Source organism: Acinonyx jubatus, chromosome B1 (assembly GCF_027475565.1).
Source record: "Acinonyx jubatus isolate Ajub_Pintada_27869175 chromosome B1, VMU_Ajub_asm_v1.0, whole genome shotgun sequence".
Classification (NCBI taxonomy): Eukaryota; Metazoa; Chordata; class Mammalia; order Carnivora; family Felidae; genus Acinonyx; species Acinonyx jubatus.
In genome coordinates this window covers 27112766-27184564 of record NC_069382.1, presented here as the reverse complement: position 1 = coordinate 27184564, position 71799 = coordinate 27112766, and the positions used below count along the sequence as shown (strand labels likewise).

The following is a 71799-nucleotide window of genomic DNA, read 5'->3' as shown; positions in this document are numbered from 1 at the left end:
AGTGTACAAGGCCGGCCATAACAAAATGCTACAAACTGGGCGACTTAAAACAACAGACATGTGTTCTCTCGCAGCTCTGGAGACGGGGAGTCCCAAATCAAGGCGTTGGCAGGATGGGTTCCTTCTTAGGGCCTCGGCAGGAGAGTCTGCTCCATGCCTGTCTCTGAGCTGCTGGTGGTTGCCAGCAATCCTGAATGTTCCTTGGCTTGTAGACGCGTTCATCCAATTCCTGTGTGCATCTTCTCATGGTGTTCTCCATCTGTGTCTCTGTGTCTTCTCATGGCCTTCTTAGAAGGACACCCATCGTTGGATTTGGGGTCCACCCTAATCTAGTGTGGCCTCATTTTCCTGAATTATATCTGCAAAGACCTTGTTTTGAAATAAAGTCTCATTCTAAGGTTCTGGGTGGATATGAATTGCGGGGGGACATCATTCAATCCCATGCATGAAACATCACACATTTTAGCCATCAGCAATGACAGTTATCCCCACTGAATTATAAATCCCTCCATCATGAGAAATAAAGGCAAAGGAAGAGATAAAGAAAAGAAAGGCTTTAAATTTTCTAAAATGTTTATTTTTGAGAGAGAGAGAGAGAGAGAACACACCAGCAGGGGAGGGGCAGAGAGAGGGAGACACAGAATCTAAAGCAGGCTCCAGGCTCTGGGCTGTCAGCACAGAGCCCGATGCGGGGCTCGAACTCACAAACCGTGAGATCATGACCTGAGCTGAAGTCGGACGCTTAACTGAGCCACCCAGGTGCCCCAAGAAAAGAAAGGCTTTAAATTCGATCTCCGTTGAAACATTAAGCAAGTTTTATGGAGGCCCCAGGAGAGTGTGGATGAAGCCATTGCTTGCTGTCTTCCTTGTTGCTTGGAGAAAGCAAAGGAGCGGTTTTCTGCAGGAGAAGACATTCTAAGACATGGGTAATGAAAGCAAATCTTCAGGAAACATAAGGGCTAGATCACAGCTAACTTAGGCAAGAAGACAGTGCCTTGAATATCACAAAACCTATAAAATTGTCTTTAAGAAGAGTCCTTCAGGACACGGGGAAAGGCTCATGCTGTAAAGCTGACGAAGAAAGCCAGCATTCAAAACCGCATTGGCAGCGTGAGCTCAACTATGCCATAAAGAGGAAGCATTTCCGGAAAATAAGGCTGGTGCCAGACGTGAGGTGGAGAGATGGACGCAGAGGGCGATTGCCTTTTATTCCACACAATTCTGCATTTGCCTGAATTCTTTTCCCCAGTGATCATGTACTTCTTTAAAAAATAAACTTTAAATCTGAAAATAGGTTTAGATCTACATAAAAACTGCGAGGATAATACAGAACATTCCCATATATCCAGTATCTTGTTTCCCCTATTGTTAACATCTTACGTTCGTCACCAATAATGAACCGATACTGACACATGATTATTAACTAATGTCCGTTATTTAACGGGATTTCAAAAGTTGTTTTGTAACGTCCCTTTCCTGTTCCAGGATTATATTTAGTGATCACGTCTTCTTAGTCTCCTCTAGACTGTAACATTTTGTCAGACTTATTTTTGATGACCTTGACAGTTTTGAGGAGTTCTGGTCAGATATTTTATAGTGTCCCTCAGTTTGGGTTTGTCTGATGTTTTTCTCATTAGACGGGGGTTTTAAATTTGGGGGAACAAGAAACACACAGAAGTGAAGTGCCATTCTTATCGCATCACATCAAGAGATATATTACTTTTTTAATAAAACACACAATAAAATATATTTTCAATAAGGATTATTCCAGGAAAAAAAAACAGTGCTTAACTCTGAGTGTGGATTATGAGGGTTTTCTTAATATTTTTCTTTATAGTCTTCCAGGAAATGTACAAAATACATTTTATAATTAGAAAAAGAATTAACAAAAAATCTGCCTGTAGATAACCAGGAAGATCCGCAGTGGCTGTGGGGACAGGGGACGGAGGGAGGGGTCCGGGGCCCGTCTGGCGCGGGAACAGAGAGTGTCAGCGTGATGGGGAACACACCAGGGCCTGGCTGCATGCTGGGAGCAGTCAAGATTACTAATGGCAGGACAGAAAGTAACAGCAACAAAAGCAAAGCGAGGGCCAGGGCTAGGAAGACAGCACTAATGAGAACATTGAGATGCATTCCAGGCGAAAGGGTAACCCAAAAATGTAAGCAAGCCTGGAGCTGAGATTAGTTATAGCCAAATAAGTCATGCGGGATTCAGAGGGTGCAGGCAGCTTGGTGGAAACCCGGGCACCTCTGTGTCTCTGAATCCGGCAACGTAATGCTTTGTATAAATACTGACTTTTTAGGGAAGACAGAGAGGAGCCTCTCTCTTTTTCCACTGCAGGGATTAAGAAAAGTTTATTGATTTTTAAACAGGCTGTTTCTAATCAGGTTTTTTTTTAGATCTAATAAGGCTGTTATCATGATTTTTTTTTTTTAATTGGGCGCAGAGAAGGGAATTCAATGTCAATCTGGGTAAAGTATTTTTAATTGCTTTGGAAGATGTTACATGAAACTAAGATTGTAGCTCACGCATGTAAGCCCCAGAGCACTGGTCCCATAGGGACATTCTACAATCCATACTTTGCCCCCGCTGTTGGTCCAGCATTAAAATGGCTGGGCTTAGGGCGCCTGGCTGGCTCCATTGGAGGAGCATGCGACTCTAGATCTCAGGGTTGTGAGTTCGAGCCCCAGGTTGGATGTAGAGATGGCTTAAAAATAAAATCTTTAAAAAATAATAAAGATAGATAAATAAAATGGCTGGGCAGACGGGTTGGCATCCATATAACGGGATATATGGCCGTAACTTCCAAAGAAAGCAATCTCTCAGTCATGACTGGCAAACTGCTATTCATGTTTCCAGACCCAAATCAAGTGTTCTGTGAAGTCTTCTCAAATTCTCTCAGGCATAACAGTGACTTTGTCCTCTGTTTCCTTCTATGGAATGTTGTAGCAATTTTCACCATTGTGTTTATCACATTGCACTAAATCATTAGTTTCTGCTTGTGGTCCCCCAGTAGACGGTGCTGCACAGAGAGCAGAGACGTGACGTATTCTCATTTTGTATTCTTTTCTCTTTCAAAGTAACTCACTTACTAGAGTATAGCAGGCACTCAAATCCATTTTTCTTTTTTTTTTTCCTGAGTAACAGACTGGCTCTATCTCTCTCTAGGTCTGGTTTGTCTCGATCCACCTTCATATGTAACTGATTCTTGAGTTACTAAATCTGCGGTGCTTGTTTGTTGAGCACTTCCTGTGGGCTTAAGTTCTGTCCCAGGATATACAAGGTTATAAAAGAACTATACGATGTACTCTTGCTGCTGTGTAGCCCTTACTCTTTAAAGAGATCCAATAGACAAAAACATTGCACAATCAGAGAACACCAGGAGGATATGTAATTATGGAAAAGTAATCCTAAGTGGCCTAATGCGCACGGCCTCAAGGTAGCTTCTGGTATGGGGGTGAGGAAGAAAAGGAAGATGGAAGAAATGAGGGTGCATGCTTCAGACTTACAACACAGCTGCCTGGGTGGGGTGGAACTCCAAGGAGAGGAGACAGTAAGGAGACCAGCCTGGAACTTCCCATTCGATTTTGGAGCCTTTGGGGTGAGTGCACTCCTGACCCACCAAGAAGCCAAGTGCTGAAACCAGAAGCTGGGCACGAACCAAGTCAAACTGGGGTAAAGAATGGAGCCTCAGTGGGCAGGCTGGGGGTGGCCTCAGAAGCAGGATCTGGATAAACAAAGGGCATGGGCCCAGGGCCATGTGCCTCGGGGGATCTGGCAGCACAGGTACCAGATCCCCTGAGAGCCATGGAATGTTATAGATTGATGTGTCCCTGCCTCACTGGCCTTTATTCCTGCTCCCTTCTCAGAGAAAGAGTTCTCCCCAAGATGCTTAAAGGCCCCGTGGCTATTCCTGATGAGTAGGGGGCAGTAGGAGAGGAAAGGAGAAATATTTCTGAATGGAGGGGATTAAGGCAGCAGCATGCACTTGGAGAAGACTTGGATGAAAGCTACGATGTTGCTACCTGCTAGCACTGTGCCCTTAGGCAAGTTGCCTGATGTCCCTGAGCCCTAATCTCATTTGTAAGACTCGATGACCATCTGTATCTTGCAACTGTCATTAGGACATACAGCACATGAGGCACTTTGGGCTGCAAGAAATCCAGAGCCTGGGATTCACCTCAAGGATGTGGAGGGTGGTGGCCAAGTTTATTGTAAACATTTGTGTGGCAACAGGCAGATGGGATCTTAGGGTGGCCCTTCCCGGCCTCATGGCAACCCAAGGGCAGACATGGCTAGGACTCACTCAGAGAACCCAGAAGTGAGCCTGGGACCAAGAGCAGCCCTGCAGGCAGGGGCACCTCTCTGCCCACTCAAGAGAGGTTCAGTGCTTGCCTCTCTGCCGTTTTATTCGCTCAGTCCCTCTTGAACACCGACTGTGTGCCAGTGTGGGTGCTGGGGAGGCAGCCTTCCCACACATCGCTTGGCTCTGTCTCTGTGTGTCTTTTGGTTTCTGCCCCTGAATGGAGATATTTACACATTAGTCAGTATTCTTTATGTGTAAGTGACCGAAACCCAACTCAAAGTAGCTGAAAGAAAGGGAGCCTTTAGTGGCTCACAGTTTACACAAACCACAGAAAGGCAGGGAAGGGAGGGGAGGAGAGGGGAAGGAGAAGTAGGGGGAGAAGGAGCTGGCCTCAGGGTTAACTGATCAAGTTCACCAGAGAGAAGGCTGGGACTTAAAAAGAGCTGCAGGGGTGCCTGGGTGGCTCAGTTCATTAAACATGAGAGAGAGAGAGAGTGTGTGGGCGAGCAGGGGAGGTGATGGTCAGAGAGAGAGGGAGAGAGAGAACCCCAACTAGGCTCTGCGCTGTCAGCATGGAGCCCGACACGGGGCTCTGACTCGCAAACCATGAGATCATGACCTGAGCCGAAACCAAGAGTCAGACACTTAACCGACTGAGCCACCCAGGTACCCAGGATTCCTTTCTTCTTTCTTTTTTTTTTTTATGTCTCTTTTCTTTTCCAGTTTCATTGAGGTATGATTGACAAATACAAATTGTATATATTTAGGTCGTACAATGTGATTTTTTTTAAAGGAGTATAACATGATGATTTAATATACTGTATGAATGCATTATGAGATGATTACCACAATCAAGTTAATGAACACATCCATCACTCCCATAGTTACCTTTTGTGTGTGAGGGGTGAGAACATTGAAGATTTACTTCCTTAGCAAATTTCAAGCATATGGTACAGTATTATTAACTATTATCACTATGCTGTCCAGTAGATTCCCATCTTATAACTGAAAGTTCGTAAACCGGACCATCATCTCCCTATTTCCCCACCCCCAGCCACTGGCAGCACCATTCTGTTCCTCTATTCTAGGAGTTTGACTTTTCCAGATTTCACATATAAGTGAGAGCATACGTATTCATCCTTCTGTGTCTGGCTTATCTCACTTAGCATAACGTCCTCCCGGTTCATTCCTGCTGTTGCCAATGACAGGATTTCCTTCTTTTTACAGCTGAATAATATTCCATTGCATATATGCCACATTCTTTATCCACTTATCCTTTGAAGAGGATTCCTTTTTCAACTCCCAGATCTGCCACTTATTAACTGCCTGCTAGCATTTATAATCTTGCTAGGGCTTCATCTGGAAAATGGGCATAACAATCACCTCCCTTTTTACCATATAAATGCCAGATGATATTATTATAAAAATATCTGCACGTTAACAGTATGTGCCTATCTGCATGCTAAGTGCCTCTGCACAAAGACTCGCATGGGAAGAAAAACATTGACCAACACCGACAATTGATAATTCAACCTACTGAATTCAGGATGTGTGGTTTCCATCCCATGTTCTTGACTTTCTCCACCAACTGCTCATAGCTGGGACCACTGACTTCACTGACCTCTATCCCTCAATGCAGGTTCCTGAGCAGGGCTCAAGCAATAGGTAATTAAAGAGTTTAGGGGTGGTCACCTGGGTGGCTCAGTCGGTTAAGTATCTGACTTCAGCTCAGGTCATGATCTCACAGTTTGTGAGTTTCAGCCCCGTATCAGCCTCCATGATGCCAGTGTGGAGTCAGCTTGGGATTCTCTCTCTCTGCCCCTCCCCTACTTGTGCTTTCTCTCTCTCTCTCTGAAAATAAATAAATAAACTTAAGAAAAAAAGAGCTTTACGGGTGTCTGGGTGCCTCAGTCTGTTGACTGATTCTTGATCTCAGCTCAGGTCATGATCCCAAGGTTGTAGGATCAAGCCTCATGGAAAAAAAAAAAAATTAGCAGTCCCCCCACTTCCTGTGGGAAGCTGTGCTTGGTAGCCTATGGGGTGGGGTGGGGAAGAGCCTCAGAAGCCCAGAGCTCCATCACCTCAGAACAAGGCTTCTGAGTGGTTCTCGATCTCTCTTCTCAGGAGCCAGAATTCTAGACAGGGCATCTAACATCCAGACTCTGGATCACTGGATGCCTAGATTTCTGGGCTGCTTCCTCCTCTCCAGGTGGGAACCTGCTGCCACCTAGAACCTAAATGATGGTTGAGAGCTGACCCCCTGTTCGTTTCCCTCTCCTGTTTCACATGGTGGGCTGAGCCTAGACCCTCTCCTCCCCACCTGCCAGTTTTCCAAAAAAAAAAAAAAAGTCCTGCCTAGGTGTTGTCAGTCTTAGGTTTTAACATGCTGCTTTACTAATTTGTTTTTGTCGGTACCTATTTCTCCATTGTACCTTGCCAAACTGCCAGATCCATTAATATTTCAATAGTGTTCTACCCTAATGTAGAATCTCTGCTCTCATCTCAAATTTACTGAAGACCCACATAACGATAAAAACAATAAAATAGACCACATCCGTGGGGCGCCTGGCTGGCTCAGTTGGTGGAGTATACAACTCTTGATTTCAGGGTTGTAAGTTCAAACCCCACGTTGGGTGTAGTGATTACTTAAAAATAAAATCTTAAAAAACAATAGGGGCGCCTGAGTGGCTCAGTTGGTTGAGCATCCGACTTCGGCTCAGGTCATAATCTCATGGTTCACAAGTTTGAACCTTGCACCGGGCTCTGTGCTGACAGCTCAGAGCCTGAAGCCTGCTTTGGATTCTGTGTCTCCCTCTTACTCTGCCCCTCCCCCACTTGCACTCAGTCTCTCTCAAGAATAAATAAACATTACATTTTTTTTTTTTTTAAATATAGACTGCATCCCATGTGCCCAGCACTGAGCCAAGTGCTTGACACCCTTCCTGTGAGGCCCCTGCTGTATTCCTCTTGACAGGTGAGGACACAGAAACTCAAAAGGTTAACCCAGGATGGACAGCCAAAGTTGCATGCTTAAGTGACTGAGCCACCCAGGCGCCCCAGGAATACATGATTTTTTGTGTGTTTTAAGGGGATAAGACTTGGAGGATGGGTGATGCTGTTACTATCACTTGCCATGAAACATTGCAATCTCATCCCTGCCCAGGGATTTAGAGGAGAATAAATTTTAGATTTGGTCACTGTAGAAGTCATTCTACTTTCTAGTCCTTCTGGCCTGCCTTGGAGCTATTGTTAGGTTCACTTTGGCAAACCTTTATTTTTGGCCCACCAGGGACTAGGTAGGATGTGAGGAAAGGGGGGGCGTGGGTGTGGGGTTAAAGTTGCAAAGGGCATGGCCTCTGACCTTGAAGGATTTGTCACTGAGATAGGAGGACAGATTTGTCAGTAAAAGCTGGTCAAGTGTCTTCGTCTGAACACCCCGCAGGTTCACTCACTCTTTGCATTTCTGTCAGCCCAGTTACCGCTGTAGTTTGACTGACCTACATGCTTAGACACGTATGAGGGGTTAGGCTATGCTGTTAAGCGGTGAGGGTCCTAACTCTGGGAGGTTTTACAACACCATTTATTTTTTTTAAAGATTTTATTTTGGGGTGCCTGGGGGCTCAATCGGTTAAGCGTTCAACTTCAGCTCAGGTCATGATCTTGCAGTTTGTGAGTTCAAGCCGCTTGTCGGGCTCTGTACGGACACTTTGGAGCCTGGAGCCTGCTTTGGATTCTGGGTCTCCTTCTCTCTGCCCCTCCTCCACTCACTCTCTCTCTCTCAAAAATAAACATTAAAAAAATTTTTTTAAGATTTTATTTTTAAGTAATCTCTACACCCAACGTGGGGCTCGAACTCACATCCCCAAGATCAAGAGTCACACGCTCCACTGACTAAGCCAGCCAGGTGCCCCACAACACCACTTCTTTTTCCTTTTAATGGAAACACATTTTCCTCCCCTCTCTCCCACCCACCCTTCTCCTGCTGGACTCCAGGTTGTCCAGGTGAAGACAGTGTGCCCACTCGATGGGGGATTCCTGTTACCTCAGGAACAGGCTTCCACTGGGAGAGTTTCCTTACAAGGGCTTATTCTTTGCTTCTAGAAGTCATTTCAATAAATATGTCAGAGTAGACTCTCATTTAAACATTATCTGTGGTGGGGAGAGGAGCAATTAAAATGTAATGAGACCGTTAGGAAGTGGATCTGGGACTTTTCAGCTTTCTTATTCTGGTGAAATCAAAACCAACAGGCAGTTTTGAGCACCTGACCTCCCAATGCATCGCACGAGGAAGTGGGGCCTGTATGTGGATGTGTAAGATAACAGCACAGGCCTGTCCTCCCGGAGGTGGGTCCACAGGCCCAGGGGAGCACAGGGGAGAACGGCTGAGTGTGTCCAAGGGAGTCGGGGGTGCTTATGTCTGAACTGGGTTTTGTTGTTGTTGTTGTTGTTGTTGTTGTTGATGTTTAGAGAGACAGAGAGACTGAGTGTGAGCAGGGTCAGGCCGGGCAGAGGGAGACAAAGAATCCGAAGCAGGCTCCAGGCTCTGAGCTGTCAGCACAGAACCTGACACAGGACTCGAACCCATGAACCTTGCAATCATGACCTGAACCGAAGTTGGATGCTTAACCGAGACACCCAAGTGCTCCCAGCTGGGTTTTTGATTAAGTGGATGTTTGACTGGCAAACGCAAGGACACTCAGAGCTGAAGAGACAGCTAAGGAGACAGTGTGGCCAGTAGTGGCATGGGGCATGGGAGGTGGTGGCTCTGGGACCAGAAGTTAGGGGTGTCTCAAGGACGGGGTCCTTGGGGAGCGATCAGGAGAGGCAGCTGATAAGGTGGCCTGAGGGCACCAGGCACCAGAACTGAGCTATGCTTACAAGCACCCAGAAGCCACCAAATGTCCGCAGGCCTGATGCCGTTCATGTCTTAGGAAGTCAACTCAATGAACGAGAGAGGAAACAGTGACAATCAATCTGGAGATGGTTAGAAGATAAAGATGATGAAGGCCGCTTTAGGCAGAGGGATGGAGAGAGAGGGAGATGTCAAGAGAGATTTCAGAGGTAGAGCCGAGCTGAGCTGAGCTTTCCGAGGTAGAGCTGATGGTACAGCAAGGAGTCAGGTCTGATAGAAGGCTTGCTGGTTTGGGAAAATAGGTGCTTACCACGCACTATGCTAGGATACATGAGGAGAGCTAACGCTTTTATATAAACTGCCTTCTGGTATCATCTCACGCGAATCTAAGAATGGAATCGCCTAACGACGCGGCAGAAGGCAAAATGAAGAGCTGAGGGAGGACGTACGAACAGAGGTTTGTTCTTTGTGCCCAGACAGAATCTGCCAGTTTGTGTAAGGTCTGCAATTGTGCCATTGGTGCCAACCACTATCTGCTGTGTAAAGTGGGACTCACTCTGGACTCCCACGTGAAACATTTCTGGGAGACCCCATCAGATGAAAGCACATGACAAATGCAATGCTAGAAGGGCATGGAAGGGGGGCTCTCTAGAAAGCATCTGGGGCCTGGATAGGGGGAGCTAGATGCGCTGGGAATCCAGGCTGCACGGAATTAGCATACCGGAGGCAGTTGAAGCTGGGGGCGCAGGTGAAATCACCCAAGGAGGGCCCAGGACAGACACTCAAGGAGCACTGGCATTCAGGGGGCAGCTGAGGTCGGTGGCAGTGGAAATTGAGGCATGAAGAGAACAAGGAGAGGGCAGAGACTGGGAATCTGCCATGTGACAGACCAGGCTGGTTAAGGGCAAGTGGAATGTGTGAGGGGGGGGAAGCAGGCAGAGTGGGAACAAGGGGAATCGGCAAAAATGGTGTGTGGGCCTCTATTGCAAGTCAGGCGCTTACATCTGGACCATTGTGCCTCTGTGTACTAACTTCTCTCAGTCCAGACCCAGCTTAGTTTGCTCTTGGCCCACAGCTTATGGCTCTCAGGGAGGCTGCCGCCTTGACCTTTTAGAGCTCAGGCCCCTGGGATCATAGGTCAAGAAAGAAGGGGCTCATAACTTCCCTTCACTCATCTCTGTGATAAGAGCTTTTGAACCACTGAGCCAACGCACTCTCTCGTTTTGCACTGAGAAAAACAATCAGCGTAGATACTATGCAAAGATATTTCTGAGTGTGGCTTTGATCTCGCGGTAGCAGCATTCCAGGAGAAAAATAAGAAAAAAGCTTCTTAAGAATCTGCTGCTTGTTGGCTGAGAGATTGGGTGTTGTGCTGATGGATGAAGGTCCCAACGCTCAGCAGTTCAGGGGAGAAAGCAGGCCTTCGCTATTGGAAGAACTGCACACGTGCTCTCGTCCTGGAGGGACAGCCCCTATCTTCGTGGTTAAGCACTTCCAATGGCTACCATGTGTCAGCTGGAAATTTTCCTTAACTAAAGGAATTAATCAACAATATGTCACAGCGTCACGAAGGGTTTTCTGCACCTGTGTGCCATCATGAGCGAATCACATCTGTTAGAATTCTATGTGCAAACAGATTTTTTAAAGTTTATTTATTTACTTGAGAGAGAGAGAGACAGAGAGAGAGAGAGAGAGAGAGAGAAACAGAGAACATGAGCAGGGGAGGGAAAGAGAGAATCCCAAGCAGGCTCCACACTGTCAGTGCAGAGCCCAAAGTGGGACGTGAACTCATGAACGCCGAGGTCATGACCTAAGCCAAAACCAAGAGTCAGATGCTTAACTGACTGAGCCACCCAGGTGCCCCACCTCTGAAGAGGAATGTGATGGAACAGAGCTGAAGAACATAATGATGATGTAAATGTTCTACAAGTCAAACTGTTCTCGTAATCACACTGCAACAATACATACATTAGTATTAATATATACATGTTATTATGCTGATTTCTTTGGTTAAATAAAAATTCCAACGGACAGGAGGTAGATTTTAGAAGGTTTTAACCATGAACGAAGCAAGATAGGGTAGTACCTGGCCAGAGATAAATCCAAGATTACATTCGTTTTGGTGGATTGGGACCAAATGCAGATTTTTCAAGGAAAAGTAAAGTGGCATTTAACCTATAATTTCTCTTTTCTGAAAATTAGTGTTTTTTATTTGATTACTGATAGAAATTGATCATGTCCACATTTCTTCCTTGCCTCTCGTCTTAATTCAGAAAATAGAATGTATTCTGTCTGCTGTCACTCTCCTCACCCCACATCTTCTCATTCTCATTAAGGCAGAGTTGCTAAATAGTTGATATAGTTTCTGATGAGAATTGGATGATCATAGAGATTGAGGAACATGCCACACGCGTGATCAAAGGAGGAGACTGTGTATAGGTGAAATCTGTGAAGTCTCATTTTGACAATTTTATTTTGACAAGTTATTCCCCTTAAAAAAAATTTTTTTTTTCTGGCCTGAACTTGAACCATTAGGGTCATTACTGATCTGGATGTTTTTTGTTCTCATCTATTTATTTACTAGCACCTAAGGTCTGCAGCTGTCCTCTGGTGCCGACCACTGCTGTATACGCAGGACTCTCACCCAGCCCTCCGCGCAGGCGCCATTTCTGGGAGGCTCTTGGGGACTGTACTGGGCGTTGGGCTCTACAAGTGGGCTCTTGAGGGCAGGGATCTCAGATCCAGAAAAGGGTAAGAGGAGAATCCTGTCTGGTTAGATTCTCCAGTCTCTCTGACCTGCGCCAGAAGTACATCTTGAGAATCTTCCAGTTGAAAGTGTCTATTCTATGTAATGAGAACAATGTAACTTATTCTTTTTTTTATTTGTCATGACTCCCAAGAATAATAGAGATGTTTTTCAGGCCAAAATGTTGGGGACCTTATTACCTCAAACCTTCCAGTCAGAGATGAAGGAGCTAAACATATGGCAAAAGCTCATCGCTAGTTTAATCCTCGTTTTCTATTTCCTAAAACACAAGACTCAAATGATTCTGAGTTGGAAGAGCAAGCTGACACACAGTCCAGTAGAGCTCGTGCTGGAATGTACTAGAAGATTCTGATCCAGTGGCGTCTTGTTACAATATGAAAGCCTTAAATATCGATGCAGCTGCAAATTCAGGTGGTGAAAAACATGGGTATTTGAGAAATGTGAAACTATGAATTATAACATTAACCACCATTCATTAGCCCTTCCATTGCTTTCAGGTTTTCTATTTCCTGATTTGTATACCTGCTCTCAAAGTCAAATCCAATGATCAATCATGGTAGTCAGTGGTTCCTCAGGGTCAGCACATCTGCTTCTCCTCATGTCCCGGCTTGCTATGTTCATTTCTATTTTGTTAACCTGTATACATACACCTTCTTTATCTTCAAGTTTCTTTTGGAAAGAGGCAGCATTCTGCATACAGTTTTGGAATTAGTTTCTAAAGAGCAATTAATTGCGAAGGCTTTAGTTTGTCTTAAATCCTAAATAATCAATGGATTACCTGGCAGGAAGACAACAGCCATTCTTGTTAAATTATTCTGCTAATGTTTACTTTGTAAGCAGTGGTATTTTATGCAAACAAAATTGGAAAGCCTTGCTTTGGGCCCTGTAGGGGCAAAGGCCTTTCTTCTATTACTAAGTATTGTCTGGTAGGCCTTCCTGAGGGAGGCTTTGTCATTTCCACACCTCCCTGGAAGGTGGATCGGAAAGGACATGTGGGGCTGGGCTGTCTTCTAGAATGAAGTCTGACTTACTCTCCTTTTCAGTATAGATAATTTGTATTCATAGATGCATAATTTTTACACTTGTACTTTAGGAACAGTTTATACGCCTGTATATATAGTACATATGTGATCATTTCTCTAAGCTGTTTCATTTCTACCTGAGTGGCCCTCCATAATTAATCCAATATACTTTTGCACAATGACCCGAATGAAATATAAACTGTTCATAAGAATTTAGATTTCCAGAGAGGACAGTTGCTCATTGACAAGGACTCCGACCCTTGGCAAGCTGACTCCGAGGGAGCTGTCAGAAACCTGAGAGGGAGAATGAACTCAAGGGCAACATAAGTCACCTCCAGGTGGCAGCTCACTGCTATCAGTTGGTGGTGTCAAATCAGGTGGCAGCCTCCTCTGGGGCTGGGGTCCCATTATTTAAAAAAAATTCTTTTTCAATGTTTATGCATTCTTGAGAGAGAGGGCAACAGAGCGTGGGCAGGGGAGGGGCAGAGAGAGAGGGAGGCAGCATCCCAAGCAGTCTCTGCGCAGTCAGAGCAGAGCCCGGTGTGGGGACCAAACTCACGAACCATGAGATCATGACCTGAGCCAAAGTTGGATGCTTAACTGACCAAGCCACTCAGGCAGCCCCATTTTTCTTTTTCTAATGTGTATTTATTTTTGAGGGGGAGGAGGGGTAGAGAGAGAGGGAGACAGAATCCGAAGCAGGCTCCTGGCTCCAAGCTGTCAGCACAGAGGCTGACGTGGGGCTTAAACTCACGAACCGTGGGATTATGACCTGAGCTGGAGTCCCATGCTTAACTGACTGAACCACTCAGACACCCCTAAATTCATTTTTCAAAAAATGGCAGATCTCATAGCACTCCTGGAGAAGGGAGAGGGTTTGTGAAATAAAATACATATGGGACACTACAGGTTGGGATTCACCTCTTCAGATGACTGATATTAACCAATATACCAACCATGACGACTTTTAAGCTAAATATTGAGGAAGGCATCTATCTTTTCAGCTAATGTGTGTATGGGTGGATGGATGATGATAGGGACCAGGATCTGAAACTGTAACATGAGAAAGTGACACAAATTCCACAAGTTTGCAATACAGATAAAAGACCTAAATCAACATAATGGAGATTTCAATCTAAAAGTAAGATCATGGTTTTATGTAAAGTCTTCTCTCTTAATGCTCTCCATAGGAAAAGAGAATATTTTAAGATTATAGAGACTATTATAAATGAAAACTTCCTGAAATTCAGGCATACAGACAAGCAAATCCACTTTCAATGGAGTGGACTAGGAGACACAGATGGGGTGCCTCTCAGCCTCTGCTCCCCTTTCTGGGAGTTGCCCATGGTCACACCCAGCAGCCGTACTCACACTTGCCTTTCTGCCTGTGGCTGACGAGACCAGCAGTGGGTCCAGCAGAGACTCCGTCCTGAGAGTTCTGAACAGGGCACTGTGAGATGCTGTGTCATCATTTCCGCAGGCCAGTGAACAGAGCACGAGCAAACCAGGGAGTGAGGGCAACCGCGGTGGGTCACACGCACGTATAAGCAGTGATCGCTGGTCTGCTGAGAAGCCAACAGAGGGGACAATGTGAGAGAGAACTTGAGTAAGGGAAGCTAAGCTGACTGCCAGCTTCCTGGTCCAGTCCTCTGTGGGTCCCAGCTCTGCTTGATGCCCTTGGATTCCATTAACTATCGAGAACCTTCCATGAAGTCCTTTTTGCTTAAATTAGTTTTAAGTAATGTCTTTACCTTGTGACCCAAAAATCCTTGACTAGAAAATATGGTAACCAAAGTAAACTGTGTAATGTAACCAGTAATTAACATTGAGAAAGAAATGTAAATGGAAGCAAAATTAGGAATGTATTAGTCATTTTTCCCTGCTGAAAATTTCAGAGCAGTCATTCTTAGCTTTTTGTGGGGGGTGGTAACAGAATTCTTTAAGAAGTTGATGGAAGTTACAGACACTTTTTTTTAGGGAAAAAAAACCCACTTTTTGCATATAAGCCATGTACCACAGGGTAAGTACTTAGGTAATTTGTGTTTTTATTAAAAAAAATTTTGTTTAATCTTTATTTTTGAGAGAGAGACAGAGTGCAAGCAGGGGAGGAGAAGAGAAAGAGGGAGAAACAGAATCTGAAGCAGGCTCCAGGCTCTGAGCTGTCAGCACGGAGCCAGACATGGGGCTCGAACTCATAAACAGCAAGATCACGACCCGAGCTGAAGTCATACACTTAACCAACTGAGTCACCCAGGCTCCCTGATTAGTGTTCTGATTTGAGCCTTAATAAATGTACATATATACCTATCATCCTCATTGTGTCACCCTTATAAGCTTCTTTCTGAAGGATAAAACCAGTTTTCTCTGTAAATTTCCTTCAGTTCCTTTAACTTGATGGTTCAATCAGAATTATTCAATTCTGTTGAATAACTGTTGAATTCAACAGTTATTATCTGTTAAATTATGGGATATATATTGTACCAAAAACCTTTTTTTAAAAAGTTTATTTACTTATTTTTGAGGGGGTCAGAGGGGGAGAGAGAGAAAGAGAGAGAGAGAGAGAGAGAGAGAGAGAGAGAGAGAGAGAATCCCAAGCAGGCTCCATGCTGTCAGCGCAGAGCCTGATACAGGGCTCGATCTCACAAACCATGAGATCATGACCTGAGCCGAAATCAAGTCAGACACTCAGCTGACTAAGCCACCCTATCCAAATACTTTTTCATAATAATTAAAATACTTTTGAATGCAAATCCTGATCGATGCCTGAAACATAAATTGTCTCATTAAGGTGGATTAGATATACTTCACATTGAAATTGAATGCCCTCTTCTGTAGGCTACGTTTTTCTTCCCTATGTTAAACTTGTAATTTATCAAAGGTTCCAAGTAGTTATTAAGTCAGATGGTCTGTATTTGAATCCAGCCTCTGCTGCTTACCACATAACCTTGGGCAAATTATTTAGCCCTTTGAGAGTAAATTTCCTCCTTGGCATATGATGTCAAGAGTGGTACCTAATCATAAGGTTTTTGTGAGGTTTTAGTAAAACCCATTTAAAGCACTTAGCAAAGCCTAACACAAGGCAAGTAACTAATAAATATTAATTTCTTATCTAGATGAATTGACATAAAAACTTAATCACGATATACTGTTAACTTGCTTCTCTTGAAAGCCTTTTCTCCTGATTTGTCCTGCATACTTACACGGATAGAGTAAGTGCCAGGATTGAGTCAGGGTCAGGTCCATTCAAGGCTTTTCTCCTCTGGGAACCTCCCTCCCTCTTCTGGACAGAACGAGTGTAGCTGAGTTCCACCCCCAGACTCTGGGACAGGGACTGTATTATTCTCCTCCTCTGTATGCCATGACACAATTTGTTGAATAGATGTATGAGTAAAGAAGCACAGAGCCTGTATTGAAGGAGATTCCTGCCCTTTCCCTCTCATTGATCAGACCCTGAGGGAGAGAATGGAAGAGGTTACAGACATGGAAGAGGTTGGTATGAGAAAAAGAAGGCTCCTACCAAGTTAGGGAAAGATGGATTGTTCTGTAGCCATGGTAACAAGAAGCCACCAGAACTGGTTGTTAAGTCTCTTCAATCTACCTGTGACAATTAGCTGAACTGAACATACTTTTGCAAAGCAACCAGTGTTCACTCTTGCTGTTGAAAATCAGTCAATAAATAAGAATGGACCCGCTGTGGTAAAAGCGCACCTGAGCACCTGCAAATCAGTATGTCTCACCTGAGCAACCACACTTCCACAGATGATGTCAACCCATTCACACTTCTGAAAGGCCATCAATCCATGAATTCCACACTTCTCAAAAACCCTACAGGAGATCAGCAGTCTGCTCTGCTCTTGGAGACCATGCCTGACAAACAGTTCTCCCTGACTAGAGACACCATAAATCCAGTTTTGCCCTTTAATATCAGATATGGGGAAATAGTCTCATCATCCTTTTCCATTTCTGAAACAGAAAATTCTTCTATTTAGATAAATTTCAGGTAACATAATTCACCACCTTAAACATTTTAGAGTATACAATTCAGTGCTTTTTAGTATATTTGCAATGCTATGCAACCACCATCCCTGTTTAATTCTAGAATATTTCTACTTTAACCTAAAAGGAAACCTGTAGTCCCCAATTGCCCTTCTCTTCATCACCCATCAACTACCACTCTACTTTTTGTCTCTGTAGGTTTGCCTATTCTTGACGGATCATATGAATGGAATCACACTGTGTGTGTGGCCTTTTGGGTCCGGCTTCTTTTACTCAGCATGTTTCAAGGTTCATCCATGTTGTAGGATGGATCCATACTTCATTCCTTTTTTATGACCAAATAATATTCCACTGTAGGGACACACTACACATTTTTTATCCATTCTTCTATAAATGAATACTTGGGTTGTTTCTACCTTTTGTGAATAATGCTATGAACGTTGGTGAACATTGTTGGTGTGCAAATACCTGTTTGTAAGTACCTCTTTTCAATTGGTTGACAATTTTTTTTTCAGGACTTTAAGTATATCACCCTAAGGGCACCTGGCTGGCCCAGTTGGAGAAGCGTGCAACTCTTGATCTCGGGGTTGTGAGTTCAAGCCCCACACTGGGTGTGGAGATTACTTTAAGATAAAATCATAAAATCACAAAATCAAAAAATACATACATACATACATACATACGTCACCTACTGCCTTCTAGTCTCTGTGATTTTAAAAATTTTTTATTACTCAAAAAAACTTCACTTTTTTAGTTAGCTTTCTGACGCTGTGCTTGTGCCTTCAACACTTTCAAAACAATTTTCTGCTCATCAACAAGGAAAGCACAATTGGTCCTATCACAAACACACTTAGCTCACACAGAACCACCATAGGCCCTGATGATATGTTCTTTCATTTTAGACAACCTCAGAAGAACTCTAGGTCTCATAGCATGAACTCCTCAAAGTCGGCCTGGGCATACCCCACAAGCAGAATTGGATGCTTTCCCAATCTTCTTGGTATAAAGGTAAATGATTCTATTACCAGGGGTTCAGGACAGCCTGGTTTTGTTAGAGGCTGTATCGTAGGACAGCCAACGATGGTATGTCAAACACTAGACCATTCTGAGTGCCTATTGGACGCCATCCTGAGAAGAAAAAGCTAGCCTCCATGATTTCTGATGAGAAACCCAGCCATTAACTTTATCATCACATTTTATGTGATGAGTTGCTTATCCAGAACAGGCAAATCCAGACACTGAAAGTAGATCAGCGGTTGCCAGGGTTTGGAGGAAGAAGGAATGAGAAAACTGCTCATGGATATGGGGTTTTGGAGTGAAAATGTTAAAAAAAGAAATTAGTAATGATGATTGCATAGCTCTATGAATGTATTAAAATCCTCAAAACTGTAGATTTTAAAAGGATAAATTATGTCTCGAGCTGCTATAGAAAAATCTACATTGGATATCTCAAAGGCATCTCAAAATCAATGTTTCCAACATCAAATTCTTGTTAATATCAACCTGTCTTCTTCCTGTGCTCTCTCGAGCTCAGTGAGTAGACCACCACCCATCTACTTACACAAAATAGAAACCCTAGGTCATGCTTGCCACCTTGTCTCTCCCTTCCCCCAATATTTGGTCAATCGCTGAATCTTATCAATTTTACCTCCTAAATGTCTAAGTGTTCCACTTGTCCCTATCTTTAACAGTCCATCCCAAAGCCACCACAAAACTTCTTATCTGGTCTGCTTGCATATGCACACTTGCCCCTCTTCAATTTGCCATCCCTGCAGCACCTGGCAGTGCTGGACTGCACAATAGATAGACCAGGCACGTACTGACTACATCAGCAAAGCAGGCCACTTAAAAATTGAGGCAGGGGTGGGGCACCTGGGTGGCTCAGTCGGTTGAGTGACCGACTTCAGCTCAAGTCATGATCTCACAGTCTGGGAGTTCGAGCCCCTCATCGGGCTCTGTGCTGACAGCTCAGAGCCTGGAGCCTGCTTCGAATTCTGTGTCTCCCTCTCTCTCTGCCCCTCCCCCGCTTATGCTCTGTCTCTGTCCCTCAAAAATAAGTAAACATTAAAAAAAAAATTGAGGTAGGGGTGCGTGGGTCCATCAGTCAGTTAAGCATCTGACTCTTGGCTTCGGCTCAGGTCACAATCTCACAATTCGTGAGTTTGAGGCCCGAGTCGGGTTCTGAGCTGACAATGCCAAGCTCGCTTGAGGCTCTCCCCTCCTCTCTGTCCCTATCCCGCTAGAACACCCCCACCCCCTCTCTCAAAAATCAATAAATAAACTTAAAAAAATTGAGGCAAAATTTCTTGAAAATTTTTGGTATTTTGTATTAGGATATAAAATTTCTGTAACAGAAAACCCAGTTCACACTTGCTGAGATAATGGGAAAATGTACTGTCTCACCTAACAAGTCCAGAGTGAAGCAGGCTCTAAGGTTAAGCTCAGCCACGTCTTAAAGCACCTCCATTTTTTCTATATTGTCATTCTGCTACCTCTCCTCGTGGTGGTAAGGTGGCTGCCAGCAGCAAATAGGCAGTATGTCCCCTTATTCACATCCAGTGGTAGAAGGAAAACCTCCCTCAATGACAAGTTAGTTTGTCCTTCAGCTTATATTAGGCAAATTTAAGTTACAGGCACATTGTGGACCAGGGAAAGGCCCAACACTCATTGGCATGGACTGATTAAGGTTCACCTGTGGACTGGACGGACAGCTGAGTAAAATTTGAGGCTCTGCTGAGGAGGAAGAAGAGGGGGATGGATGCTTGCCCTTGATCTAATAACATGGCTTTTCTTTTGGGCAAGGGTTGAAATATAGGGAGGGGCCCTAACACATTGTAGAAAGAGGAAGTCAACTTTAGCAGAGTACCATTTACAGTACAAGTTTTCCCCTTTCATATTTCTGTATTCAAAACTCAAATGCATTTGATTTTCTGTCATCTGGCACAAATTTAACAATTTATCTGCAACCGGTAAAAAGCTTTCCAATTTTTTTTACTGCATTATAATAAAGTTCAAATGTAAAGATTATCATACGGGACCAAGTGTGGGTCATTCTTTTTCTAATTATAAAATATACTGAGCACAATGGCAGAAGTTCACTAACTACAGGGGTAAACACAAAGTCAAAGACTTCTCTTTTGGGGGCTCTACGCAGTTAAGTGATATATATGACACATCTACAATTGTGCCAGCGAGCCTTAAGTAAAAAAAAAATGTATTTTAGGCAGTTACAGGATAAGTTGAAGGACCTGAAACCATTCTTTCAGCTAATAGGTCTAGATATATTATAGGTAATTAAGTTCTAAAAATCTGCTGTATTAAAAATCAAGTGCACTTAACCCAGAGATAAAGGGTTCTGTGTGTTAGGTTATTCATGGGGTGCCTGGGTGACTCAGTGGGTTATATGCCCAACTTAGGCTCAAGTCTTGATCTCACGGTTCGTGAGAATCAGGCTCTCTACTGTCAGTGCAGAGCCCACTTTGGATCCTCTGTCCCCTTGTACTCCTGCCCCTCCCCGACTCATGCTCTCTCAAAAATAAATAAACATTAAAAAAAAAAGAGGTTATTCATTCAACAGTATACGTAAGTCACTAACAAGCATTGAGGTCAATCGTTCCGCTACCTACGTGTGGTTGGCCAGCTCCTACAAGTCTACGGTAGAAGCTCTCTTCCCTAGGTCGTCAGGATCTGCTGATCAGAGTGGAGAATCACAAAATTATAATAAACATTAAAATGTTATTTTTTTTAACGTTTATTTATTTTTGAGACAAGAGAGACAGAGCATGAATGGGGGAGGGTCAGAGAGAGGGAGACACAGAATCCGAAGCAGGCTCCAGGCTCTGAGCCGTCAGCCCAGAGCCCGACGCGGGGCTCGAACTCACGGACCGCGAGATCATGACCTGAGCCTAAGTCGGACGCTCAACCGACTGAGCCACCCAGGCGCCCCTTAAAATGTTATTTTTAATTAAAAACATACAATTCCATTCATCCACCATTCCTCTGATATCGGGCTAAAAGGCCTTTTGTGATTGGAGTCTATGGACCAAGGCTGTACAAAAGACATACATTAATGTGAGCAAGTAGCACTATCAATTTTAGTTTAATTGGACTGAGGACTCAAGACACTTGTAGAGAAAACTGAGGGCAGAATTCTGCTGGATTTTGACCTTTCCTCCACCTGAACTTACACATTTGTTTGCCCATACCTAATCCCACAGCATTTTTTTCTTGAGAAAGACAATCCTTTAGAGCTACTTCTGGGTATCCAATAGGTCTTTACCAGGACTTTCTAAGTATTCAACTTATTTTCATGGACATCACAACTCTCTTCATGCTCCTATTTGTTTCATTTGGGTAATATTAAATTAAATTATATGATTACCAAGTACAACTTGCATAAACAAGTTTGGGAACAAATGACTGACTTTTGGAGAGCATACGCGTCAGGAAGAAGTGATTAGCCCGTCAGGGACTAGCCTACTTACTAGTTGTAAAAATTGTGTGGGTCTTCAGCATCAGGAGTATTTTTCACACAGAACAGGGACTGGTTCAAAGGTATGAACCACAGGAAAGCTGAGCTGGTTTTAGAAACAGAAAATCTCAATTCAGAAACTTAGCATTCAAATTTATATGAAGCTGTGAAACTCTTCTGAGGGGAATGCTAACGAATACGATTTGACCAAACCCTTCTTTGCTAAGCTGCCAGGAGGGCCAGTAATGCTTCTCTGCAGCAGGGCATAATGCCGGGGTCTCCCATTGGATGTGTTTGGTGTCACGGGGTCCAACATGGTGAATGTTCTGAAATATTAAAATACATCTCTTTGAAGAAGGCAGGAAAGGAACTGTTCCTAGTTTATGTTTAAGAAAATATTGAAGGGGCACCTGGGTGGCTCAGTCAGTTAAGCGGCCGACTTCGGCTCAGGTCATGATCTCGCGGTCTGTTCGAGCCCCACGTCGGGCTCTGTGCTGACAGCCTAGAGCCTGGAGCCTGCTTCAGATTCTGGGTCTCTCCATCTCTCTCTCTGCCCCTCCCCCGTTCATGCTCTGTCTTTCTCTGTCTCAAAAATAAATAAAACATTAAAAAAAAGACAAAAATTAAAAAAAAAAAAAGAAAATATTGCAGTCAAGCTTTCGGCTTTCGGCTCAGAAGAGGCCAAGGTGCGACTGTCTTCGGTCGTCCCGAATCCAGGTTCACCTGACACCAGCTGCCTCCGACATGGCGCCTAAATTTGACCCCGGCGAGATCAAAGTCGCACACCTGAGGTGCACTGGTGAGGAGGTTGGCACCACATCTGTCCTGGCCCCAAAGATTGGCCCCCTGCGTTTGTCTACAAAAAAAGTTGGTGATAACATCACCAAGGCAACTGGTGATTGGAAGAGTCTGAGGATTACAGCAAAGCGGACCATTCAGAACAGACAGGCCCAGATTGAAGTGGTACCTTCTGCCTCCACCCGGATTACCAGAGTCCTCAAGGAACCACCAACAGACAGAAAGAAGCACAAAAACAGTAAGCACAGTAGAAATATCACTTTAAAATTTTTTAAAATTTTGTTTTATTTTGAGAGACAGTGTGCACACACACAGGCACAGGCAGAGGCAGAGGGAGAGGGAGAAAGAGAAAAAATCATCAACAGGCTCCACGCTCAGCACAGAGCCTGACTCGGGGTTCAATCCCATGACCCTGGGATTGTGACCTCACCCAAAATCGAGAGTCAGAGGCTCAACCAACTGAGCCATTCGGCACCCCAGAAATCTCACTTTTGATGAGATTGTCAATATTGCCTGATAAATGTGGCACGGATCTTTAGCCTGAGAACTCTCTGGAACCATTAAAGAGATCCTGGAGACTGCCCAGTCTGTGGGATGCAATGTTGATGGCCACCACCCTCATGACATCACAGATGACATCAATAGTGGTACAATGGAATGCCCAGCTAGTTAAGAACTACTAATAAGGAAAATATTTCAATAAAGGATCATTTGACAACGAAAATAAAAGAAAAAGAAAGGAGGTAGGGAAGAAAGAAGGAAAGAAAGAAAGAAGAGGAAGGAAGGAAGGCAGGAAGGCGGGAAGGCAGGAAGGAAGGAAGGAAAAAGGAAGAAAATGTTGGTAGCTTTAATAGTGGGTCAGATTATGGGGCGCCTGGGTGGCTCAGTCGGTTGAGTGTCCAACTTTGGCTCAGGTCATAATCCCATGGTTTGGGGGTTCGAGTCCTGTGTCAGGCTCTGTGCTGACAGCTCAGAGCAGCTCAGAGCCTGGAGCCTGCTTCCGATTCTGTGTCTCCCTCTCTCTCTGCCCCTACCCTGCTTGTGCTCTGTCTCTCTCAAAAATAAATGTAAAAAAAATTTTTTTAAATAAAAAAAAATATGGGTCAGATTACTAAGGATAATAAAATTCTCAGGGCGCGTGGGTGGTTGAGTCAGTTAAGTGTCAGACTTCAGCTTGGGTCATCTTGCGGTTCATGAGTTCGAGAGCCCCGCATCAGGCCCTCTCCTCTGCTTTCGGCTTGGAGCCTGCTTTGGATCCTCTGCGCCGCCCCGCCTCCCCCATTCTCTGTCCCTCCCCTGCTTGATCTGCCTCTCTCAAAACTAAATAAACATTAAAAAATAAAATTCTTCAAGGGAACCTATTTGCTAATCACTAGGGGCAAAACTATCCTGTTTCCTGGTGCCCTCTTGTGATAAAACAGCAGGTCTACAGGGTGGATTATGAAGCTTTAAGATTCAAGTATCTGAAAGAGATCTTCATTTACCTTCATTAACAGTTGGACTGTATACTGAGAACTAGCTACCAAAATGATATAAGGAGTTCAAGCAGTGGTGTTTAAGGGTGGGCCACAGAATTATAAGTATTTCCTTCCCACCCCCTAAATCATCTAAAATGAAATTATATTACGTTTATTAGTAAAAACAACAAAAACACCACCATGATTTACTACCACGGTTAATTAATAATCAGCAGAACCAATTTAAAGTTTTTGGATAGAATGTCCTATAGCCTCAACATGATGACCCCTCTTTTAGTAATTCTTTTTTTTTTTTTTTCCAAGATTTTATTTTTAAGTGATCTTTACACCCAATGTGGGGCTTGAACTCACAACCCAGAGATCAAGAGTTGCATGCTCTACTGACTGAACCAGGCAGGCATCCCCCTTTCTAGTAATTTTTACTGAATTCAGGGGGAAGACCAAATAATTCTTTTTAAGTTTTCCTATTGTTTTATCTCACACCATCGAAGAACTTTAAAAAAAAAAAAAAGATTAATAAGCAAGGCAAGTCTACAACTGTTTTTCTAACTAGCATTTAGGAAGCCCGCTGAATTATGGAATCTCTAAAAAAGTTTAACAGGTCTTCTAAAAGGCAGTATTGAATGGGGTTAAGATCATGAGCTCTGGGGTACCTGGGTGGCTCAGTCGGTTAAGCGTCCGACTTCAGCTCAGGTCACGATCTCGCGGTCCGTGAGTTCGAGCCTCGCGTCGGACTCTGGGCTGACAGCTTAGAGCCTGGAGCCTGCTTCCGATTCTGTGTCTCCCTCTCTCTCTGCCCCTCCCCCATTCATGCTCTGTCTTTCTCTGTCTCAAAAATAAATAAACGTTAAAAAAATAAATTAAAAAAAAAAAATCATGAACTCTGGAGCCAAATGCCATTTACTCAGTGACCTTGGACAGTTACTTAGCCTGTCTGTGCTTCAACTTCCACATCTGTAAAACAGTGATAATATCACCTGATTGTCAAGAGAATTAAATGACTTAGTGTGTAACTAACCAGTTAAGTGTAAACTGCTTTTAACAGTGCCTGTCACGTAGTCGGTTGTATACACATTTAACAAGTTAATGCCTAAGTATATGTTAAGAAGCCTGGCTGGCTTAGTTGGTAGAGCGTGTGTATAACATGTGACTCTTGATCATGGGGACATGAGTTTGAGCCCCATATTGGGTGGAGAGGTTACTTAAAAAATTTAAAAGAAGAAGAGGAGGAGGGGGACGAGAGGGAGGAGGAGGAGGAGGAGGAGGAGGAGGAGGAGGAGAAGGAGAAGAAGAAGAAGAGTTTTTGTAGGGTTTTCATTCTCTTACTCAACATTCTTACCCTTCAGGATTTTTATTAATAATAATTTCTACTAGGCCTAGAGAAGTTAAACTTATGGTTCATGAAATATATATTTAGGGATGAGTAATCTAAATTTCTAAGAAGATGATGTTTAGAGAAGTTTATAAGCTGAAGACCTCTGATGAGGTCATGTGGCATGCCCATTAAGAAAGAGTTCTTCCTGAACCCATCTTCCCTGATGTGGAGAGCCTTGAGATGCTGATTGCGCACTAGTAAGGAACCCAGGTATAAAGGGATGTGTGTATGGTTTTAGAATATGAACATGAATTCTTGGATGCTCCTCCCTTCAAAAGGTGGATCTTAATCCTCTCTCCATTGAGAGACGGACTTAATGACTTGCTTCTAAGTAGAAGTGATAGTATGCAACTCTAGAGACAAGGTCCTTCCTCACATGGATCTGAAGGAAGCTGAGGGAAGCTGGCTGCCATTTCATGGATACCCACCAGCCCTATGGCAAGGCTCACGTGCTCCATCTTGTAAGTGGACCATCCAGCCCCAGTCAAGTCTTCAGATGACTGCAGGTCTGACTGACTGGCTGAGAAACATCATGAGGCACACTGAGCCAGAAGCACCAGTTGAAGTACTCCTAGATTTGACCTGCAGAAAGCATGTAAGATATGTTCACTGGATCTCGTTGCTACATCTCAAGGTAACTTTCTACATAGCATAAGTAAGTATTATAGTGTGTATTCATGGATGAGTAAGACAGCAGTGTAGAGTACCCTTTCTGGACCTGATATTATCCAACTGGTGAAAATCTATCATCCTGACCCAACAGCTATCACCACATTGCAGTAAGATGCTGTGATAAGATGGTTTCTTTCTTCTCCCTGCCCAATTGCTACCATTTTTGTCACAAGCTTGTCAGGGTTTGTCCTACCATTAGCGTAATTGCCTAGAATGTCTGTGATGAAGCTGGAGTGCAGTCTCAGTGAGAGAGACTATTAGAGAAAGTGGCAACCTGGCTATGGAGAAGCCCCAAAGAGCGAAGTTTCATAATACATTGTCCAGGCTTTGGTTCTTTGTCCTAAAGGATCAGAAACTGTGTTTTATCAGAATATTCAGAATTCATAGACTAAATGGACAGACTTGGGGGCCGAACTATACAAATTAAATTCACATGAGACTAATGTATAAATCAGAAAGCTTCTCTAAATTTGCCACGTGTAGGGGTGCCTAGATGGCTCAGTTAAGCATCCGACGCGATTTCAGCTCAGGTCATAATCTCAGTTCGTGAATTGGAGCCCCACCTCGGGCTCTTTGCTGACAGTGCGGAGCCTGCTTGGGATTCTCTCTTTTCCTCTCTCTCTACTCCTCCCCCATTTGTGTGTGCACTCTCTCTCTCAAAATAAATAAACTTTAAAAAAAAAAAAATTTGCTATGTGTTGAATGGAATTCTGGTGCTCTGAGCCAGAGTTCTTCCCTTTCTTGAATGATAGCTTGGAGGTCATATTAGCAAATCAGAAGATGGTTCAGTTAAGCTTGTAATTAGAGCCCAAAGCTGTGAGTCTCAGGTATGTTCTTCTCAAGCCATGGCAAGTCTTGATAAACCGATACTAGCTGAACAAGAGAACACTTCCGGTCACCAAACTGCTCACATGTCTTGGGTTCAGTACCTCCCTTCCAGAGAGAACACTGTATGTACACAGTCATATTTTGCTTCTCCAAACTCTTGACAAATTGACCATTTCTGATCATATTTTCTTTCCTCAAATGAGATAATATCACTTAAAAACCACAGAGTACCTAGGAAACAGAGGCTTACCTTCCCACAAACTGACTTAATTAGTTTAACTCTCTGGGGGTATCTTATTACCGAGTCCTTGGGAAATGTCTCACTGTTGCTTTCACATATTACCTGTACAGTTAGGAACAGAGGACATTTATTAGCATGTCAGAGCTTGTCCAGAGATAATATTTTAAAACTGGCATAGCCTACATGAAAGGCAGTTTTGTAATTTTTTATCTTTCATCTAGAAAAATTTTCCATGATCAACAAAATCCTAAGTTGAGACCACCAGGGGTGGAAAAATGAATAAATCGGTTATCAAAAATAGGGCATTTATGTGATGTTATTTTCCTTTTTTCAATCCACCATATGTGGTAGTATAGTTTTCTAACTTGAGTCATGAGTATTCTTACCAAAATTTAACCATTTGAATTTGGAACAAAGGCTAATTTGCACCTGTTCCGTTTCAGAACTTCAAAAATAGTTTTTAGTATACAATTATTTAATTTCAATAGGAAATATTTTGGTATTTAATGTCTTAATATTAACCAACAGCTACTGACTCAGAAAAAAGTATGTTCCATCAAATGTACACATTTGAATTATTAAAAAAAAAACTTAGGATTACAATAAAATCCTCAATATGTTGCCATTATGTAATTAAGATAAATAATAAGATCAACAGTCATTGGTAATGTGCCAAAGTAATTTCATAAATTTATAAATATATCAAAATCTCTTTTAGTTTTATTATCCTCAGAAACTCAGGACTACTCAAGGGCCATTTACTTGTCATTTCCATCAGAGATCATTCTTACTGATTTTGTTTGTATGCTACAGAATACATCTTTTTCTAATACCTGTTTTACTAAAATGAAAATAGATTTTTTTCTTGGAAATAAGATGAAGTCAAATTAGTTCAACAGCTGCTGAAATTTCACCTGAAATATCAAACAGCTCCAAAGTAACAAAAGGAAAAGATAAACACATTAGCTTTAATATGGCTAGTGCACGGTAAAAATTAAAAGAGCTATTTTAGCGAAGTTAAACACAAGTAGAAAACTTGATCAAAGTATGTTCACTGAAAGTCCCGTCACTAGCATTTTTATTGCATACAACATATGCTAGAATATAAATACATAGTAATATGCCCTTTCTTATCACAGGGAATCTTTTACACAACTAAAATCATGGCCAACATATGACAAAAGAAAAATAAACCAAACCTGTAAATTCTCAGAAAAGGAGTAAGGATATAGGAAAATAATGCATTTTATGTAATTACAGAGGACAGTTATAATGAAAATCCAGTACTTTCCTCTCTGACTCAATTTTACAAAATAAAGTCAACATGTATTAATCTGTGAATTGCTAAGAGTGCATAAACACTGTGGCCCTCTCAAAAGACAGTGGTCAAAGACAAACTGTTATCTTGATGTTGTATATTGTTCTTAGTTCTTAACTGGAGTTGAGCTTCCTTTCATAGTCTTCTTTAGGTGGTGGTAGTTTGGCAAGATTTTCATCAGGAAATCCAGCTGTAGTGTCTGGGGCTAAAAAGATAAGAGAATTAAGAACTGACAAGCAGAAAGCAAGAGTACCAGGCAGCTCAGGGTCAGGGAAGTATAGGTGATTTCCACTGGCTGATTTTTGCTTACCTGTTTTTTGTGGGGTTTTTTGGTTACTTATTTATTTATTTTGGTTAATTTACAATGAATATACATTAAGTTTGGAAATACGATACGAAAAAGCCAAAAGATTTTACATATAAAAATATACATGAGGGGCACCTGGGTGACTAAGTATCTGACTCTTGGTTTCAGCTCAGGTCACGATCTGACCCGCGTCGGGCTCTGTGCTGACGACAAGGAGCCTGCTTGGGTTTCTCTCTCTCCCTTTCTCTCTGCTCCTCCCCTGCTCCAACTCACACTCTCTCACACACTCTCTCTCTAAATAAATAAACTTAAAAAAAAAATTAAAAATATACATGACTCAGTTTTCAACCCTGCTGTTACAGGCTTTACGCTGGCCTTGAAAAAGTTAAAAAGTTCTAATCATAGACAACAACCTAAGTAGAATTCTTGGAACGCACAGTTTTCCACAGGCCCTACAAGTACACAGCTGTACTCTCTGCTCTTCACTCACCAGCGATGCCCAAACTTCCTTCATTGCAAAACTCACTAGGGGTACTTATGACAAATATGGATGATTATTAGGTCCTTGCCCGAGACATTTTGATTCAGTAAGTTCTTTAATAAGGACCTGTGATGAGTGAGATGTGGAAAACTGTATTCAACTTCAGATATTCTTACTCACTGAATTCTAATCTCTTTTAACCCAACTCCAGTTTCTTTTCTCCTTCTTCAATCATTTTTGCTGTTATGCAGAAAGATAGTGAAAACAACCCTGGTTTGTTTTACTGCCTTTTTGGTCTATAGAAGTAATACTTGCTTATAATAATAATAAAATCCAAACATTACAGAAACAGAATAACCCAAAGACAGCTGGAGTTTTAACATCTGATAAAATATGGCTAAGAATCAGATGCAAAATGATAGATGTCTTGAAAAATATTTTCTTTTGGAGGAGGGGAAAGAGGCTGGGTAACTAAAGAAATACATTGTGTGCTAAACAATGAAGTTCAAAACTTCCATCAGAATGTCTTCTGTCCAAAGGAAGCCCCAAATGCCCTATTTTATCTCCTGTATGAAACTCTAAATACATATTCTTAATTATTCTTGGTTCTTAGTAGGAAGAGATAATTTCTCGTAAGCCAGGAAAATATCAAAACACACTTGCATATTCACAAACTGTGTTTATTTTCAAGTCAGCTATGTTGGTAAACTAACAGACGGACCAAAGTTGGTTGGCCAGTATAAATTTGGTAGGATCATTCCTTACCCTTGAGGATTGGTATTTTCAGAGTGAATCAACAGTTTATAAAGTTTGGTGATACATTTTCAGTGAAAATACATTAAGATCAGGAGCAACATCTCTGGATTTTCTTTGCTCATTATCAATTTGTCATTGTCATCTTTGTACATATGTTTGATAATAACTTAAAGACTGAATAATTTCAATGCAAATAAATTCTAGTTTTAGGAATGTTTCTCTGATTTTAATCATTTGCTTTTTATTTTTTTAAGTTTATTTACTTATTTTGAGACAGAGAGAGGGAGGGGGAAAGAGAGTAGGAGAGAGAGAATCCCAAGCAGGCTCCACACTCAGTGCAGATCTTGTGACCTATGACCCCACAACCATAGATCATGACCTGAGTCAGACACTTAACTGGCTGAGCCACCCAGGCGTCCCTCTCATCTGCTCTTTAAATGGCAAACTTGCTGTCCCATTAAAACAATTATGTGGTAGTTTTTTGAAAATTAGTAGCGCCAGAAATTTTTTTCTAATTGAAGTATATTTAACATTATTCAAGTGTTATATTAGTTTCAAGTGTACAACTTATCAATTCAATGATTCTATACATCACTTGGTGCTCATTATGATAAATGTAGTCACCATGACAACCATACATTATTACAATTTACTGACTACATTGCCTGTGCTGTACGTTTCATCTCTGTGACTTACTTATTTTAAACTGGAGGTATGTACCTCTTAATCCTCTTTATCTGTTTCACCCATCTCTCTCCCCCCCACTCCACCTCCCCTGTGGCAACCACCAGTTTGTTCTCTGTATTTAAGTTTTTCTTTGTTTCTTTCAGAAAGAACTCCTTTTTGGGGCGCCAGGGTGGCTCAGTCAGTTAAGCACCCGACTTTGGCTCAGGTCATGTTCTTGCAGTTCATGGGTTCGAGCCCTACATCAGGTTCTGTGCTGACAGCTCAGAGCCTGGAGCCTGCTTCTGATTCTGTGTCTCCCTCTCTCTCTGCCCCACCCCTACTCATGCTATGTCTCTGTCAAACATTAAAAAAAAAAAAAGAACTCCTTTTAAAGACAGGTTCCAGTACCTGTGGTCGCTCAGTCTGCACCCTACGAAGGCAGTCTGCACCATAGATCACTGTATTCTCAGGGATGACCTCAAATGTATTCAGGTTACAGCAAGCCCCAATGATGCAACCACTTGTCAGGATTACGTTTCTGCCCACATATGCTGCAATAAAAACATAGAAAGAACTGTAATTTAAGACAAATGATTAGAATGTTACATTTTTCCAAAATGTCTTAAGTATGAAAAAGTAAACTAGCTTTAAGAAAAAAATTAAAGAAAATACTTCAATTCAGAGTTGGTAAAGCATAGAGGCAGGCACCAGACTAGTATTAGATGGATTAAACACAGAGCTCTGCTGCTGACTAGTTGTGTGACCTTGGACAAGTCACTATAAATTCTGAGAAGCTTATCTATGAAATGAAAGATCAACCTACTTACAGTTTGTTGTAAGGAATAAGTAAGATATTAAATGGAAAGTGCCAAGCTATTTACTTGGCTATTTGACACATAGTAAGTATATAATAAGTAGAAAATAACAACGATAATAATTGGTAATCAAATTAAAACAAAAACCATTAAGTAGATTAACAACAAGTCTAACTTTAATATTTAAAAAAAGAAGCATTATTCTTTCATGTCAGTTAGGACCACCAAAGATAAATTATTATTCTAAAGACATCTTATTGTTCAGGTTCTTTCTGGACTTTAGTGGGGCATGCTCTTGGGAGCTGCTTTCCTGTAGTGGTGACTTTACATGACCTCCTGCCCAGCTCCACTTATGATAAGTTGCTTATATTTGTTCCTGACTGGCTAGATAAAGTAGTCCTGAAATTAAAGAAAGCAAACTGATACAGAAAATGATTTTTTTCTTTAATTCTGCAATTATATTAATCAACTAAATTATCACTGACACTAGTATTTAGCAAAAATCTTTTCAAATCTTTCATCTGAACGTTATGGTTTAATCTAATCCCAACTTATGTACACAGCTGAATTTTTAGTTCAATGTATTAAACACATTATTAGGTTCCTTAAAGGCAAAGATTTAATCTCCTATTTTAGTCCACTTCCAACCATGCCTTCCTTCCACTTTGCCAGAGGTTATACTTGGGTTGTTTTCTAGGACACCACAAAGAAAAAGGAGGTAATCATTTTGACAATAAAATTCTGAATACAGCTTACCTTTTGATTCAATAACATTATTATCTCCCATTTTCATGGCTTGGGAATCTGTAAGCCAGAGTTAAGTAAACATTGTAAACATGTGCATCTTTTCCCCCTACCAATTCACTATATCCTTATCCTGCCCTGGGACAGAGGGTAGGAGCATGGGCAGGGCCACGCAGGCTCAGCCTGGTGAGAGCTCCTTTGCTCAGGGCAGCCTGAAAGTAAAGCTTTAATCTTTAAATGTAAGCATCTCTAAGTAGATATAAATGCCTTCTATGTTTTTTAAGGAAATGAGCATCTTTTACCCCCATTCTATAAGTAACATATTTTCACGACTGTTTTAAGAAAATTAAATTTATCACCCAATCACTTAAAGATAACACTGCTAACAGTTTGATATATCTTTATGTAAGTACATATAATTCCCTTAACATAACTGGGAATCAAACTGTATAAACTTTTACAGCTCACTTTATTTGGTTCAATTAAATTTGCAGGCATTATTCCATATGATTAAAATCTTTAAAACTGTAATTTAAGATGACTGCTTAATGATCCGAATAGTCCATTTTGTGCCTGTAGCTTAATTTATTTAAATATTTTGCTATCACTAAATAGATTTTATTTTCCTCCAAGTTTTTCTGTCATAAAATTATATCTTGCTGACAACATGAAAAGAGTTTACTAGCTTTTTAGAGTACAAAAATCAAGGAAAGAACTAGCAGCACTCTGGGGAAAAAAAACAAAGAATGAAATATTTCCAGGGGTGCCTGGGTGGCTCAGCTGGTTAAGTGTCCGACTCTTGATTTCAGCTCAGGTCATGATCTCATGGTTTGTGAGCTCAAGCCTCCTGACATCAGGATCCGCTGTTAGCTTGGGATTCTCTCTCTCTCTCTCTCTCTCTCTCTCTCTCTCTCTCTCTCCCTCCCTCCCTCCCTCCCTCCCTCCCTCCCTCCCTCCCTCCTCTCTCTCTCCCCCCTCTCTCGTTGCCCCTCCCCCCTTAAAATAAATAAATAAAATAAACTTAAAAAAAAAAAAAGAAATATTTCCATCCCTTTCTACCATTTCTTTGCAGCAGACAACATACTGTTAACCTAAACTATATAGGAATTGAATGGACAGAGCTGTGGTTCTTAAGGCAGGACAGAAGCCAGGATTCTTCTGTTTCTATGTCTACTGCCACTCAGTCATTGTTACCTATTGTTACCTGTGAACAAGCTGTAACACTAGGAGCAGTGTGTGTGTGTGTGTGTGTGTGTGTGTGTGTGTGTGTGAAGGCATACTTATAATATACTTGATATATTTGACAGGTAAAATATGATGATTTCTATGGAACAGATTTTGGATATTAAAAACAGCTGGGAAGAATGTTTTACTTTAAACTATTGTAAAGGATACAACAGCCAACTTCAAACACATTATTGGTGCCAATGATCATAGGTTTTGGTTCTGGATCTTCAGCATCAGGGGTGATATTATCAGGGTGACTATAAAAAGAAGAGACAAATCAAAGTCAATAATGCAATAAGCAATTCTCTTGTTTTAGAATTTGGGTTCATTCTGTCAATTTGATCTCCATCAAGCTTAAAATATGTAACTATATAAGTAATTTCTTATTCCAAGTGAATTATTTATCATCTATGCTGAAGACTTGATTCTGGGTTGAAAAAGAACTACTAAAAGGTAAAGAAGTCACAGGTAAGTTTAGAAGGTCAGCCTTCCTTTGCTGATTTTTATTTATTTTTTTTATTTTTAATTTTTCCTTTGCTTATTTTTAAAGCTCATAGCCCAGAGGGCCTTTTCCAGGACAAGGTAAAAATGATGCTGGCTATAATTTTTAGCTTATTAAACTGGAATCAAAATCATGCCTGGCTCGAAAAATTTCCACTCTCAATAATCATTTGAGATTGTGAAATATAAACAGAAATTCACGTAATTATTTTATATGCTCTTAGGTAGTTTGAAATATTTGGAACATAAAATGTTTGTGGTCTAAGAGGAAGCCATTTTTTAAATGGTGCTTTATCTCTGACAGCTGAGTTACTGCAGAATATAGCTATTCCTAACTTACTTACAATAAAGGTGCCAAAATAAGATTTTAAAAAGAAACTGCTTAATATAGCAAGAAACTCCCAAATCCTAAGTAAGTGTTATGACAAATCAATCTCTTTATCACAAATATTTTCCCAAGGTCTTTCTTACAAATTCCATACATTGTTGCTATAAATTAGGTATAAGCTTGAATTTCCTGCCAAAATTTTATCTAGAAAGCTTTATTAAATGCTTATGAAAATTTCATAGGTATTATAGTCTAGCTCACTAAGATCATGTACATGTTTGAATATTTTATTACTTTTTATTCTTGAAAGTTAAAAATTGCCAGGGCGCCTGGGTGGCTCAGTCGGTTGGGCATCCGGCTTCGGCTCAGGTCATGATTTCACAGTCTGTGGGTTCGAGCCTGGTGTCGGGCTCTGTGCTGACAGCTCGGAGCCTGGAGCCTGCTTCAGATTCTGTGTCTCCCTCTTTCTCTGCCCCTCCCCCACTCACGCTCTGTCTCTGTCTCAACAATAAAAATAAACATTAAAAAATTTTTTTTAAAAAATTGCCTCTAAGGCCCCCAAATTTTCAAATATAATTCTGGGTGCTACCCCCACAAAGCATATGAAAATATATATCAGAGTAAAGCTCATGTGTCTGGGCAGGAGTAATAACAATTCAGCCAGAAGTGAGAAATCTAACCAAAAGCCTCTCTTCAAGGGTGGTCAGCACAGCACTTGGTCACTGGAGTCAGGAAATGTTTGCTTAGCGCACAGAGGAGGTAGTGATACATAAGGGGAAGATTATCAGACTGAGAGGAGGAGATTCTAGTCAGTCACCAAGTTATCTCATCTTGGACGAGTCTCTTCACCCATCTGGTCTCTGGTTTCCTTATTTACTAACCACTTGTGTTGAAAAGATCCTTAATGTTTCTCTAGTTCTAAAATAGTAGGCTTTCCAAATGTCTACCGTAAAAGGTTCCTATAGATAGCTGAATTAATAAAAACACAACCCGAGGTACTTAGTTCAGGGTATCTGAAAATGTCTTACTCACGCATTTATGATAAGCGCCTGTTCTTCTATTAGGTTACCTTCCCCAATCACTATTGGCCCGGCTTCCGCAATAATCCGTGCTTTAGGGTGGATCACTGTCCTAGGTCCTGTTAAAAATACGGTGAAAAGAAATTATTGGTGGAGGCTACGCTTCCAATAGGAGGGGAGAAGGTGACCAAGAGGGGGCCAAGGCTATTGGGAGGAACATTTTCTAAAGTATGTGCCAGGCACCACACTAGGTGCACTTTACAAATGTTATCTCCTCAGCTGTTATCAATAGTAGTTAGTGCCAAATCTCAAGGCAAGGTGAGTGGAGACAGCACAGGCTTTGGAGCCAGACAGCGCTGGCGAACCAGCTGTTTGGAAGCCTCTGTTATCTCAGCAGTGAAATGGGGGTGGGGAATATACCATCTTACAGAGGCACTGTAAGGATTAGATGAGATCATGTTTGTAGACACAGTATTCTGGCACATTGTTGGCAATAATATTAATTCCCTTCCCTGCTTTCTCTCATAAAAGTAAGGCTCCCTTTGCTTATAATGTTGGGCTTTCTCATGCTAGTGAACCACATTAACACTTTCTCATGCTTGTGTACTATATAGAGTTAGTCTTCCTATTAAGTGGCTAAGAGGAAACATGGGTGGAATGGGAGAAGGGAAACATGGAAATCTTATCTTTGTTACTTTGTCACCATCCCAATAACAAGCCTAACCACTGGAAGGAGGCAGAGATACTGTTGTGTCTGGTCTAGGACACGATTTTAACCAGTTAAAGGTTGAAAAGGTTACAGGGAGGCAGTGGAAGGAGCCAATATAATTACTGGAATCCTAAGACTCTGAAATAGGCAGACTGAGGGGACGCCTCCTACCTCAAATTGAAAGGAGCGGGAAGGGGTCTTACCACATCCATTTCACCACCAGGGTGGAGGTGGCCGGCATTGCTTAAACAGGGACACGATTCTGGACAGCTAACACATTCCCTCCCCTGGTTCTTAATTTCCCAAAGGCCTAGCATTTTGATGATAATGAAATCACTCCTGAGAAAATATAACCTCATTACTGCCACTCCCTGCAACACTAGCCCCACCCACCCCCAATGCCATGGCTATTTTTATTGGTAAATAAGTGGACATAAGTAACCAACTCTGAAAGGAAGACAGCATGGGTAGAAGTGTTGACAGGAGGTGGGAAGGTAGTCAGGAAGATGCACTGTCCCTGTAATTCAGTACTCAACTATGTAAGTTAATTTATTCAATAATCATTAGCTGCGTGTGACAGGCAAGATCCAGTGCTATATGTTAGAGGGAAATAAAAAGAAATATAAGCTACTTTTGCCCTTTTGAGCTTGCATTTCTTTATTTTGTTTTGTTATCTTGAAAACTGGAAATACTTAACATACTCACACACGAATGTATTAAATAAGAAGGTTCTCTGGTGCCCAGAGAACTGGAAGGAACCTCAGTGCAACTTTATTTTTTCCCCCTAACAATGAAGAGTTGGGGATTGAAAAGGAGGGTGGGGTCCAAGACAGGATGCACAGTCAAAAGACGCACAGTCTGATAAGAAATAACATGAGAGTGGCTTTGTTATTTCTGTCACCCCTGGCTCCCCAAATCCTGAGCTGCCCAAGTAAAATTGCTTTGGCAAATTCTCCTATTCAGGATAAAAGATAGGAATCTTGGGAAGATTCTCAAGTTGACCATGATTGTGAACACATGTGCCTTTTTTTCTGTTAAGAAATACACATATTTACAAAGGTAATACATACTCATTATAAAAATTCAAACAAAGCAAAAGTGAAAGATCCTCTCTTTGCGCTAATCCTGTTCCCTAGTGGTAACTATTCTTAAAAGTTTGGGGTATATTATTCCAGACTTAAGTTCCACTATACCCTTAAGACCCGTAAATATCATTGTATATAAATATCTTTTACCATGAAGTTAAAAAATAAATAGAATATAATTTGAAGGTGGAAAAATATGGATTATAAGCACATAGTTGATTTTTTTTTTTAATCAAGGAATGGTACTTATTATTGTGCAATTTTCTTAATTCACCTAAAAAGTCATGGTGATTTTTCCATAAAAGTACATTTAGCTAGCTCTTCTTTTTAATGGCTGAATAGTACTTCATATCATATTAACATATCATAATTTATTTAACCAAGCCCTTACTGACGGGCATTTAGATGTTACCACTTTTGAGGGACAGGTGCTAAATAATACTGAAACAAACACTGGATTCCCCCAAAATGAGAAATTTCTTACAGGTCTTCCAGCTGTGTGAACCAATTTACATCTGTAGTTTGCACAATACCAGATTCACACTTTACTTAAAAATGTTCTGTGATAAAAGGGACAAATCATTCTATTTTAGATTCTTTGTAATTAAAGCCCCTACCAGCACCCCACTCCTTGTCTAGAAAGTCTAGACTCTGGGTCTCTACCACTTAAAGGCTATATGCTTAATCTCTCAAATGCCTGTTCTCTCATCTATAAAAAGATGAGATCCAGAATAACCTACTTCATTGTGTTGAAGTGTGGATTATACGAAATAATGTCTGAAAGGGAGATCACAGGGTCTGGCCCATAGGTGTTAAAAATGAGAAGTTCATCACTATCTGACACTAAAAGCTAACAAATAACTATCAATAAGCAAAACAACTCCTTCTGGTCTGAGAAACAGAAAAACTCCTCTCCTCCACTCAGGTTATTAGGGTGGTAACTCCTTTTAAACAGTGGGGGAAAATTCACATATTACTGTAAGATAGTAAAAGAAAAGAATATGTATTTTCTGTACTGGCATTAAAATCTTAGACGGGAAAGAGATCACCATGCTGTGATAGAAAGCAGATCGTCTGCCGTGGCCAGATAAGCCAGAGGCACTAGGTATTCTGCTGGCCCCTAAGCTGCAGCTTTGACAACAAGCAGACGTGTAAGAAGTTACTGGAGAATGGACTAGTATGATAAGGTTGTCACTGAAACCGGTCTTTCTTTAAAAATTCCTCTGAAATAGCTTTGAAAATAATTAATATTTTCATTTTTCCCTTTCAAAAATGATGTAATATATGTTAACTATACAAACACAAATTTTAAAAATGAAACTAAACCCAAGTCCCATGTCTTATAGAATTTTTAAATATAATGCCTGAGCTATTTTTTTTTTTTTAATGTTTATCTATTTTTGAAAGGGAGAGACAGAGCACGAGCAGGGGAGGAGCAGAGAGAGGGAGACACAGAATCCAAAGCAGGTCCAGGCTCTGAGCTGTCAGCACAGAGCCTAATGCAGGGCTTGAACCTCCCAACCCCAAGATTATGACCTGAACCGAAGTCAGACGCTTAACCGACTGAGCCACCCAGGTGCCCCTAATGCCTGAGCTATTTTAAGCAGGTTTTTTATTATTGTTGTTTTCATTTTTATCATAATTAATAAGTTAGCAAGAAGATAACTGGATATCTGTTTATAAATCCGAGGGCCCTGGGATATAATGCAGGATCACCAGCTTACATGAGACACCGCCTCCACCTGGTGGCAGCACTGCCAAACTACAAGTCCTTGTGTGTCAGGGCTGAAATAATTTAGAAGGTTCAAGTATCAACTCTGAATTGTGGTGCAACAGAAGTCATGGCTGATAATAAACTGAACAGTTCCCCTAAACCTCTTGTAGGTCTTTTGGGGCAGAGAGTAGAGGGGTTAGTATTCATGTACTTCAGTATATGTGACTGCTAAAATTTTGGTTTCTAGAACTTGCTAAAGGGACATTCTGACTCAGGTGTGTAACCTGCACAGTGTGGGCTTTGTCTCTGCACAGTTTTGTGCTGGAGATTGGCACCAGTGGGCCCAGGAATCCGAGTGGTATTCCAAGACCCGGGCAGCCACGGCACACTGAAGTCTGGGCACAGACTGCTCCACACTCTTCTACATGTAAGAAGCACTTTTACCTAGAACGGGTCTGATTTCAAACCAAGTTTAAGGGTCTTGAGGTTAAAATGCTTTAAAAATAAAAATGTGTCACTATAGAAAGTTGCTTTTTTTTTTTTTTTTAAAGGCTGTTGTGAACTTTTTTGGAGCTCTTAACTGGCAGGGTAGTTTGTATATTTGCTTACCAAATGTGCTGAAATCCTATTTGGCTTATCTCCCTGTTTGGATAAATGTGTCTAGAGCTGATGTTGCCTTACTGGCTGATGAATTATTTTTCTAAATGGTTGGCTGGGCTTGATGCAACACAGCCAGAAAGGCATTCCTTGCATCAAACTTCCATTCCCCTCATTTGGTAAAGGACATTTTTCCTATCTTTGCCACAGGAAGCTATCTTTGTGTACATTTTCATATGTCAATAAATAGTTCAAAAAGCCACAAGCTCTCTTTGGAAAGTTAAAACAATTCCTTTGAGCTGTAAGCTTAAGTACCTGTAAGAACTGCTTTATATTTGATGAATTTCAAGTCAAGGTCACTGTTCTGCCTTATTAAAAAAGACTTCCACAGTAAAGGGAAGCTTTTGATCTGTATAAAAAACTCTAATGGAGAGAAAGAATAAATGGGACAAAGGGGTTCCATCTCCGTTTTCCCACTATGTGGAGGTCTGCCTTCCTACCTAGTACCTTGTCCCAACCGAGCCCTGTCCTGAGACCAGGAGACTGACTTTCACCCTATAATGGGACTACAGAAAAGGGGCTTAGAAGTAACTTTCTGAAATGCTTTTCAGCTTTCAAAACAAAATTTAAGGAAATCATGCGTGGTCCAAAAATCAAGGCAGCCTAATTAAAAACAGGCTGGACGCTATGAAACCTTGTTTACCCACATTGTAATTAACAAGAGAGCTGTTATTTTTCCCAAGGTCTGTTTCCTGGCAGCCTCTAAGGAAAGGGGTCAGGCTCCAGCAGCGCCTCAAGTCCTAGGGTTTCTGCTTAAGGACAATGCTTCAAAGCTTCAGACTAGTTTCTTTGATAAACCAAATACCTGATTTTCTAGGAGAACAGATCAGGTTTAAAGTTCTATTACACTACTGAAACAAAGAGAAGGAAAAATTACTTTCTTTCTGAAATATTTCAGAATAGAATAATTTGGTAAAAGTATAACCAACTGGGGGATGCAAAGTTCTGCATAACATTCTGAAAAATCTATTAAACTCAACTACACTTAAGTTTATTGCTACTTGACTGAGAAAACAAAGCGTATTAGGTGTTCAAATCTCTATATCCCTAATGTAACAGAAAAAGACTTTGGTCTGGTAAATTAAGCAAAAACAAAAACAATAAAAGCCATAAATTGGGGAAAAAGAAAAAAACATGGTGGGGAGAGTGAGGTTTTTTTTTTAATTTTTTACATTTATTTTTGAAAGAGTGAGACAGAGCACAAATGGAGGAGGGGCAGAGAGAGAAGGAGACACAATCTGAAGCAGTCTCCAGGCTCTGAGCAAGCGTTCAGCACAGAGCTGAATGCGGGGCTGGAACCCATGAACTGTGAGATCATGACCTGAGACGAAGTCTAACACTTAACCGACTGAGCCACCCAGGTGCCCGGGAGAGTAAGTTTTAATCACATAACTTATCTCTACTCTCTCATTTGATTTAACTTCAGATCTCCCTGGTGCTTTTTAATCTCATGTATTACATCAGAAAAATGAATAACAGCAGTCAGAAGATTAGGGATATCTTATTCCAAATATAACAATGATAGAAATGGCTATCTAAATACTGATTCTGGAAATTTTCCATTCTTATATATACAGTTAAAGATAAACACAAACAAACAAATAAAATGATAAGACACATACATAATGAAAATGAGAGAAGAATTATAAAAGACTGAGCACTGGATAACTATATCACTTCTGAATCTTTTCCTTAGTTTTAAAAATTGAGATGTTTCTATAAAGTGAGCAAATTTTCCTGTTTTAAAACACTGGGTCAAAAATAAGCATAAAAACATTAATTTAGATCCATTCTATGATAAACTTCAAATCACTAGTTAAAAATTACGACCACTTCTTATGCTAAAAAATCTGTTGAACTGTCATTTTACATTTTAGCCATCTCTGTACTGTCAGCTACTGGAAAAAAAGTAGATTTAAACACTGTATTCCTTATATAATTTCAACATTTAGGGAAGGTTGGTGATTAAAAGGATAAGGAAAGCGGAGGAGCACAAAGTAGTGAAAGACAGCAGGAGAAACTGGAAAGTGAGTGCTGACTCCTGATACTCCCACGTCCCAATCCTATGCTGTGGTCCCTGGTCCACCTTTTCTTTTCATAGGAGAAAAGGAGAAAAGTAACAGGAGTTTTTTGTTTTTTTTTTTCAAATCTGAAATATACCTACAGACAAACATGTACCTACACCTGTGTGTACATTTTTGCCAGCAGAGGTTTCTATACTATCTATTATATAATAGGTATACCATACTTCATTAAAAATGAGGAAGAAGTAGAAATGAAAGGGCAAGTTTGTGTAATTAGCTACATTATTTTAGCCTTACTTTCCTTCTAATTAAAAATACTTGGGGGTGGTTCAGTTGGTTAAGCTTCTGACTTTGGCTCAGGTCAGGACCTTGCAGTTCCAGAGTTTGAGCCCCATGTCAGGCTCTGTGCTGACAGCTCAGAGCCTGGAGCTTGCTTCGGATTCTGTGTCTTCCTCTCTCTCTCTGCCCTTCCCCTGCTCACACTCTCTCTCTCTCAAGAATAAATAAACATTGGAAAAAAAAAAAAAAAAGAATACCTTGTGAGTGGGGTGCCTAGGTGGCTCAGTTGGTTAAGCGCCTGACTCTGGATTTCAGATGAGGTCATGATCTCACAGTTCATGAGTTTGAGCCCTGCATCAGGCTCTGCACTGACTGCTTGGGATTCTTTTCCTTTCTCTCTCCCTCCCTTTGCCTGTCTCTCTTTCTCTCTCAAAATAAATCATTAAACTTTAAAAACAAGAAAAAAGAAAAAAACAATACCTTGTGAGCTAATGAGAGGGTTATTCCTTGAATCATGATGAAAACCATAAAAATACCAGATTAAAGGGACTTCTGGGCGGCTTAGTTGATTAAGCATCTGACTTCAGCTCAGGTCATGATTTCACCGTTCAGGAGTTCAAGCCACGACGGCTCTGTGCTGACAGATCAGAGCCTAGAGCCTGCTTCAGATTCTGTGTCTCTCTGTCTCTCTCTCTCAAAAATAAATAAACATTAAAATTTTTTTTAAAAATACCAGATTAAAAATAATGCAGAACAACATCTTTGATAAACATGTGGCCATCATGATTTCTCCTCATAAAAAGTTTGCAAATGGTTTTAAGAATTAACAAAAAGTTAACATAGCACTGAAAAGAAACTGTGTCACCTTCTAAACTCTGAAATACTGTCAATCTAAAATAAAATCCAACCTAGAAAATTCCTAATGATATTCCATAATACTGGTACAATCTTTACTTGTTTTATAAGACATGATGTCTAAATTGGTTGGAGGCTTAGACTTACTAAAATTCACAATTTTTTTTTTCCTATTAAAGATAGTGTTAGCAGCGCCCGGGTGGCTCAGGCAGTTAAGCGTCTGACTCTTGATCTCGGCTCAGGTCATGATCTCACAGTTCATGAGATGGAGCCCTGCATCAGGCTCTGCGCTGACAGTATGGAGCCTGCTTGGGATTCTCTCTCACCTCTCTCTCCAAATAAATAAATAATACAACAACAACGAAAGATACTGTTAGCATAAGGGACCAGGGCGTATTTTCTCTCTGAAACTGTACTTAACTCACTGAAAGCTCTATTCTGGTAACATGCAGCTGCTAGTAAGGATGGACTCATGTTAGCTCGTAAAGCTACAAAGGCACAATATGCAGTGAAAACGTACGTAAAAGAACTAGTGGCTAAAATGTAAGTTCAGAGGAACTTAATCATGTCCATATAAGCAAGTTACCACATGTTAAACTGTTAATTTGATTTCAGTGCTGGACCTCACCTCCAGCAAGGCTACACACTGCTAAGATTTAACAATGTGGTCAGCTAGTGTTAGGTTTCGGGCAATGACTTTCACAAATATTCTCTTACTTAATCCTTCAAAAAGTGCCTGTAAAGGTGGGCACTCCTGTTTTGCATGTCGAAAAACCTGCTACTTGCCACTAGATATCCGTTCTTCCCTTTCCCTGGTAGCTGAATCCCACTGGATTGGGGGCAGCAATGCACCCAGTTCAGACTGTATCTCCCAGCTTTCCAAGGCTGAGACTAAGTCCAAGGCATCAGACATACAAAGATAGAATGTGTGAAACTTTCAGGAAGACTATGTAAAGGAAGCTGATCCAACTTGGAGGTACACCCTTTTGTTTCCACGCCTCTCCTTTCTTCTTTTTTTTTTTTAGTATTTACTTGTGAGAGAGAGAGAGAGCGAGCGCATGAGCTGGGGAGGATCAGAGAGGAGAGGGAGACACAGAATCCGAAGCGGGCTCCAAGCTCTGAGCTGTTAACACAGAGCCTGACTTGGGGCTCAAACTCATGAACTGCGATATCATGACCTAAGCCTAAGTCGGATGCTTAACGGACTGAGCTACCCAGGTGCCCCAAATCCTCCCCTTTCTTATCAAAGATCACTCTTGGTGCTTTAGCTATCGCATTTGGGCCTACAAGGCTGGAGCTCCTGGACAATCAACTGACCAGCCCTGAATTGCCTACCTCTAGACTTATTTATATAAGAGAATAAACTTTTGTGTGTTTAAGCCACCACTATATGCAGCTGAACCTAATTCTAATACACACACTTACACAGATGGGGAAAATGAAGGCTGGTGAGGTTATGTATAATAATATGTGCAAGGTAAACCAGCAGGTAAAGAGCAAGGATGCTAACCCAGGTCTGTCCGACTCCATGGTCCACCTCGTACTAACTACCTAGTAGTGTATAAGCTCCATGAAGGCAACACCTTTGTCTGCTGTGTTCATCGCTGTGTCTCTAGTGCTAGCACAGCGCACACTGTAGTACATAATAGATGTTTCTCAAATAAATTAATGACTCTATTACATCGCCTCATTCCTTTATCAGAGAGGAGTTTTCAAAATAGAGAGTCCATCCAGGTGCCTGGCTGGCTCAGTCAGTGGAGCATGTGACTCTTGATTTTGGGGCTTTGAGTTTGAGCCCCACATTGGGTGTAGAGATTACTTAAAAATAAAATCTTGGGGTGCCTGGATGGCTCAGTCAGGAGATGTGACTCGATCTTTGGGTCGTGGGTTTAAGCCCCATGTTGGGTGTAGAGATTAGTTAAAATAAATAAATTTTTAATTAAAAATAAAATAAAATAAAATCTTTAACAAGTGCCCATCACACTTACTTCTTTTAGAAATACTAAACATGGGAGAAATACATCATTTTCTCAATAAAATCAGGACGTCAATGAAACAAATATATAACACCTAATTAATTGTAAAGCATTGAAATAAATTAAATTACATCAATTTTTGAGGAAAAAACCACTAATAAACAATTTCCTTACCTATGGTTACATCACCCCGTATTTCACTTTCTACACATACAACTGCTCCAGGAGCAATCTTCACACTGTAGGAAGAAAAAGGTAACATTCACCGTGGATAAGTTTAAAAAATATTGCTATAGGGGCGCCTGGGTGGCTCAGTCGGTTAAGCGGCCGACTTCGGCTCAGGTCATGATCTCGCAGTCTGTGAGTTTGAGCCCCGCGTCGGGCTCTGTGCTGTGTTTCGGATTCTGTGTCTCCCTCTCTCTGACCCTCCCCCGTTCATGCTCTGTCTCTCTCTGTCTCAAAAATAAATAAACGTTAAAAAAAAATTTTTTTTAATTAAAAAAAATATTGCTATAGAAGCTATCTAGACACTTCAGTGAAAAAAAAGTTTAAAAAAATCTGATTAAAAAAAAGAAATGATAAAAGGTAAGGTATTTAATATACTATAAGTTTCTGAGGGGGCATACTATCCGTCAGGCTAAAATCATATATGATGCCCTATTAAAATGCTTGAGAAAAGAGATTTTGGATTCTTTTAACACCAGCATTGTTTCCAAACAGCAAAAGGCTGAATACAACCTAGATATCCATTAGAAAGGGACAGGTTAGTAAAGTATGGTACACCACAATCTAATACACAATCATTAAAAAGAATGAATAATCCTTTATGTAAAGATTTGGGATGATTTCCAAGCTATATATATTTTTATATTAAATATAATTTATTGTCAAATTGGTTTCCATGCAACACCCAGTGCTCATCCCAACAGGTGCTCTCCTAAATGCCCATCATCCACTTTCCCGTCTCCCCCACCCCCATCAACCCTCAGTTTGTTCTCAGTGTTTAAGGGTCTCTTATGGTTTGCCTCCCTCCCTCTCTGTAATCCAACCTATCTTAAGTCAAAAAAAGTAAAAGCCAGAAAATGGACAGTTTACAATACACCACTATTTTTGTAAAAAGAATGAATATTCACAATACATAACAACTGGCAAGGTAATATTAATATAGAAATCAACGTAGAGAATCAAAATTTACAAATATTCTCTATATTATAAATCAGCTTACCAAGTGATATAAACCGGAGTGCAAGCTGTTCAAAATTACTAAATTCCAAATAATTTATTGATGCTTTTTGATATTCTGTGATGTCCTGTTTGACACAGCTGAATCTAGCTGAATGCAGCTGTAGCTGAGCCATGAGCTGAAGTGAAGAACTGTACCAAACGACTTCCCCATTAAATTGACAATCATTTGGTAACTTGTTCTAAGTATTTTTCTTAGTAGGAATGATATTATTCATGGTTAAATGTGCACTCGCTTCTATAAAACAACAATACCATTTTAGATATTTTGACTTCAGAATTCTATTTGGATTTTTCAAAAATTTTGATTTCCAATCATTCACTGCAAGTACACAGAAATACAATATAATTTTGTATATTGACTTTGTATCCTGAAACTTTGCTAAACCCACTGAGTTCAAGTAGATTCTCTGGGATTTCTCACATAAATAATTTTGCTGTCTGTGAATACACAGTTTTTCTTCTTTTCCAATTATTTATTTTTCTTGCCTTATTGCCCTAAGATTTCTAGTATAATGTTTAATATCCTTAACCTGTTCTAGTTCTATGAGATCAACAAAACCTATCAAACTACTTTTCTAAGCCATGAATTTTGCATTTTAATGTTTATTTTTGAGAGAGAGCAGGGGAGGGGCAGAGAGAGAGGGAGACACAGAATCCGATGCAGGCTCCAGGCTCTGAGCTGTCAGCACAGAGCCCATTGCAGGGCTCGAACCCACCAATGGTAAGATCATGACCCAAGCTGAAGTTGGACGTTTAACTGACTGAGCCAACCAGGTGGCCCAATTATGCATTTTAAATAAACTATTAAAACCTGATATATAAAACAGCTGAAACTTTCTTGACCAAAATGTTAATATCTTGACTGATTTGTTAAGTTTTCTAAAAACTTGTTTTCAGAAACTTTAGCAAATGTTTTTCAACCAGTAAGAACCAGAAATGTAGAGTGCAGTAATCACTCGTATTAAGTTCTATAAATATTCATGTATGAAAATACTGATTTTTAACTGATAGTAGATAGTATAAAAATGTCAATGATACTTTCTATTTGTTTTTCATGCCTTTTTTTGACATTGCTTTGATAAAAAAAAATTGTTACTGCCAGGTTTTATTTTTCCAAATGTTTTACTGTGAGATGGGTTCATTCACTTTTTAAGTCTGTCCTCTTTGATGAATGCAAATCTTCATTACATGTAACATGAACTTAAATAGGACATGCTTGCTATTCTAATAAAATACTTGTGTTTAGCACAGTTTCTTTGATATAACTTTTGAGCATCATTTACAACTGATGCAACCAATATAGCTGTTCTAGTATGTAACTACTGAATATTTGTATTTGCTTCAATATTTCCAAACTATCTCTGGAGGGACACAGAAGATACTAATAATATTCACTGCCTTCTGAGAGAGGAGCTGGATAGCAAGGACACAATGGTAGATGGAAAATGTTTTTCTTTACATCCCCATTTTTTAACTGTTTGCATTTTGAAGCCCACAAATGATTACCTATTCAATATATAACTAAATAAAACAAGACAGAAAAGAGATTGATAAAATTTTCTTAACAGCAGGTGCCAAGGGGATCCTGGATTCATTTCAATAACTAGGCTGAAAATTTATCCTTATTTCCTTAAAAAAAGTCTCCCTCAAATCATGATCCTTATATGCCCTCCCCTACCTATAAATACTTTCTTGTAACTCATATCATTTAATGAATTTTAGACTCCTAGTTTCCCTTTTTAAGACCAGTTTTTTTGTTGTTGTTCTTTAAATCACTGTTCTCACTGATTCAGCAACAATCTTTCTTAACCCAGGATAAAATTATTATTCATTAGTAACACTCTCATTACTTCCAACCTTCAAATAAACAATCAGCTATCATAAATATAACCCCATCATGCCGATGTCTGTCACTGTTCTGTGTCGTATTACATGAAGGATGGTTGATACTGTATTAGTAGAAACATGACACAAGACAATGTAAGTAAGAAATAAAAGGCTATGTTATGAAATAAATGCAAATAGTTGGAATATTCAGTATAATCACACTCCAGTCCATTTCCTGTATTAGTTTGTTCAGGATAATGAGGTGTTTTTGCTTTTTCATTTATTTTGGCTATCAGATGATGTATCTATAATTTAACTGAGACATTCGGACACTTTTGATGATAATTATCAGGATACTTCTTAGAAAATACTGTACCAATATGCATCAGGAATCAACGTAGTCACAATGTTTGACCTAGGAAATCTATTTCTGGAGTTCTACCATCAAGAATTCAACAGGAGGAAAATATATGCACAAATTGGCAATGTTATTTAGAATAATGAAACCATAAAAGGAGAGAAGTAATGAAATAAAATGTAATCAACTTACTGGAATACTATATAATCCTAACAATAAAAACAAGGTAAAACTACCTTTTTATAGAAAAAGTTTGCCCCTCCCTGCGGTACTGCACCCAAGAAATCAGGCCCAGACGTAGGTGATGAGGACTGGCTGAGCAACAGTGAGCCCACCATCTCCCCTTCCCCTGTGTGCCTCCCTATCCTCATACAGAATTTTAGGCAACAAGGGAATAGAAGAGGATTCTTTTCCAAAGAAACTACCAGACAACATGAGTTCTTCAATGAGAAGTTCAGCTTCCTGCCTGATTTGCTCCACCCTGAAGCACATCAGAAGGTAAGCCTAATGCGTATACCTGGAGCTTCCAGTTGTTTAAGTTCTCATCCTTAATAATGGACAGAGAGCCAGAGATGATTAGATAAATCAGGAAAGCCTCCAACTAAAAAGGAAAAAAAGCAAAACAAAGGAAAAAAATAGTCTGAAGAAACACAGACAATTCAGGTAGTAAAAGTAAACTTAAAAAAAACCAAACATATAATTCACGAGAAATAAAGGACTACTGCATTAAACAAGGCAGAAGTCTATGAAAAATGAACAGTCTAAGAAAGAGTTCCTAAAAATTAAAAACATAACCAAAATGTGAAATCACTAAGAATGTTAAAAAAAGAGCTCTTCCAGGAAGTAGAACAAAATGCAAAATAAAATAAAATAAATAAAATAAAATTGATAATAGCACAGAAAAAGTGAGAAAATTAGAGTACCAACATATGAGGTATAGAATCCAAATAAATCTCAGGGCACCTGAGTGGCTCAGTTGGTTAAGCATCCAACTTTGGCTTAGGTCATGATCTCACAGTCCATGGGTTCAAGCGCCACGGTGGGCTCTGTGCTGACAGTTCAGAGCCTGGAGCCTGCTTCCGATTCTGTGTCTCCCTCTCTCTCTGTCCCTCCCCTGCTTGCACTCTGTCTCTCTTTTTCAAAAACAAAAACAAAAACAAAAACAAAAAGAATCCAAATAAAAAGGAGAAAATAATTTATGGAAAAAAACTATTAAAGAATAATACAAGAAAATTTCCCACAGACTAAAGAATATTAATCTCAACCCTAAAAGGATGTGAATGCGAAAGGCCCATGCCAAGTAATATCATCTTAAAATTTCTGAATGCTATGGAAAAGATCCTTAAAGTTTTCAGAACAAAAACCCAAAACACCAAGAGAGGTTAAAATAATCAGAATGGCATCAGAGTCCTCAGTAGCAATACTAGAATTTAGAAGACCACAGACAATCCCTACAGAATTCTAAGTGAAAACTATGTTCAAACCAGAGCTATCCACCCAGCCAAACTAGCAATCAAGTTTGGACACAGAATAAAGACATCTTCAGACTTGCAAAAACTTTAAAAAAGTACTCTTTATTGGGAAGTTGCCGAAGGATGTACTAAGCTAAATAAAAGTAAGCCAATAGATCAGATAGAGTCTAGAAACAGAGGCTCCAGTGTGTTAGTACAAAGGGAAATATCAGGACAACAGCCATGCATCAGCCTCAGAGAGCAAAGATGATAGAGGGTTTCATGGGAAGATCTCCAAAGGGGAAAAAAAAAAAAAGACAGATTATGTGATAATTACTAGATATTTGATATATCTGCTATATCTGTTAGAAGATTTGAAAATCATCAGTACATAGAAAAGTAAGGCAATGAAAAAAGTGAAGTCATTTTGTTAAATTTTATATTAATTCAGGTTGAGGGTCCACAGAAAATTCAGGAGAAAGACTCAGTAAGAAAGTAAAAACACAGAGCTCATGAGAGTTCTAGATCAGAAAGATAGCTCTGACAAAAATGAACTATTAGGACTTCATCAAGATAAAAAGCTTCTGCACAGCAAAGGAAATAAATCAACAAAACTAAAAGGCAACTGGCAGGAACAGGAGAAGATATATGCAAATGACATATCAGATAAAGAGTTAGTATCCAAAATCTATAAAGAACTTACCAAACTCAACACCCAAAAAACAAATAATCCAGTGAAGAAATGGGCCAAAGACATGAACAGACACTTTTCCAAGTAAGACATCCAGATGGCTAACAGATGCTCAACATCACTCATCAGGGAAATACAAATCAAAACCACAGCGAGATACCACCTTACACCTGTACCTCACACCTGTCAGAATGACTAAAACCAACAGCTCAGGCAACAACACATGTTGGTGAGGATACGGACAAAGAGGAACTCTTTTGCACTGCTGGTGGGAAGGCAAACTGGTGCAACCACTCTGGAAAACAACATGGAAGTTCCTCAAAAAATTAAAAATAGAACTACCCCATGACCCAGCAGTTGCACTCCTAGGTATTTATCCAAAGGATACAAAAATACTGATTTGAAGGGGCACATGTACCCCAATGTTTATAGCAGCACTATCAACAATAGCCAAATTATGGAAAGATACCAACATCCATCAACTGGAGAATGGATTAAGATGTGGTGTATATACACACACACACACACACACACACACACACACACACACACACACACAATGGGCTGTTACTCAGCAATCAAAAAGAATGAAATCTTGCCATTTGCAACAATGTGGATAGAACTAGAGTGTATTATGTTAAACAAAATAAGTCAGTCAGAGAAAGATAAATATATGATTTCACTCATGTGGAACTTAAGAAACAAAACAGATGAATATAGTGGAAAGGAAGGAAAAATAGAGAGGGAGGCAAACCATAAGAGATTCTTAAATATAGAGAACAAACTGAGGGTTGCGAGAGGGGTGGGGGGTGGGCTAAACGGGTGATGGGCATTAAGGAGAGCTCTTGTTGGGATGAGCACTGGGTGTAATATGTTAAGTGATGAATCACTAAATTCTCCTGAAATAATTAAAAAGAGAGAGAAATATAGCTCTGAAAGTCAGCAGAGTACAAACTCTTTAACATGTCTCTCCATCATTTACATTCTAGAACCCCCCTAAATATTCCCTGATACAAGGGCAAAGTGACAGCAAAAATATATTTCTTTTTTTTTTTTTTTTTTAACGTTCATTTATTTTTGAGACAGAGAGAAACAGAGCATGAACGGGGGAGGGTCAGAGAGAGGGAGACACAGAATCCGAAACAAGCTCCAGGCTCCGAGCTGTCAGCACAGAGCCCGATGCGGGGCTTGAACTCACGGACTGTGAGATCGTGACCTGAGCCGAAGTCGGCCACTCAACCGACTGAGCCACCCAGGCACCCCAAAAATATATTTCTTAAATCACACCCACTTCCTTACTGATAGGGAAAACTAAAAAAAAGGAGACACAATTTTTTCTTCTACAAATTTCAGCAAACCTTCCTACCACAAAGCATTTTTTAAAGCTCTAAGTAAAAAGAATATATATCAAACAAAAACTAGTAATTCCTGAGTCTATCTAAGAAATACTTGTGAGATCAGACACAGCTATATCTGTTTGCATCATTTTGACATACACTGACTTTCTACAAGGCACAAGTTAATGAAATTCTAAAAACGATGCATTGGGGTTACGTGTCTGACTCTGCTGAAGTCACAGTAAAAAATACAATCTTTCTACCAAGTACAAGAAAAACTTCAGTAACATGGAACAGAAAGCAGAAAATGGCCTGACCTTCTCATCTTATAGATGAGGAAACTGAAGCCCAGAGACTAGAAATTTCCTGAAGCAGTTTGTCCCTGAAGCATCATTATCCTAACACCAATCATTTCTTTTCTGTTAGTTGAAAGTTTCTTGGAAACTTCCTGACATGTTGGGTATTTTTCCTGTGAAAGCTGAATGATGCTGTCCTTGAATGGATCACCATTTGAAAATGCTATTCCAGGGGCGCCTGGGTGGCGCAGTCGGTTAAGCTTCCGACTTCGGCCAGGTCACGATCTCGCGGTCTGTGAGTTCGAGCCCCGCGTCGGACTCTGGGCTGATGGCTCAGAGCCTGGAGCCTGTTTCCGATTCTGTGTCTCCCTCTCTCTCTGCCCCTCGCCCGTTCATGCTCTTTCTCTCTCTGTCCCCAAAATAAATAAAGGTTGAAAAAAAAAAATTAAAAAAAAAAAATGCTATTCCAGGGGCGCCTGGGTGGCTCAGTCGGTTAAGCGTCCGACTTCAGCTCAGGTCTCGATCTCACGGTCGGTCGTGAGTTCGAGCCCCGCTTCAGGCTCTGGGCTGATGGCTCAGAGCCTGGAGCCTGCTTCCGATTCTGTGTCTCCCTCTCTCTCTGCCCCTCCCCCGTTCATGCTCTGTCTCTCTGTCTCAAAAATAAAATAAACGTTAAGAAAGGTTTTTCAAAAAAAAAAAATGCTATTCCTCTGATGTTTTTCATTTAGAGTGGGTTTGTGTGTTAAAATAATGCAATCTTATTAAAATGCCTCTTGTTTTAGACCTTATTTCCCATTTCAAGTTTCCATTCCTTCAGCCTCCCTCTATGATTTTTTTTTTATGAAAACAGCACTATCTAACATATAACTAGTCCTAGACAAGTGAGGATAGGAACGATTCCCAAGTGTCCCTCTGTCCAGTTTTATGTCTAAGGGAGAGGACCCAGGCAGAGTTTGTGGTCCCATCAGCATACTTCTCCATGAGGCAGAAAACAATTAAATTCATCACTAGACCAACTAAAACGTGGTCCAATCATCTCTGTGTAGACTCCACTGCACCCCCGAGTGATGGGGCTGAGGGGGCTCAGGCAACTGAGATGAAAGGCTTAGCTGAGCACCCATTTACATAACAAGCCATCTGGGGAGCCCGGGTCGCTCTTGATTTGTGCTCAGGTCACGATCTCACAGTTTGTGAGTTCAAGTCCCACATAGGCTATGCTGGCAGCTCGAAGCCTGCTTGGGATTCTCTCTCTCCCACTCTCTGCCCTTCCCTAGCTCTCTCTAAATAAATAAATAAATAAATACACTAAAAAAACCCCCAAAACACTCCACTGTACATGGCTATATACTGCACACAATTTTCAGAGTATACCTGGTTCTCTTTAGCTTATGAAAAAAGATTATAGTTACCTGCCTCCATAGAAAAAAACCCTAAATTTTAATTTACTGCCAACAGAAACAAGGTGTGCCGGTTTCCCATTCAAAGAGAGGCAGCAGAGGGTGCTCAACGCCGCTGCTTTCCGAAATCGTTAACTTAAGCAATTCTCCCATCCAAGCTGTTCGCAGCAGTGAAGGCTGTTGGGAGGAGCCCCCACTGCTGTCCTCACACATGTACAAAGTAGCTTAGCCACGCCGAGCAGAATGTCTCACACTGTTCTAGCCCAGGCGCAGTCCCCCTTGTGACGAGCGACAGCGATGGGTTTACACACACTGCGCCCACAATGGGCAAGAGGGTTCTGGGGTGCGGCCAGCACTACCGTGGGTGTCTCGGAACGCACAGCAGAGAATACTGCTACAAGCCGCCCTCCGTGAACAGCTGCATCAAACAGCGCCTAATTGGGGGACAGGGGGTGAGGGTCGGAGTGGGGGGGGTCCCTCCGGGTCCCGAGGAAGCGGGCGACGCCATTCTCGCCGCGCAACGCCACTCGGAGACCCTTTCCGCGCAGGCGCGTTCTGGAGGAGGGCGGCGCGGTGGCGGTGGGATCGAAGAACAAAAACCTTCCAGGCACCGATTCCTCATCCCTTCCCAATCCTCCCTTACGCCCGCTTCGTCGTTTTCTTCCTCAGCGGCCGCCAAGGCTGGGCTTTAAGAGCCATCCAGGCCGAGCGCCCGGGATAAGACATCATCTTAGTCCCTACCGTTGGCGACCAGGAGCAGATTCCACTCATGTGGAGTCTAGAAATAGACTTTTCTCAAACAACCGACTCACCTCTTTTGAGCCTTCTCCGCCATGGTTTGGACCCTGTCTCCAGTTGGAGCGGAGATCGACACAGCCGCCTGGGTCCAGCGATGGTCTCTACAAGCGATTGGAGCGCCTGGCAGGATCTGGATAGGGCAGGGGCGGGCCTGCCCGGGGGCGGGGCCTGCCGGGGCTAGTGGTTGCGCCACTCCCTGCCTGAGGAGGATTGTGCAAGCAGACCTCGCGTGGCCGCTGGCCTATTTTTAGCGCAGTCCGGAGATGGATAGACTCGGATTTAAAGCAGCCGTTTAGTCTAATCCAGCGCACATCATGATGACCTCATTGTACTCCATCATTCTTTTTCAGTCTGCTTTTCGGTCTCTGCCTGGGCCCTTTGCGTTCAGTGTGAGCTCAGCTCTTGCTGGGTGAGCTCAACATTCCCATAAGTACCCTCCTACCTGCTGACTTTCTCGGGTTAATATCTCTAGTTCTGTCCTCTTTACCGAGCTTCATACATGGTTATTTCATTGCATTCTCCACTTGGATGCCTCAAAGTCGTGTCAAACCTAAAACGTCCGGGGCAGAGCTTTTGATTTATACCCCTTAGTTGATGCTTTGCTCTCCACCTCAGTAAAGAGATCCACCATTCACTTAAAATTGCTCAAGCTAGAAACTCAATAGGCATCTTAGACTTTCCTCACCTCCCCGTATATAATTCGTATATAATTCACCGGCAAGACTTCCACCTCCCTAATGCAATCTCAGCCGCCATCTCTCCCCGGGTGTCCCCCATCCCCTTCCCACCGCCTTCCCACCTCCCTCATTGAAGCCATTCTCCTGTCGCCAGAATCATCCTTTATCTTATTTTTAATTTTTTTCAATGTTTTTATTTTTGAGAAAGAGTGTGAGCAGAGTAGGGGCAGAGAGAGAAAGACACAGAATCCAAAGCAGACTCCAGGCTCTGAGCTGTCAGCACCGAGCCCGATGCAGGGCTTGAACTCACCAACCGGAGATCATAACCTGAGTCGAAGTCCTACGCTTAAGCGACTGAGCCTCCAACAAAATCACCCTTTAAAAACTAATCCAATTATTGTACTTTGCATTCTTTTCGTTTTTCTTCCTAACTCCTTTCTGTAACCTACCTCTGGACTAGATCCAGCCCCTGACTACTTCTCTTGTTCAGTTCTTCTGACTACTTCTTCATGTTCAGTTTCTCTTCCTCTTTCTCTAATCACGCGTTCATTCTCTATGAAGCCAAGCTGACTGCCCCAGACCGCTTCCACCTGACCCTGCTCTCCACCCTGCCTTCCTATGATGGTTTAAATCTCAGATGTCACATACTCTGTGTATTGGTCAGGGTTCAACCAGAGAAACAGAACTGCTAGGAGTTATAAATTAAGAGGTTTATTGCAAGGAATTGGCTTACACAATTGTGGGGGCTGGCTAGACAAGTCAGAAGTCTGTGGGGCAGGCTGGAACTCTCAGGCATGTGGTGTAGCTGCTGTCTGTAGGTGGAGTATCTTCAGAGAAGCTCCAGGCCTGCTCTTAAAGCCTTTTAACTGATTGGATCAGTCCCACCCAGATAATCTGGGACACTCTCCCTTCTTTAAAGTCAACTGGTTATGGACTTCAATCACATCTACAAAACACCTTCACAACATCACCTAGATTGGTGTTTGAGTGAATAGCTGGGAACTGTAGCCTAGTCTAGCTAAACTGATACAAAAAACTAACCATCACACTCAGAGACACCCTCTCTGGCCACCCAATCAGAAATAGGTCATTCTTGCTCTACTGCTGGTTTTCTCCATGGAATAAGAAGAGGACCCATCATCCAGGTACCTGGCTGGCTCAGTTGGTACTACATGGGACTCTTGATCTTGGGGTTGTAAGTTTGAACCCCATCTTGGGGTTAGAGTTTACTTAAAAAAAAAAAAACGCAAAAAAAGGACCCATCGGCAGCTGTAATTGTTTATCTTATTATTTCCCCCAAAGACTTAGTTCCTTGAAAGTAGCCACACGAATTTGTCCCCATTTACCCAGCACTGACCACAGTACCTGACACATAATAGATACTAAAAAAAGAAAATTGTTGAATAAATATATGGATGAATTTAAAACATTCTATTGTCCCCAAGCATATAAGCACCTGTTTTCAAACAATGTCTGTCTAAATAATTTGAAAGACTTCCATGGTGTATGTATTAATCACAGTTCTCCAGAGAAACAAAACCACGGGAGATTACACACACACACACACACACACACACACACACACGCACATGCATTTATTTTAGGAATTGGCTCAAGTGATTATGGTGGCTCCTTTCCTCGCTCACATCCTTGCTTCTTCTTCCCAGCCAGCCAGTTGTCTGTCCACAACTGGAAAATGACATTTTTCTTTAACTTAGTGAAGAAAATATGACAGACAGATGACTGGAAAGGCAAATAACACAGTATGGAAACTAAACGAGAATTGTGAAAGCAATGTTTTTTGTACGTTCTTAATATCACACCAAAACACATTTTGGTTTCTATAGTGCAGTTCCCTTTATCAGAAAGCCAACTTTTATGCTGCTTCTCGCCAGTGCTTTTGTTTGCTCTTTACTCACCCACGCCTTCCTGAGCCATATAAGCAGATCAAAGAGAACCTGGTTGAGATTTCTCTTCCTGAAGGAAAGCACCTGTTAAGGACTCTGGAAAGGGCAGTATCTTTGTCCCAGTTCACAATGGATTGGCTTCAGCTGTTCTTCCTCCATCCTGTATCACTTTATCAAGGGGCCGCTTTTCCTTTTGCACTTCTGTTTAATTATCTCTGCACTATGGACTCATTTTCCACCCCTGCCAGGTAGGTTTAAAGGCTAATTTTGCTCTTACATCTATGAATACCATAGTAGGTCAAAAAGCACGGATTGGCCTGAAGACATGAAGATTAAATAATTAATTATACGGGGGCGCCTGGGTGGCTCAGTCGGTTAAGTGACTGACTTCGGCTTGGGTCATGATCTCACGGTTCACGGGTTCCAGTCCCGCATCAGGTTCTGTGCTGACAGCTCAGAGCCTGGAGCCTGTTATGGATTCTGTGTCTCCCTCTCTCTGCCCCTCCCCAGCTCATGCTCTGTCTCTCTCTGTCTCTCAAAAAATGAATAAATGTTAAAAATTTTTTTTAAATAAATAATTATATGGTTGTTTTTAAGTAATTATCACTACCACTGATTATTGATTGCTCAATCATTGATATCTCTATTAGAGTGAAATGGTAGTGGAAATTGACATCATGTCTGCATTGACTCAAAGTTTGACAGGTTTACATTAAAGGGGAAAATGGTGAAAATAAACTCTGGGGAGAGATGGATGTTGACTTAGTACGGGAGTTCCCCAAACAGATATGTCTATACCCCCACCATATGTCCTGTACTCTTGACCAGTCCTAATTTCATGGAATTTTATCATTTTCAATAAAATTAAATTTTATTAAATATATAACTGATTTTTAAAATGCCTTTGTATGATTTCTCAGAGAAATGGAATAAGTCGAAATAAATTATGTTAGATTGGCTGGATCTCAATCTGGGGTCCAAAAATTATTATCATTAGAGACTTGATAACTTGATTGAAATGATTTTTGTGTAGTTAATAAGTTATTATTATTTTTTATTTGAGAGAGAGCACAAGCAGGGGAGGGGGTAGAGAGAGAGAGAATCTCAAGCAGGATCCATGCTCAGTGCAAAACTGATATGGGGCTCCATCCCACAACCCTGGGATCATGACCTGAGCCAAAACGAAGAGTCAGACTCTCAACCAACTGAGCCACCCAGGCGCCCCTGTATAGTTAATACATTATATACATTAAAGGCAGCCCGTGTTTTTAAAGAAGTTTGTGGAATATCCTTGTGTCACATGAAAATCCATTGCCGGAGGGCTACCTCCTAATGATTCACTTATTTTGGAAATTAAGATTTTTATACACTGGGGATTTTTAAGTAAGATCTAGTTGTATCTAATAAAAAGAACTACTGAGTTTGACGAATCTGTGGTATATTACATGTTCACAACTGGTTGACAGCCCTTACCCTCGCTTCGGAGGGGAGCAATTGTAAAAAAGTTTCCTATTGAGAAAGAATCACAAATAATAAAGCAAAGCAAGTGCAAAAACAAGGGTTAATTCTCATAGGGTTAAGATTGCCGGCTTTGGGGGCGCCTGGGTAGCTTAGTAGGTTAAGCGTCCAACTGTTGATTTCAGCTCAGGTCATGCATGATCTCATGGTTTGGTTTGTGACTTTGAGCCCACGTGGGGCTCTGGACTCTGTGCTGACAGCATGGAGCTTGCTTGGGATTCTCTCTTTCTGCCCCTCCCCTGCTTGTGTGCGCATATGCGTGCACATGCGCTGCCTCTCTTGCAGAGAGAGGGAATATCTCAAAAATAAATAAACTTAAAAAAGAGAGAGAGAGATGGCTGGCTTCGGAGTCAGACTGGCGGATCCTGGGTCCTTGCCTTCCTGAGTGTCCTGTGTATGTGAATAAATTCTCAAGTTGATCTGTGAAATGGAAATAATAATGCCTATCTCATGGAGTTATTTTAAGGATTAAATAAAGCTATTTCTTACAAAGAGATTATTAGCACAATGCCTATAATAAAATAAGTACTCAATACCTCATGTAGCCTACATTGAACATGTGTAGACATTTTAATGTTTACAAAGCCTGAGGGCAGTTGCCACTTCAGGCTTCTACTTCTGCTGTGTAAGGAATACATGTTCCCCTTATTTTTCCGTGGCAGGGAAGCACGGGAATGGCCCAGGCCCTGTGTGATAGAGCAACTTACACGGGGACCACCTATCAGTCCCCCCACAAGAAAGACATTCTTACTAATGTGTGTGTCGCTGAGCCATGATACATACCCTGCAGTGGTCAAGAAAATGTAGGCCTCTTTTTAATCTTTTTGTTTGTTTGTTTTAATGTTTATTTAGGTTGAAGGGAGGGAGGGGCAAAGAGGGAGGGAGAGAGAATCCCAAGCAGGCTCCGTGCTGTCAGCACCGAGCCAGATGTGGGGCTCGAACTCACGAACCATGAGACCATGACTTGAACTGAAATCAAGAGTTGGACGCTTAACTGGCTGAGCCACCCAGGTGCCCCAAAAGCATAGGCCTCTTTGACTCAATTTTCCTATCCCTGACCAGTCAGGACCTATTTTCACACCTCTTCATTCAGATTTATTAATTTGGCACCAATTAAAACAAACAAACAGGGGCACCTGGCTGGCTCAATTGGGAGAGCATGTGACTCTTGACCTCGGGGTCATGAGTCCAAGCCTCACAATGGGTGTAGAGGTTAATTAAAAAAAAAAAAAAAAAACTAAAAAGTAAACAAACAAACTAACCTCCATACACTGTGGAAAGAAGAACTGAGTCCTCATAATGTGAAATTTCCCAGGTCTCTGCACATCCTCAGGGCATCTATCAGCTTCTGAGGGAGGCAGTTTGCATAAACCACTTCACTGACGTGGGTCTTTAACAACATTAAGAAAAACCATCAACTCCTAAGATCTTTAAAGTGCAATAGGGAAGATCAAGAGCACCTATAAAGATTTTCTAATTGAGTTTTTTTTTTTTTTTTTCTAATTGAGTTTTCAAACAGTTAGTGGAGAGAGGCACGGAGTCCCCTTTCCCGCTCTCTCTGGAATGGTGCAGGGCAGTGCAACCCAGGGAAAAGGAAAGAGGCTCATCTCAATGAGACGATGTCTAGAGAGCTGTCCTAGATCCTCGACACTAGCTTCCCATCACTTTTCAGTCAGGCAGCAAACCACTAGATTAAAAAAATTTTTTTTCTTAATGTTTATTTTTTAGAAACAGAGAGACAGAGACAGAGTACAAGGGGGGAAGGGCAGAGAGAGAGAGAGAAGGAGACACAGAATCCAAAGCAGGGTCTGTGCTCTGAGTACAGAGCCTGATGCAGGGCTTGAACTCACAGACTGCAAGATCATGACCTGAGCCAAAGTTAGATGCTCAACCTACCTAGCCACCCAGGTTCCCCAGCAAACCACTAGATTTTTTAAGATGTCCCCACCAGGGAACCTTCCAGAGCTGTCACCCACAGGATTGTCAGGGGAGGGTGTTGTTCTCACTTGAATGGTGGGTATCAAAATTTGTTTCCTGATGTAGGTGTTTTCAAATGGACTCTGGCTTTTTCTCCCAGGGTTCTTTCCCTCAGAAAAACAAAAAGAAGACTTTGGAGTGATAACAGTATGGCTCCTTTAGGTGTTACATGGGATTCTCCAGAATGACATCTGAAGTGACTCATTTGTCACACTGTTCCAAGTCAGTCTCACACTTGGCCTTTTTCTTCCAGGTACCTCTTTCTCCTGGCTGGAGGCGGGGCCCTGGCCTGGGCTGCTATGGGTTCCTTCGCCGTGCTTGTCCTCATCCCTGCTCTGTGCGCCGGGGTTCTGATTTCCTCTCTCGGCCCCCGGGATGTCCACAGGTGGGCTTTCTTCTTTCAGATGAGCTGGCAGACGCTGTGTCACCTGGGTCTGCACTATACTGAATATTACCTGCAAGAACGTCCTTCCATGAGGTAAAGCAGCCTGTTCCCTTGGCTGTATTAAACCAGCCAAGGCTTTGCTTGTGCCTGGGGGACATGGAGAGACCCTGAGTGTGGAGTTTGAATCTCAGTTCTTGCACATCTGAGCAGTGTGACCTTAAGCAAGTCATTTAAACTCTCAGCCTCCATTTCTTTTCCTAAAAAAAAAAAGTGTGCGTGTATGTGTATATGTGTGTTTATGTCTCTGAATGCAAATCTTTGATGTTAGAGATAATGTATATAAATGTAATGATGTGACTATAAATAACTACCATGTGTTGCCTGTGTAGCACAGTATCTGGCACTTAGCTGTACTTAACATTGTGCCTGAAAGGGCGTTGAACCAGGGGTCCCAGGGCCCCTGGATGAGGCCTGTCTTGAAGTGACTAAGCACTATTTGCTGAACTCAGAGTTGGTGGTTTAGACACACAGCCAGCGGCCTCTCCTCCCCTTTAATAGGACCAGGAAGGTATCAATCCACTGTAAACCTTTGCTACCTTCCCATGGAAGCTGCTGTGCAAGAGTTTTGCTGCTTCTTCTTCTTTTTTTTTTTTAATGTTTATTCAATTATTTTGAGAGAGAGAGAGAGAGAGAGAGAGCAAGCAGGAGCAAGGGAGGGGCAAAGAGAGGGAGAGAGAAAATCCCAAGCAGGCCCCACACAGTCAGTGCAGAGCTCAATGCAGGGCTCGAACTCACAAACTGTGACATCATGACCTGAGCTGAAATTAAGAGTCAGATGCTGGGGTGCCTGAGTGGCTCAGTTGGTTAAGCGTCCAACTTCAGCTCAGGTCATGAACTCACGGTTCATGAGTTCAAGCCTCGTGTCAGGCTCTGTGCCGACAGCTTGGAGCCTGGAGCCTGCTTCAGATTCTGTGTCTCCCTCTCTCTCTTCCTCCCCTGCTCGCACTCTGTCTCTCTCTCTCTCTCAAAAATAAATAATGATTAAAAAAACAAAACAAAAAAAAAGGAGTTGGATGCTTAACTGACTGAGACTCACAGGTGCCCCAAGAGTTTTGCTTTCATTGAGACTCAGATATTCCATCGTCCCAGAAGGGTGGTCACCCAGTGTAGGAAAAAGAATCAGTCTAAAGAAATGTTTTCATGAGTCCCTGAGATCACCAAGATTAGAGGTATCTAATACAGGTATGTCTGTATTCTTGAGGCCTGTGGTCCCTGGCTCCCTCTGTTATCACAATTGGCGTGGGTCCATGGTCACTCACAGAACAGGGGCTGTGACCTGTCGAGGTGGGTCACCGGTCTGATTCTAGCTTGCCATTGCTTCACTCATTTTGCCATCCCTGCCACACCCAGAATCCTTTTCTTTATCCTCACTGTCTTCACCAAAGGCTTTAGGGTTTGCTTCTCAGAAGAAGAGGCAAGATGGCAGCCGGTAGGGAATGGGGAGTACTGACTAGGGTGTGGTGAATTAGCATTTCAGTGGGAAGCCAGGACCTGATAGGGGCTGGAGGAGCAAGTTAAACGGGATCTGGTTGACGGAAGGAAGGCTGAGCCAGAGCTGAAATGGGAAGATGTGCTGATTTGCTCTGGTTGTCATAACAAAGTAATGAAGACTGGGTGGCTCACACAACAGAAACTTACTTCTTCTGGAGGCTGGAAGTTCAAGATCAAGGTGTTGGCAGGTTCAGCTTCTTCTGAGGCCTCCCTCCTTGGCTTGTAGATGGCTCTTTCCCCCTGTGTCCTCATCTGGTCTTTCCTCTGTGTGTGTCTGTGCCCTAATATCCTCTTCTCATAAGGACACCAGTCATATTCGTTTAGGGTTTACCCCAATGACCTCATTAAACAAAATTTTTTTTAATGTTTATTTATTTTTGAGAGAGAGAGAGAGAGACAGAGTGTGAACAGAGAGAGAGGGAGACACAGAATCGGAAGCAGGCTCCAGGCTCTGAGCTGTCAGCCCAGAGCCTGATGCAGGGCTCAGACCCATGAACCACAAGATCATGACCTGAGCTAAAGTCAGACTTAACCAACTGAGCCACCCAGGCGCCCCTGATGACCTCATTTTAACTTAATCAACTCGTCTCCAAATACAGTCACATTCTGAGGGACTGGGAGATAGGGCTTCAAAATACGAATTTACGGGGAACACATTCCACCCCAACAGAAGGAGTGTGAACAGGGGTTGGTGGCATTTGGAGGCGATTTTACTTACTGTTTGGATAAGTCAGATGAGGTCAGTTGTCCTTAAATCCTCAGACTCACAGAATGAAACAGCAGCATTTGGGAAACAGTGCCATTTTCTCTCCACAGGACAGCAACCCTGATTGTAGAGTGAACCATATAATTTTCCTTAATTTTCTCCACAATAACTTTGCCAGTTATTGTGACACTGAAGCCAGAGCAGTTCAGGTGATTGGTTAAGAACACCCCTCAAATTGCTAATGACTCAGTGCACACCCCAAACCCCTAGCTTGACTCACATTCCTCAGCACAGAAACCACAGCCTGCAAAATCTTACTATCAGGGACCGGTTCATATTCAAAACCTCTGCTTTACTATAGTCTCTTCAGTACTAAATTTTCGTTTCTTCCATGGCAAATTTCTTCCAGGTCCCTGATCCTAATCTGTATAGGCCATTCTTAGAAATATTGTAATCAATATTTCCCCACGATATTCCTTGTCAGTCTTTTAGTTGCCTCTCGGATTCATGATTAATTTCCCCATTACCTTAAAAAAATTTTTTTTAATGTTTATTTTTGAGGGAGAGAGAGACAGAGTGCAAGCGGGGGAGGGGTAGAGAGCGAGGGAGACACAGAATCCAAGGCAGGCTCCAGGCTCTGAGCTGTCAGCACGGAGCCCAATGCGGGGCTTGAACTCCTGAACAATGAGATCATGACCCGAGCCGAAGTCAGACACTTAACCGACTGAGCCACCCAGGTGCCCCGATTTCCCCATTTACCTCTTGATCCTGCCCAGAGTAGCTTGTGGTCTGAACTAATCTAAGAGTCTTTGTGGGGGCACTGTAGGCCAGGACATCGGTCTTGATCATTCAGAGCTATTATCTGCTGTGGGGTCATGTGTGAGGGACTGGACTGGGATGAAATAAATATGGGGAGCGTTTTCACATTTAAATAAATCTCTTTCAGGTTCTGCATCACTCTTTCCTCCCTCATGCTCTTGACCCAGAGGGTTACATCCCTCTCTCTGGACCTTTGTGAGGGAAAAGTGAAGGCAGAAGCAAGAGGCATCAGGGGCAGAAGCTCTGTTCTTGAACATCTGTGGAAGACACTGCCCTATTTCAGCTACTTGCTCTTTTTCCCTGCTCTCCTAGGAGGCTCCCTGTGTTCCTTCCAGAGATTTCAGGCTCGTGTTCAAGGGTCCAGCAGTTTGGGTCCCAGGCGCTCTGTCTGGGCTCTGACCCGGATGGGTCTGCAGATTCTGGGCCTCGAGTGCCTAAAGGTGGTCCTGAGGAAGGTGGTGGGTGCAGGAGCAGGTCTGACTGACTGCCGGCAACTCCAGTGCATCCGTGTCATGTGGTCCACAGCCGAGCTCTTCAAACTCACCTACTATTCCTGCTGGATCCTGGATGATGCGCTCCTCCATGCAGCAGGCTTTGGACCTGAATTTGGTCAGAGCCCTGCTGGGGAGGGATACGTCCCTGATGCGGACATTTGGACACTGGAAACAACCCACAGGATATCCCTGTTCACGAGAAAGTGGAACCAAAGCACAGCTGGGTGGCTCAGACGCCTCATATTCCAGCACGGCAGGGCCCGGCCGTTGCTGCAGACATTTGCCTTCTCTGCCTGGTGGCACGGGCTCCATCCAGGACAGGTGTTTGGTTTCCTCTGCTGGGCTCTGATGGTGGAAGCTGATTACCTAATCCACACCTTTGCCAACTTGTCTATCAGATCCTGGCCAATGCAGCTGCTCTATAGAACTGTCACCTGGGCCCACACCCAGCTCATCATTGCCTATATCATGCTGGCGGTGGAGGTCAGGAGCCTCTCCTCTCTCTGGCTGCTGTGTAATTCTTACAACAGTGTCTTTCCCATGGTGTATTGTGTTTTGCTTTTTCTATTAGCGAAGAGAAAGCATAAATTGACCTGATATCTTTCCCCAGCCTTCATCTTATACATCCATGAAATAGAGTTTAAAAAGTGCCAGATGGTGTGTTGATGATGCATATGCTTGAACTTTTCCATACTAGAAGGTTTTTTGTTTTTTTTTTTTTTTCAAGTATTGGATGTGTATACCTCATGTCTTGCCATAGAAATTTGGGCATCTACTTTAACAAGCTATTATACTGGTACCAAAGTCCCGCCCACCCCCCCCCCCCAAAAAAAAGAGACAAAGACATGGTTTCTTCCCTTTGGGCTTACAGTGTAGGTGTGGAAACAACATTTAGGTAAGGGGATAGATAAAAACATTAGGTACTGTGAACCAAATGACAAACAGTATATACATGGACACCTAAACATTGAGTGTCCAATTGGTCCACTTGATCCTGGACCGTGAGTTCAGCAAGACAAAAACAACAAAAACAAAAACCTAAGTCAGGGGCGCCTGGTTGGCTCAGTCACTAGAGCATGTGACTCTTGATCTCGAGGTCATGAGTTCTAGTCCCGTGTTGGGTGTAGAGATTACTTTAAAAACAACAACAACAACAAAAACCCTCTAAATCATATAATTGTGTGGGTTTGTTACATGAACTAGAGACTCATGCTGATCCGTAAGTAATTTGAAAAATTTGGTCTCAGAATGGAAAGGCTGATATTATCTCAGAATATGTTAATAAATTGAAAATCTGGCTGAGGCTTGATAAGCACTTACATAATTGTTAAGTACAAAACTGACCCATGAAATATGTCACACAAAGAGACCAAGAACAAGAAGTAAATCCTATTTTAGTACAACGTTGAGGGTCCAGTTCCCTTTTCTTGGCACATCCTAAATAATTGTCTCCGTTTCTTCCTCTGTTAGGACTTAAAATACCCCAAGAGAAAGCTGTCAAGACCTCCAGTGGTAGTGAAGCCACAGTCACATAACGATCGTTTTCACATCTGTGGGCCACCTGGCATGTTACAGAATTACAATTTCTCTTCAAATCAATTTTAGCTCAGCTTACTTTAAAAACTTACCCTCTTTCTAAGCAATGGCATTGGTGAAAATCGAGTTTAGTGCATTAATTATATTTTATTCTCATATTCACTAAAAGGAATACATACAAATCGTTTGTGTCCCACTTAAAATCATCTGCTGACTCCGTTTATTGCACCATGGGAAGCACTGCACAGCATCTAATCTTCCCAAACCAACCATTTTCATTCTTTACAAAATTTAAACTTGCAAGTGAGCTTCTAATTTTTAAAACCTGACGAAGACAGTCAGAAGTTATAGATCATTTAGAAAGTTGTGTCGGGGCTCCTGGGTGGCTCAGCTGGTGAAGCATCTGACTCTTGATTTCGGTTCAGGTCATGATCTCACAGTTTGTGAGTTCAAGCCCCACGTCAGGCTCTGTGCTGTGTCAGCATGGAGCCTGCTTGAAATTCTCTCTCCTTCTCTCTCTGCTCCCACCCCACTCAAGCTCTCTCTCTCAAAATAAATAAATAAACTTAAAAAAAAAAAAAAGCTGTGTCAATATCACTCACTAACAGACAGCAAACAAACAGCCCGATCTTCACACACAGAATATAGCACAACAAGCAGTGAGGGCCCTGAACAGATGGCAGGAATTTGTAGTGGCCTTAACCCTCCGGCACTGCACTCAATAGCCCAGAGGAGACAATGTGGACAAACAGGATTTTCCAAGGTTGGGGATAGTCAAGGGGAAGCAGTAGGTTGCCAAGGGGATGTTAAAGTACTCTAAGACCATTACAAGCACGTTGCTGGAAGGACATCCCTAGAATCCGACCCAGACGGGCAAGTGGGATGGTAGTGGTGGTGTTATAGGTTGGGAAGAAAGATAAATAACCATTGCAGCATTATTTATCATTAAAAAAAAAAAAGCATTAGGAGAATGGTTAAGCAATTACGATGGGCTATGATAGAGCTATTAAAAATGAATGGTTGAGGGCGCCTGGGTGGCTCAGTTGGTTGAGCGTCCGACTTCGGCTCAGGTCATTATCTCAAGGTTTGTGAGTTTGAGCCCCACGTGGGGCTCTCTGCTGTCAGCTGGGAGCCTGCTTTGGATCCTCTGTCTTCCTCTCTCTCTGCCCCTCCCCCGCTCACACTTGCACTCTCTCTCTCTCTCTCAAAAAATAAATTTAAAAAATAATAAAACCATTAAAAAAATGAATGCTTGTATACAGGCACGTCTGAGGAGCTAGCTACATGGATGTATGTGTTCAGTTTATGAAAACCCTTCAAATTGTACACTTAAGATACGTGCAAGTTTATGTATGTACATTACACTTGAATAAATTTTTTACATGAATGCCTTTAATGATTAGGAAAATGCTTACGATAGATTACTCAATTTTAAAAAGTAGTTGGTTAATAAAGTTTTTTAAAGGGCAATTTGGTCTCCAAATCTATCTCTCTATTGATGGCCAGGGGTAATTTCTGCTCCTCCGATTGGTTAAAACCAGGACATCTACTTCCTTCGCTTTCTATTTGCATCCTATAGAAATGCTTCATTTATATTGGACAGTATAAAGAACAACGTGATTTGAAGGACTTAATGTAAGGAAAAAAGTCTGAGCCAGGCATGTAGATCCAGAAGCCATCTGTCTGCACAGAGGAGATTCCGGGATCCAAGAGCAGAGAGCAGAGAATGTATCTTCTTCCAATCCTCATTTCCTTTGTTAGGACTTAATTTTTGAGTTCCTGACTCCTGCTTCAGCTGCTCCCTCAGCATTTGGCAACTTTAGTTTCCCTTTCCTTCAGTTACTGATTATCACTCCCAAGACCCCGCCTATTGCCTCCCAAATTCCCTTTGACATATCACCGATAGCACCTGCTTTTTCATCTCTGTCATTATTAATCTCATGGCTCTGACCTTGCTTTCGGAACTGGATATGACATTTTTCTTCTTTTGTTTGATCTAGAAAGTGGCCTTCAGGCCACCCCTGATTTCTGTCTTATTCTGTCCTACTTATAGGCCCAACCAGAATAGTATTTTGATAAATTATGTTTATCCTCTATAAATGCAAGGAAAGGGCCAGCAGCTGCTGTCCTGTAGGTGGTACCCTGGACAAGTGAATTAGATTCTCGGGGCCAAGTACTAGAGCTAAGTAACCCATAGAAACAGCCCCCAATGGGGCTGAAGCCCCTGGCTTCTGGCATCCTACCTTTTATCAGCCAACTTACTCTAAAGAGTTTGGTAGGAGGCTTCACAGATCCTCCCATGGGACCTCATCCAAATTTTGAAAAATATCATTGTATGAGATTCTGTTGATTAAGAAATTTCTAAAAATGGGATAAGCCATTAACAGACACATGAAAAAAATGCTCAGCATCACTCATCATCAGGGACATACGAAACAAAACCACAATGAGATACCACCTCACACCTGTTAGAATGGCTAAAATTAACAACGCAGCCAACAACAGATGTTGGTGAGGATGCAGAGAAAGGGGAGCCGTTTTGCACTGTTGGTGAGGATGCAAACTGGTGCAGCCACTCTGGGAAACAGTATGGAGGTTCCTCAAAAAACTAAAAATATAACTACCCTATGACCCAGCAATTGCACCACTAGGCATTTATCCACGGGCTACAAGTGTGCTGTTTTGAAGGGGCACATGCACCCTAATGTTTATAGCAGCACTATCGACAAAAGCCAAAGTATGGAAAGAGCCCAAATGTCCATTGATAGATGAATGGATAAAGAAGATGTGGTATACATATACAATGGAGTATTACTTGGCAATCAAAAAGAGTGAGGTCTTGCCATTTGGAACAACGTGGATGGAACTACAGGGTATTATGCTAAGTGAAATGAGTCAGTCAGAGAAAGACAAATATCATATGACTTCACTTATATGTGGAATTTAAGATACAGAACAGATGAACATAAGGGAAGGGAAACAAAAATAATATAAAAATGGGGGGGACAAAACATAAGAGACTATTAAATACAGAGACCTGAGGGTTGCTGGAGGGGGGTTGGGTGCGGGATGGGCTAAATGGGCAAGGGGAGTTAAGGAAGACACCTGTTGGAATCAGCATTGGGTGTTATGTGTAGGGGATGAATCACTGGATTCTATTCCTGAAATCATTATTGCACTATATGCTAACTTAGATGTAAATTAAAAATAAATAAATAAAATAAAATAAAATAAAATAAAATAAATAACAATGGGATAAGCCATGATAACTGAAAAGCTCAGAATACTAGCAAAGCTTAATTAGAAAATATTTAACAAAAAACTGCAAAATTTGCCTTCCTAAGAGGACCAAGGAGCTATAAGGACCATCAGTTGTCTGTTGAGATGGCATTGCCCGGGAAATGTTCTATGAGAACTTCAATTCACCTTTCAATTTTAGGTAAGGTAGGCTCACAGCCTTGTCCCCCTGATGCACATGTAGCCACTCACCCACGCTAGCCTCTTTCTTCATCTGTTGGCAGCTGCCGTGACAAACAGGCAGCCAGTGGCTCTAAATGGGTAACTCAGGTTTAGTGATCCATCTCAATTGTTAAACTTCTCTGAAGGACACAATCCAATCTTGATTTTTTTTCTATCCATGTAGTTTTATAAAGCAAACCATAGGGAGACATCACTGACACACAGTTAATTCATCAATCCTTGATTCATCAATTTCATGAGAACATGGAAAAGGAGGCCCAGGTGGAGAGTTTTGAGGAGTTCTTCCTGGCAAGCATTAGTAGATATTTCAATCCAGAAAAGTACTAAGAAAGCCAAATTTTATCTCTGCCCAAAGGATGCTACTCTGCCCACGTGACTGATCTCTTACAGGCAATGAACTCTCTCTCAGGTCGCTTGAGAGGCTCTGGCAGCCAGCCTGCCGAGCCTGGGTGAAGGCGAAAGGATCAAACAATGAGGCACAGATTGATGGTGAATCAGGTTCAGTAGGTGTGAAAGAACAGATTGGACCAATGTATTCCTATGAGCACTATAGGGACCACTAGATTATGAACATTGCAATGCTCAATTGCTATCAAAGAATAAATAGCAATCATTAGTAACAACCCTGATTAAAATGCCAACTATTAGACTGTAGATTCAAATCGCTTCCAACAGATTCTTTTCTACACGTTTTAACATAGCAGAAACTTGGTGGGGTTCAGCACTAAGAAGTAAAGGGTTAGTGGTTATATTTTATGTGACCTTTGTCAATGACACCTATTTCCAAAACAATAAAAATGTGCAAAAATGTTGAACAGACACTTCACAAAAACCCCAGATACTTCACTCTTTGGCTATCATGAATAATGCTATTATGAACATTTGTGTTCAAATTTTTGTGTACATGTTTTTTTTTTAATTTTTTTTTCTTAACGTTTTATTTATTTTTGAGACAGGGAGAGACAGAACATGAACAGGGGAGGGTCAGAGATAGGGGGACACAGAATCTGAAACAGGCTCCAGGCTCTGAGCTGTCAGCACAGAACCCAGTGAGGGGCTCGAACTCACAGACTGCGAGATCATGACCTGAGCCGACATCGGCCGCTCAACGGACTGAGCCACCCAGGCGCCCCTGTGTACATATGTTTTTAATGGTCTTATGTATATACATATGAGTGGAATTTCTGGGTCATATGGTAACTATGTTTAGCTTTTTGAGGAACTGCCAAACTCTTTTCCACATCAGCTGTACCGTTTTACATCCCTGCTCACAATTTTTCCATATCCTCGTAAACACTTGTTATAGATGTCTTTTTCATTCTAGTCATTGTAGTGGATATGAAGTAGTGTCTCACTGTGGTTTTGATTTACATTTCCCTAAATGACTAATAATGTTGAGTACTTTTTCATGTAATTATTAGCATTTGTATCTCTCTCTCTTTTTTTTTTTTTGGAGAAATGTCTATTTCGATGCTTTGCCCATTTTTATTAAAAATTTTTTAACGTTTATTTATTTATTTTGAGAGAGAGAGAGAGAGACAGTCAGGCAGGGGCAGAGAGGGAGAGGGAGAGAGAATCCCAAGTAGACTCTGCGCTGACAGCCCAGAGCTGGACATGGAGCTCAGTCCTACAAGCCCTGAGATTATGACTTGAGCAGAAATCAAGAATCAGACCTTTAACTGATTGAGCCACCCAGGTGCCCTGCTCTGCCCATTTTTAAACTGGGTTATTTGGGGCTTTCTGTTGTTGAGTTGTTAAGAGTTATTTAAATATTTTGGATACTTGATCCTTATCGGATATGTAATTTGCAAATATTTTCTTCCATTCTGTGGGTTGTATTTTCACTACTTTCTTGATAGTGTCCTTTGAAGCACAAAAATTTTTAATTTTAATGAGCACAAATTATACATTTCTCTCGGTTGCTTTTTGCTTGTCATATCTCTGAAACCATTGCCAAACCAAGGTCATGAAGATTTGCTCTTATGTAAATCTTAGACTTAGCTTTTACATTAGGTCTATGATATATTGAGTTAACATTTGAAAGTAGAGTGAGGTAGGGGTCCAATTTCATTCCTCTGCATGTGGATACCCGGTTGTTCCAGCACCATCTCTGAAAAGACTAGTGTTTCCCCTTTGAATTAATTGCCTTGGCACCTAAAGTTGATTTTTTTCTTTTAAGATAAGAACTGAAAGAAAAAAAGAAAGAAAGACACAAAATCACTGAGAAACTTGGGGAAGCAAAATCTTAGATCTCCACTAGAAATTCCATATTTTAATCCGGAGGTCAGAAAGTTTCCAGTAAAACCCACAGGTCAGGAACTCACACATTCGGCTTCAGAGCAGTGGAGTACAGTCTTGTCAACCCTTGAGAAAACTCTCATCTGCTTAAGCCTGCACACCACTGTTGGCAGAGGAAAAGCATCTTTTGGTCTCTTTGGGTTTTTGAAAAGCATGGTGAGTGTATTTAATTAGCAAAACAGATTAAACTCGGGAGCCTGGAGGCAGAGGGATCTGGAAAATCTAGTTCCAAGACTTCTGTAATAGTGGGAATGAATGCTGGTTGTCACTAAGCAATGTGCAGCTTATCAGCCAGTCACAGAAGGACAAATACTGCATGATTCCACTTACACGAGGTATCTAAAGTAGACACACTCATGGAGACAGAAGGCAGAACAGTGGTTGCCAGTGGCTGGAGGAGAGGGGGAAATGAGTTGCTATTCAACAGGTGTAGAGTTGCAGTCATGCACGATGAAAAAGTTCTAGACATCTGCTATATAATGTACGTATAAGCTAACAATACTAACTGCACTCTTAAAAATATGTTAAGACAGTAAATCTCATGTTTTTTTAAATATGTATGTACATATGTACATAAGTATGTACATAAGGATGTATGTATGCTTGTATGTATGTATGTATGTATCTATCATCTTATTGAGGGCCCATTCAAAGGGTTATTTTGCTCTCCTTATATTCTACAACCAATATAATATCATATAACCTCTGTTGCGGTGTGTTGACATTTCTTATTCTTCTATTTTTTCCCGAATGTCCGGGGAGATCTGGATGCACCCTATTCGT

The 71799-nt window shown here is 41.5% G+C and overlaps 3 protein-coding genes and 1 pseudogene across 4 annotated transcripts; 2 read left to right on the top strand and 2 right to left on the bottom strand.

Annotated features, from left to right (window-relative positions):
• Positions 1-15673: 15673 nt before the first annotated feature.
• Positions 15674-20673, bottom strand: LOC128314360 (60S ribosomal protein L34-like; annotated as a pseudogene).
• Positions 20674-22159: 1486 nt separating this feature from the next.
• LOC106966558 (60S ribosomal protein L12-like) lies at positions 22160-22951 on the top strand. Its single transcript, XM_015062686.3, is given in 2 exon segments — positions 22160-22451; positions 22678-22951. Coding segments are annotated over 2 exon segments (501 nt in total). The 3' UTR covers positions 22887-22951.
• Positions 22952-27868: 4917 nt separating this feature from the next.
• Positions 27869-53832, bottom strand: DCTN6 (dynactin subunit 6). Of its 2 annotated transcripts, none has more exons than XM_015062687.3 (7): positions 53683-53832; positions 44443-44507; positions 34983-35088; positions 33290-33378; positions 31907-31954; positions 30744-30886; positions 27869-28330 (listed from the first exon to the last, which is right to left on the bottom strand). In XM_015062687.3, the coding sequence occupies exons 1-7, from the start codon at positions 53703-53705 to the stop codon at positions 28232-28234; spliced, it is 573 nt and encodes a 190-aa protein (XP_014918173.1). In that variant the 5' UTR covers positions 53706-53832; the 3' UTR covers positions 27869-28231. The 2 variants fall into 2 exon arrangements, with proteins under 2 accessions (XP_014918173.1, XP_053072351.1); XM_053216376.1 differs by lacking the exon at positions 53683-53832 and adding an exon at positions 41918-42130 and having other exon boundaries at positions 44443-44460.
• A 136-nt stretch (positions 53833-53968) lies between these two features.
• MBOAT4 (membrane bound O-acyltransferase domain containing 4) lies at positions 53969-66438 on the top strand. Its single transcript, XM_015062704.3, has 3 exons — positions 53969-56500; positions 60001-60225; positions 63336-66438. Exons 1-3 carry the CDS (start codon positions 56382-56384, stop codon positions 64297-64299), a joined length of 1308 nt encoding a protein of 435 aa, XP_014918190.2. The 5' UTR covers positions 53969-56381; the 3' UTR covers positions 64300-66438.
• Positions 66439-71799: the final 5361 nt, after the last annotated feature.

Coding starts and splice junctions, on each gene's coding strand:
- MBOAT4 (XM_015062704.3), top strand. CDS start 56,382: ATGGATTGGCTTCAGCTGTTCTTCCTCCATCCTGTATCACTTTATCAA. Junction 56,501..60,000: donor TCATTTTCCACCCCTGCCAG/GTAGGTTTAAAG, acceptor TTTTTCTTCCAG/GTACCTCTTTCTCCTGGCTG. Junction 60,226..63,335: donor CAAGAACGTCCTTCCATGAG/GTAAAGCAGCCT, acceptor AATCTCTTTCAG/GTTCTGCATCACTCTTTCCT.
- DCTN6 (XM_053216376.1), bottom strand. CDS start 42,014: ATGCTTAATCAACTAAGCCGCCCAGAAGTCCCTTTAATCTGGTATTTT. Junction 31,955..33,289: donor TGTGTTTGAAGTTGGCTGTT/GTATCCTTTACA, acceptor TCTGGCTTACAG/ATTCCCAAGCCATGAAAATG. Junction 28,331..30,743: donor TGCAGACTGAGCGACCACAG/GTACTGGAACCT, acceptor TTATCTTTTTAG/CCCCAGACACTACAGCTGGA.